At 45.4% G+C, this 72,089-nt stretch overlaps 1 protein-coding gene across 1 annotated transcript; it reads left to right on the top strand.

Moving 5' to 3' along the window:
- Positions 1 to 33,808: 33,808 nt before the first annotated feature.
- On the top strand, positions 33,809 to 39,910 carry LOC137522208 (protein BTG4-like). Its single transcript, XM_068242239.1, has 4 exons — positions 33,809 to 33,981; positions 36,104 to 36,238; positions 37,566 to 37,818; positions 39,782 to 39,910. The coding sequence occupies exons 1-4, from the start codon at positions 33,809 to 33,811 to the stop codon at positions 39,908 to 39,910; spliced, it is 690 nt and encodes a 229-aa protein (XP_068098340.1).
- Positions 39,911 to 72,089: the final 32,179 nt, after the last annotated feature.

Raw genomic sequence — 72,089 nt, 5'->3', positions numbered from 1 at the left:
AATTTCGGCAATCGGGTGCCCAGCTGGTCATTTGGCCGCCCAATGCAAGTAGTATCTGATTGGCTACTACATATCGGTAGTTTGGGGCGCCCAAGTTAAATTAGTGTTGGGCACCTCTGGGGATATGAGTTGGGCATTGTTGGAGATTTAACAATACCTTGAACTGCAGTATAGTAAAACAACCACAAGATGTCACTGTGTGAATTGTGGTGATGTTCTTTATGGGATTATTATTTCCTGTACTCTTATGTTCCTCCATGTTCTATGAAAGCTGCATTTTCCTGATGGTGGTGTATATGTGTGTTTTTCTTCAGTAAAGAGTTCTGACTTGTTATAGTGGGTGGCTATCTGCATTTACAGAACACTCTGCTCCATCAGGCCTTTGGTGAAGGGGTTACAGTTAGGATAGGTGTCGGTTAGGCCAATATTTTACGAATCGCAGCTTATACTGTTACCTAACTGAGGTGGACCTGTGATAACTTACTCCTACTCTGTACATAAAGGAAGCAGCAGTATGTGATTGAGGTTTCTGTAGCTTTGTATTACTTCAGACATACCTCCCAACATTTTGAGATGAGAAAGAGGGACACTTAAGCCACACCCCTGATCACGCCCCATCACAGCCCCTAGTCACGCATACCATAAAGATCTCATAAGAAAAATGTTTTAGAATTCAAACCACACTGGTCATTTCTATCCTGGTTCATGTTCCTTCAGATCAACATTTTTAAATTACTAATATTTCCATTTAAAGGATGGGGATAAAGTTTTTAGAGTCAAACACTTTTTTTTTTTTTTTAAATAGTAAAGAAATATAGATTTACATAGAAAGAGGGACAAAGTCCTGAAAGGGGGACAAATGAGGAGGAAAGAGGGTCTGGGTTCCCAAAGAGGGAATGTCCCGCCAAAAAGAGGGACAGTTGTTGGGAGCTATGCATCAGAACATATTGATATTTTAACTGATCTGCCACAAATTGTATAGTGTATGGCTAGCTTTAGCCACGCATCTCACTGGCCTGCTCCTTCTCCCCATGTTGCAGAGTAAAGGTGCCCATACACTCGTCAGATTGGCAGCAGACAGATAAGAAATGCATCTGATGATCTATCTGATGCGTTTTTAGAACATTTTTTACCAGGATAGAATTCCAATAGATTTCAGTTTGAAATCTGTTGAAATTCGATCTGATGGCATTTTTTTGCCATCAGATTTCCATTAAGGTCAATGCAAACTGATAAGCAATCTCATCAGATCGACCTAAATTTTCCACCCTGCTAGTTCGATGGAAATCCATCGAAATCGATCGAAATCGGCCGTCGATCGGTCGATTGGCCAACCGATTTGCGATCGATCGATCGATCGATCGATCGCGATCGATCGGTCGGCCAGAAAATCGGCTGAGTGTATGGGCTGCTTAAGTGTAGGGAGCAGTGTAAGATTTAAAGTCTGAAATTCCAGAAGTGAACCGGAGGCGGGGCTGGAGCATCGGGGAGTGGCTGCGCAGGCACAGGATGTCTGCGGGGGACCATTAGAAGCCCCGGGTAACTTCAACTCATTTTCCCCCGACCCCCCTACAGTATCCCTTTAATAAAGGCAATAGGATACTGTTTCTCTGTAGAAAAATGGAGAAAATATTAAAAAAACAAATGCACCAAGAGTGCACAGAAAAATAGAGCAAAGCCAAGTGTGCTCCCAACCTAAACCTTCAGTTTCTGTATAGCAGCTGCTCCACCTGCTGGTGGACAAGCATCATGACACCGAGGTGCAGGAGACAGTGAAATGTGAAACGGATGAGGTCATGCCTGCATACTTTTCTGCATGACTAAATTTAGCCGCTGCACAATTATCTGTTCCCGAATCTCCCATCCTAATCCTGCAGCCTCAGCCAGCAATGAACTTGGAAGTCAGTGTTTTGGGAAAAAATGAAACCTTGTTAAACGATTGAACATTTACTTAGATTTATTTTTTTTCAGAAGGAAATTTTTGTTGTGGTTTTCAGTCCTCTCGGTCACCAATATACACAGGATGGAATTTACCTTGGTAGCACTTTTTATAATTCAAATGTATATGGTTAAACAAAAGCAGCCCTGGCCACTAGATGGCTCTCCTGACTCAGCCAATGAACAGGCTCCTGCAAATACAAATGATCAGTCTGGACTGGTTTACCAAATGTGTGTAAAGTCTAGGGCCCTTTCATTTAGGCACTCATCCTTACATTTGTATCTCCCGGAAACTGTTGCTGCGTTTTTAATGCATTGCTATGCCTTGCATATTCTCTATTACAAAGGCTTGTTTTTCAGCGTATAGTGTGAAAGAGGCCATAGGGAAACATGGACAATGGACTGCACATCAGTTGTACTTTGTTACAACTGACAGCAACTGATATAGTGTAAAAGGACCCTAAAGGTAGCCATACATCTAGCGATGATGGGCAGATTCGACCAAGAGACAAATCTCTCTAATCAGATTCGATTAGAGACAGATCTCTTGGCTGCTCATACACTGCAGGCCGATGCTCGATCAAATTAATGCTAAAATCGATCCGGAATTGGCCTTGTGATGCCACGTCGCTGACCCAATGCTGTTAAATGTTTCTTGCTGCATGGTAGCCGCACAGCATTTAACAGTGACGTAGCTACATTAATCCTAGCTAGGAAGGAGCTCCGTAGTCGGCAGTGTAGGCATGCAGTCAGGGCGATTTACATCACAGGAGCCTCTAGGCACAGGTGTCCTTGCGCCCTAAACTTCGCCCTCCAGGAACCCACAAATCCCCACTGACTCTCACTGCAAGAGCTGCCTGGCCCAGCTGTCACGTCTTCCTTACCCGTCATAAGTAGCTAACGGTGTACCTTAGCATTGGGTAGCCAGAGGTACACTCAGTATTAAGTAGCTAAAGGTGCTCTGACAGAAGGGAGATCTTGTCAGTGGAATGCCCATGTGAATTTGCTCCCACGGTCCCACCCACCCCACCAGTACCCAGAGTGACTGGGCTCATGGTGCATTTATGTCTGAGGTAACATTTCCTGCATTTCATATATGTGGAGTAATAGATGTGCATTTCACATGCATCGGAGGTAACATTTGCTGCATTTCATGCGTGGGAGGTAACATTTGTGGCATTTATTATTTGATGGTCCAAGTGGCTACATTTGCAACTTTATGGTTATGGTTACAGCGTTTGGCATTTTAGGGGCTCATGATTACTAAATAGAATGCTAATACATGAACCAAAAGAAACACCATTACAGGAAAACTTATATATTTTGCAGCATCCCCACAGCCGACCCAGAATCATTGCCAGCCAACCAAGCACTGCAGCATCCGCACCATGCCAGCAGAGCACAGCGCCCAGGCCGACATGGCAGCTAGGTGAGGAGACACTCTGACTATTATTGTGAAATGCTACCTATTGATAAGTCCATATGGAAATGCACGTGTCGCACTGTGAATGTCGCCAAAGGGGGTGCACTGCATTAGTGAGGCAAGCATTATGCCACACTGTAATGCACTACTGTGAATGTAGCCTAGCTGCTAAGGTCACATACCCATCACCACACCCACATTCTGGTACATGACTACGCCCATTTTTTCGGGGCTATGCGTGCCACAGCTCAACATTGACCTGGTGCCCCAGACAGGGGCGTTGCTAGCCCCAAAGATCAGTGGCACGTGCCCGGTATCTCTCCCTCGGGCAGAGTCAGGCAGTGGGTGGCAGTACTCACCTCCGGCCGCTTGGTCTCCAGATTCTGCAGACATCTCTTCTGGGCTTCTTTTCCATCTCCACAACACCCAGCATGCCCAGTAGAGGCACCACTGCACCCAGAATAGCACCACACAGGGCATCTGTGGGCCTACTAGGTGCTGTGGTGCCATGCTGGGTGCTGTGATGCCTTTATGGGGGCATGCTGGCAGTTGTGGTGCCTCAATGGGAGGGTGTCCACTGGTCAGGTAATGCTATGGGGAAACTTCTAGACAACCTGGCAGCAGGCCAGCCCGCCCAGCAGAAAGCCAGACCAGTCAGCACGGAAGCCAGGTAACTCTGCCTAGTTATGTTTAACCACTTCAGGACCGCCCCCAGCCGATGGGCGGCGGCAAAGTCCGGGCCTAAACGACTGCAATACGCCCATCGGCGGGGGCGGCATCAGAGGTGGCTGTGCGGGGATCGTGTCATTAATGACCCGATCGGCGCCGGTAATAGGCTCCGCCCACCCTGCTCGGAAACCCGCCGGCCAATCAGCAGCGCCGGCGGGTTTCAAACTTGCGCGATCCAGCCAATCAGAGTGTATAATACACTTTGTTATTGTAACAAAGTGTATTATACTGGCTGCCTCCTCCGCTGATGGTCACTCGTCGTGCGACCATCAGAGAGGACGGCAGCCCTGCTGATAAGTATAGCAACACACTTTTTTACCCACACAGACCCCCCGATCGCCCACCCCAGCCCTCAGAACCCCCCCCCCCGACCACCCCAGCACACCACTGTTAGCACCCAATCACCCCCATAAAAACCCATCAATCACTCCCTGTCACTATCTAGCGACGCTATCCCCTAGGTTAGGTCCCTAACTGCCCCCTAGTGTCCCCTGATCACCCCCCCCCCCTACCCTCAGATCCCCCCAGACCACCCCCCTGTATACTGTATACATTTGTATACAGCTGCCTTACCCACTGATCACCTGCCTATCACCTGCCTATCACCTCTTGTCACCACCACCCATCAGAGCAGACCCTAAACTGTCCCTTGGGGGCACCTGATCACCCACCCAGACCCTCAGATTGCCCTCAGACCCCCCCCCCCTCCTGATAACCTCCCCAGTGCATTGTTTACATCTATTCTCCCCTGTAATCCCTCACTGATCTCCTATCGTCACCCCCTGTGTCTGCCACCCATCCAGATCAGGACCCAGTCTGCCCCGTGCGGGCACCTAATCAACCCCCCACACCCCCAGATCGCCCTCAGACCCCCCCCCCCCCCCCCCCAATCACCTTCCCAGTGCATTGTATTTGATTGTGCTGACATTCAATTTGATTGTGCTGTAATTGCCCTGTGATTGCCCTGTGATTGCCCTGTGATTGCCCTGTGATTGGCTTTGATTGTCCCGTGATTGGCTTTGATTGTCCCGTGATTGGCTTTGATTGTCCCGTGATTGCCTTGTGATTGCCCTTGATTGGTTTGATTGGCCTGTGATTGGCCTGTGATTGGCCTTGATTGTCCCGTGATTGGCTTTGATTGTCCCGTGAATTGAGTGCCCTGTGATTGCCCTGTGATTGCCCTGTGATTGCCCTGTGATTGCCCTGTGATTGCCCTGTGATTGCCCTGTGATTGCCCTGTGATTGGCCTGTGATTGGCCTGTGATTGGCCTGTGATTGGCCTGTGATTGGCCTGTGATTGGCTTTGATTGCCCTGTGATTGCCTCTGATTCCCCACTCGCCACCACCCCCCTGTCACTATCCTAGTGATCTAAAAACAGTGATTAGTGATACTAAAAAAAGTGACAGTTTTCACTGGTGTTAGCAGTTAGGCCAGTTAGCTAGGCCCCTTTGTAAGTGTCAGTTAGTGCTCAGCCCACTGCACCACAGTCACTAATTAGCGTCATCACTGTCGCTAATCAACATTGGTACTATATAGTATCTGTAAGTGATCATTACTGATCGCAGTCAGATCTATTAGGGTCACTAGGATCCACACAAAAAACGCAGTGTTTGCCCGATCAGGCCTGATCGTTCGCCTGCACTTGCGTTCAGCCCGCCCCACCGCAGTGACAGAATTTTTTTTTTCTGATCACTGCAAAAAACTCTGTACAATCGCTGTGGCACTGTAAACATCAGTTTTGATTTTTTTTTTATCAAAACTCAGTGACCACAGCTTTCTACCTCTCAAATACTCCCTTTTGCTAGGTAGGTGCTCTTTTTTTCTGGGTAGTCTCAGAGGAATACCCCCTAAATTTAGCAGTCCACCATGGCAAGAAAGGGGTATTCCGATGATGAGGTTCTCAGGTACATGGCCCAGTCGGATGAGGACGATTGGGACGCCTCATTCGACGAATCTTCCGGGTCAGAGTTTAAACCTGAATTGAGCAGTGGCTCACTGACCGATAGTGATGACGAGGTTGAGGTCCCGGCTAGAGCCAGGCGTACCACACCCCATGTTGTTGGACCGCAGGTGGCGCAGGATCGGCCTCAAGGGCAGCAGAGTGGTGTTCGTGCTGGTCTGAGATTTCATGGTGGGGCAGGCACCAGCAGCACAACATCTCCTGGACCTAGAACCAGTACTTCCGTAGACCCTGGTGAAGTGGCGAGCACCAGCATGGAAGTTGAAACTAGTTCGGTGGCACGTGCATTAAGATCCCAGTCGCAGCCTCCAAGAAGACGGGCCCGTACTACCCCTAGTTTACCAGAGGTGCTGGCAAACCCAAATTGGCAATCCCCTGATTCCGCCGCACCCGTACTTCCCCCTTTCACCGCCCAGTCTGGAGTCCAGGTGGAGACAGATAATCTAGGATCGGCCCTAGACTTTTTCTATCTGTTCTTCACCCAGGATCTCTTAGACTTAATTGTGGCAGAGACCAACCGTAAGGCCACACAATATATAACCGCCAATCCGGAAAAAAAGTTCCTTGCCAGCCTTTTCGGTGGAAACCAGTCCAAGTTTCCGAAATTAAAAAATTTTGGGGCCTTCTCCTTCACACGGGACTAGTAAAGCAGAATGTGTTGCGGTCTTATTGGTCTACGGACCCAGCATATCATGTCCCCCCTGTACTCTGCTGCCATGTCCAGGCAGAGCCGGATTAAGGCTAAATGGGGCCCTAAGCAAAGTAACTGATTTGGGCCCCCCATCATGTCGTAATAGAATCAGAAGATGCAGCTGCACAGCAACATGCCGCACACATTGGGGCAGCCGAGCTACTGGTTGCTATGGGCAACAGCCCGCTTTCCTCTGTGGGTGCACAATGCAGGGAATAGCAGCGGCAAAATGCAGAGTGAGAGATGAATGGCTGGGACATTTGCACTCAGGGGCTGGGGCACCCCTGTGAAGAGGGTGCCAGATATCACAGCAGCAGCACTTTCCCCCTGCATCTCCAGCCTGGCAATAGCAGAAAGCTCTGGACACCGCCAAACTGGAAGCCGTTCCCCAGACAGAATTACATAACCACCCCCACCACTGAACAACCGATTTCCTCCCAAACTAGACAGCCACCACGCAGCCTCCATCCCAGTGAATACGATAGTCCAGCAGAGAAGGCAGCCGGAGAGGGGGAGAATGACAGCACCAGATGAATCACATTCACCTATTGCGATCCAAGCAATAGAGGTCCCGTCATCCGGAGCCCATCTGTCTCCTCTAGAGTGCTGCTGCTCTGTTACTACTACTATTACTACTTCCTACTTCTTGTCTGATCTGAGAATCAGGAAGTTCAGAGCGAGCGGCTGCACTGTAGAAGAGACAGATGGGTTTCAGATGACGAGATCTCTATTGCTTGGATCATGGATAGGTGAGTGAGCGTTTGCCATCTGCTGCTATCATTCTTGCTGCAGCTGTGGTTCTCTTTGGGGAGGGAGGGCGGAGTGGGCAGCGGCAGAGCGCACAGTAGCAGGAGGGGGACCTAGGAGGAGAGCCTGGCTCGGAAGACAATCAGCAGCGCACAGCATCATTTGACAAGACAAGACAAATAACATTTATATCACGCTTTTCTCCTGGTGGACTCAAAGCGCCAGAGCTGCAGCCACTAGGGCACGCCCTATAGGCAGTATCAGTGTTAGAGAGACTTGCCTAAGGTCTCCTACTGAATAGGTGCTGGCTTACTGAAGAGGCAGAGCCGAGATTCGAACCCTGGTCTCCTGTGTCAGAGGCAGAGCCCTTAAAGGGACTCCGAGCAGTGCCTGTGGGTATGCCTTTAAGCATACCCACAACTAATTCATTACATCCTCACACCTACCAGCATGATGTTTGTAATTATATCCCCCTGGGTTCCTTATATTTCATTGCATTGTGCTGAATCGAGCTGCCGACTTTGAAGAAAAGTCGTCTTGTGGCCGCAATTTTGATCGCGAAAATAGCGAAAACTTAAAGGCATAGGGCGGCCGTTTATATATCATTGGGAAGAGGAGAAAGAGAGCTTTAAAATGATATGCATCTTTCCATAGTTACTGCACTGCTCAGAGTCCCTTTAACCATTATACCATCCAGCCACCGCTAACAGGATGGCGAGGGCTGGTTTATGTGCTGATGGGGCCCCTTTGACTCTGAATGGGGGCCCCAAGCGACTGCTTTTGTTGCCTGGTCAGTAATCCGGCCCTGTGTCCAGGACACGATTTGAGAACATCCTGCGCTTCCTGCACTTCAGTAACAACGAAACCTGTCATCGAAGTGACCACCCTGCTTTTGACCGGCTCCACAAAATTCGACCCCTTATAGACCACCTGTCATCCAGATTTGCAGATGCTTATACCCATGACCAGGACATCTGCGTAGACGAGTCCCTCATACGTTTTATCAGGCGCCTTCGCATCAAACAGTACATCCCAAGCAAGTGCGCCCGGTATGGGGTGAAACTGTATAAGCTCTGTGAAAGGGCCACAGGCTATACATCTTATTTTAGGGTCTATGAGGTAAAAGACTCAAAATTGGAGCCGGTCGGATGCCCTGACTACCTGGGGAGCAGTGGAAAGGTTGTGTGGGACTTGGTGTCACCCTTGTTCCAGAAGGGGTACCATCTTTTTGTGGACAATTATTACACAAGTGTGGCCCTCTTTCAGCACTTAAAAATAGAAAAAATCCGATGCTGTGACACCGTGCGGCCTAGTCGCCGGGGCTTCCCCCAATGGCTCATTACCACCAGACTTGAACGGGGGCAGAGGGCCGCCTTGTGTGCTGACTACCTGCTCGCGGTGAAATGGAAGGACAAGAGGGAGGTTTACTTCCTGTCCACCATTCACGTAGACACGACAGTTGAAATTCAACGGCGAACTGAGGTCATTGAAAAACCCCTTGTCGTCCACGAGTATAATACTAACATGGGAGGGGTGGACTTCAATGGCCAGAGGTTAGCGCCCTATTTAGTTGCCCGAAAAACAAGACGCTGGTATAAAAAAGTGTCTTTTTACCTCATTTAATTGGCAATTTACAACAGCTTTGTTCTCTACAGTAAGGCTGGGAGAACTGGATCGTTTATTCAATTTCATAAACAGATCGTGATGGAACTCCTGTATCCAGGAGGTGCCGTGGCCCAACCCCAAGATGCAACTAGCCGGCTGCATGGAAGGCATTACGCCTATCCAATTCCGAGTACCCCAGGTCACTGAATCTGAAGAAAACGCTGTCGTGTCTGCAGCAGGGCTGGAATAAGGTGTGACACCACTGTTTATTGTCCCACCTGTCCTGACCAGCCTGGCCTATGCCTAGGGGAGTGTTTTGAGAGGTACCACGAGCAGGTACACTATTAGAGAGTAGGGAACTCCAGACACAGCGGCAGGCACACAAGGGTCTCTCAGTGCTATTTCACACTGCTGCGATGCGTTAGGGCAAAATGCCTAGCGAAAGTCACACTTTGCGGTCCCCCCCTACGCCGGAAGTGCTTGACTTAACGCTAGTGCATGCCTACGTTACTGCGTGGCTTCTGTGGCAATATCGATCGGCCCGGAAGTCGTGTTAGTCTATGGCGACGCAGTTCATTACTAGGCCGAATGCTACTCTTGTGGTATTCCCTGAAGGTCTGTTTTGGACGATACGGTGCGGCGGGCTCGACCCACCGGATATGTCAATATGCAGTGTGAAACCAAACATCGGGTTTCCAGAGACCCTAATACACAGGGCTGCCAGAAACCTCTCCTTTCACTTGGGACAAATTGCGTAATGTACTTCGCCACAACTCTGTGCGATTTGCACTTCGCACATTGTCCCATGGGGAAGGAGAGGTTTGTCCTTGGGAGGTAAGTTAAAAAACAAACAAAAAAAACAAACAGGTAAGCAAAAAAGTTAATGTTTGGTTCGCAATGTTAAGGTTTTGATTAAAAACGTTCAAAGTTTATTAATGTTAATGAAGTAATTGCTTTGCTGCTTGCTTGCTTGTTTTTTGTTTTTTTTTTTGGTATTTTTTTTTTCTCTTTTTCCATCCATTAACCTTCCAGGTGGACCGAGCGAACAACTAACCAGCTGCAGCACTGATGGTGCATCCTGACAGAACATTGCGCGTCTGTCAGATTACACACAAGTCGGTGCATGCAGCGCTGCAGGACGAGATTTTTCCTTCGCAGTCAAAAAGATACGTTTGCCGAGGCATATGGGGCGAGGAGTGGTGTTGGGGTTCATACGCTTTGGCAAGCACTTTGTATCAAAAAACAACTCTGGCAATGATTTGTTCATTCACATCGATCGGTGTGAATGGATAAATCAGGTTTGCCAGGGCATACGAGCTGGTGGGTTTGGATTTTTGGGGCGGCAGCTCCTAAGTCCTGGCAGTCGCCTTCCCCTCTTTTTTTTTTCAAATTTTTTTGGCAGATATTTTTTCATCCACATTGATTGATTAATTGTTTGACGTTCATTTTTCCTTTCAGCCCAGAGTGCATTACCCTTATGCCCAGGGCCGGATTACCGACCAGGCAACAAAAGCAGTCGCTTGGGGCCCCATTCAGAGTCAAAGGGGCCCCATTAGCACATAAACCAGCCCTTGCCATCCTGTCAGCGGTGGCTGGATGTTATAATGGTTAAAGGGACTCTGAGCAGTGCAGTAACTATGGAAAGATGCATATCATTTTAAAGCTCTGTTTCTCCTCTTTCCAATGATATACAAACAGCTGCTCTATGCCTTTTAGTTTTCGATATTTTCGCGATCGAAATCGTGGCCACAGGACGACTTTTCTCCAAAGTCAGAGGTGGCTGGATGGTATAATGGTTAAAGGGACTCTGAGCAGTGCAGTAACTATAGAAATATGCATATCATTTTAAAGCTCTCTTTCTCCTCTTTCCAATGATATCTAAACGGCTGCTCTATGCCTTTTAGTTTTCGATATTTTCGCGATTGAAATCGCGGCCACAGGACGACTTTTCTCCAAAGTCAGCGGTGGCTGGATGGTATAATGGTTAAAGGGACTCTGAGCAGTGCAGTAACTATGGAAAGATTCATATCATTTTAAAGCTCTCTTTCTCCTCTTTCCAATGATATATAAACAGCTGCTCTATGCCTTTTAGTTTTCGATATTTTCGCGATCGAAATCGTGGCCACAGGACGACTTTTCTCCAACGTCAGCGGTTGCTGGATGGTATAATGGTTAAAGGGACTCTGAGCAGTGCAGTAACTATGGAAAGATGCATATCATTTTAAAGCTCTTTTTCTCCTCTTTCCAATGATATATAAACAGCTGCTCTATGCCTTTTAGATTTTGATATTTTCACGATCGAAATCACGGCCACAGGACAACTTTTCTCCAAAGTTGGCAGCTCGATTCAGCACAATGCAATGAAATATAAGGAACCCAGGGGGATATAATTACAAACATCATGCTGGTAGGTGTGAGGATGTAATGAATTAGTTGCTTAAAGGCATATCCACAGGCTCTGCCTGGAGTCCCTTTAAAGGGGAACTGAAGAGAGAGGTGTATGGAGGCTGCCATGTTTATTTTCTTTTAAGCAATACCAGTTGCCTGACAGCCCTGTTGATCCTCTGCCTCTAATACTATTAGCCCCTGAACAAGCATGCAGCAGATCAGGTGTTTCAGACTTTAAAGTCAGATCTGACAAGACTAACTGCATGCTTGTTTCTGGTGTTATTTAGATACTACTGCAGAGATAGACCAGCAGGGCTGCCAGGCAACTGGTATTGATTAAAAGGAAATAAATATGGCAGCCTCTGTATACCTCTTACTTCAGTTCCCCTTTAAGGGCTTTGCCGCTGACACAGGAGACCAGGGTTCGAATCTCAGCTCTGCCTGTTCAGTAAGCCAGCACCTATTCAGTAGGAGACCGTAGGCAAGTCTCTCTAACACTGCTACTGCCTATAGGGCGCGTCCTAGTGGCTGCAGCTCTGGTGCTTTGAGTCCACCAGGAGAAAAGCGCGATATAAATGTTATTTGTCTTGTCTTGTCAAATGATGCCGTGCGCTGCTGATTGTCTTCAGAGCCAGGCTCTCCTCCTAGGTCCCCCTCCTGCTACTGTGCGCTCTGCCGCTGCCCACTCCACCCTCCCTTCCCACAGAGAACCACAGCTGCAGCAAGAATGATAGCAGCAGATGGCAAACGCTCACTCACCTATCCATGATCCAAGCAATAGAGATCCCGTCATCTGAAACCCATCTGTCTCTTCTACAGTGCAGCCGCTCGCTCTGAACTTCCTGATTCTCAGATCAGACATGAAGTAGGAAGTAGTAATAGTAGTAGTAACAGAGCGGCAGCACTCTAGAGGAGACAGATGGGCTCCGGATGACGGGACCTCTATTGCTTGGATCGCAATAGGTGAATGTGATTCATCTGGTGCTGTCATTCTCCCCCACTGCGGCTGCCTTCTCTGCTGGACTATCGTATTCACTGGGATGGAGGCTGCATGGTGGCTGTCTAGTTTGGGAGGAAATTGGTTGTTCGGTGGTGGGAGTGGTTATGTAATTCTGTCTGGGGAACGGCTTCCGGTTTGGCGGTGTCCAGAGCTTTCTGCTATTGCCAGGCTGGAGATGCAGGGGGAAAGTGCTGCTGCTGTGATATCTGGCGACCTTTTCACAGGGGTGCCCCAGCCCCTGAGTGCAAATGTCCCAGCCATTCATCTCTCACTCTGCATTTTGCCGCTGCTATTCCCTGCATTGTGCACCCACAGAGGAAAGCGTGCTGTTGCCCATAGCAACCAGTAGCTCGGCTGCCCGGTGTGTGCGCGTATTGCTGTGCAGCTGCATCTTCTGATTCTATTACGACATGATGGGGGGGCCCAAATCAGTTACTTTGCTTAGGGCCCCATTTAGCCTTAATCCGGCTCTGCTTATGCCCAATATAAGGAATATAGCAGAAACTCCTAATACTGGCCATACATGTAATGATTGCAAAGACCCTAAAATGCCAGGACAGACCCCACGAATGATGCCATTTTGGAAAGAGGACATCCCAAAGTATTCCGTTAGGTGCATGGTGAGTTCATAGAATATTTTATTTTTGTCACAAGTTAGCAGAAATTGTGTTTTTTTTTTTTTTTTTCACAAAATGTCATTTTCCGCTAACTTGTGACGAAAATAAAATTTTCTATGAACTCACCATGGCCCTCATGGAATACCTTAGCGTGTATTCTTTCCAAAATGGGGTCATTTGTGGGGTTTGTTTACTGTCCTGGCAAGTGGGGGGGGGGGGGTGCTAAATTGTAAGCATCCCAGTAAAGCCTGAAGGTGCTCATTGGACTTTGGGCCCCTTAGCACAGTTAGGGTGCAAAAAAGTGCCACACATGTGGTATTGCCGTACTCAGGAGAAGTAGTATAATGTGTTTTGGGGTGTATTTTTACACATACCCATGCTGGGTGGGAGAAATATCTCTGTAAATGTCACACAATTGTCCATTTACAGAGAGATTTCTCCCACCCAGCATGGGTATGTGTAAAAATACACCCCAAAACACATTATACTACTTCTCCTGAGTACGGCGATACCACATGTGTGGCACTTTTTTGCACCCCAACTGCGCTAAGGGGCCCAAAGTCCAATGAGTACCTTTAGGATTTCACAGGTCATTTTTAAGTTAGCGGAAATTGATTTTTATTGGGGTTTTTTTTTTGTGTCATTTTCCGCTAACTTGTGACAAAAAATAAAATCTTCTATGAACTCACCATACTCCTAACGGAATACCTTGGGGTGTCTTCTTTCTAAAATGGGGTCATTTGTGGGGTTCCTATACTGCCCTGGCATTTTAGGGGCCCTAAACCGTGAGGAGTAGTCTTGAACCCAAATTTCTCAAAATGATCTGTGAAATCCTAAAGGTGCTCATTGGACTTTGGGCCCCTTAGCGCAGTTGGGGTGCAAAAAAGTGCCACACATGTGGTATTGCCGTACTCGGGAGAAGTAGTATAATGTGTTTTGGGGTGTATTTTTACACATACCCATGCTGGGTGGGAGAAATATCTCTGTAAATGGACAATTGTGTGTAAAAAAATCAAAATTTCTCCCACTCAGCATGGGTATGTGTAAAAATATACCCCAAAACACATTATACTACTTCTCGTGAGTACGGCGATACCACACGTGACCCATTTTTGCAGCCTAGGTGCGCTAAGGGGCCCAACATCCAATGAGCACCTTTAGGCTTTACAGGGGTGCTTACAATTTAGCACCCCCAAAATGCCAGGACAGTAAATACACCCCACAAATGACCCCATTTTGGAAAGTAGACACTTCAAGGTATTCAGAGAGGGGCATGGTGAGTCCGTGGCAGATTTCATATTTTTTGTCACAAGTTAGCAGAAATGGATTTTTTTTTTTTGTCACAAAGTGTCATTTTCCGCTAACTTGTGACAAAAAATAAAATCTTCTATGAACTCACCATGCCTCTCACTGAATACTTTGGGATGTCTTCTTTCCAAAATGGGGTCATTTGGGGGCTATTTATACTATCCTAGAATTTTAGCACCTCATGAAACATGACAGGTGGTCAGAAAAGTAAGAGATGCTTTAAAATGGGAAAATTCACTTTTGGCACCATAGTTTGTAAACGCTATAACTTTTACCCAATCCAATAAATATACACTGAATGTTTTTTTTTTTTTTATCAATGACATGTAGCAGAATAACTTTCGTGCTCAAATGTATAGGAAATTTTACTTAATTTGAAAAATGTCAGCACAGAAAGTTTGTCATTTTTTTGACAAAATTCATGTCTTTTTTAATGAATATAATAAAAAGTATAATAAAAAGCACCAAAAGAAAGCTGTATTAGTGACAAGAAAAGGAGGTAAAATTAATTTAGGTGGTAGGTTGTATGAGCGAGCAATAAACCGTGAAAGCTGCAGTGGTCTGAATGGAGAAAAAGGCTCTGGTCATTAAAGCCAATGGGAACTAGTTTAAAAATAAAAAAGTCGGATACTCACCTAAGGAGAGGGAAGGCTCGGTCCTAATGAGCCTTCCCTCTCCTCTCTTGGTGCCCTCGGTGCTGCGCTGGCTCCCCGTTCGCGTCCGCCGCCGCAGGGACTTCGGAGGTCTTCGGGAGCACTCGGGCTTCCGAAGACGGGCTGCTCCATACTACGCACGCGCGAGTGCGTCATAGAGGGCGCTCGCGCATGCGTAGTAAGGAGCGGCACGTCTTCAGGGGAGCCCGAGTGCTCCCGAAGGCTTCCGAAAGCTCCCTTCGGCATGCGGAAGTGGCAGTATTTGACCGAAGTGGTCGAATACTGCCACGGGGGATCCTGCGCGGGACTGGGCACCGGGAGAGGAGAGGGAAGGCTCATTAGGACCGAGCCTTCCCTCTCCTTAGGTGAGTATCCGACTTTTTTATTTTTAAATTGGTAAACACTCACTTTAAGGGGCGAAAAGACTGTGGTCCTCAAGTGGTTAAGTGACATTGCCTATGTGATGTGCTGCATTTTTTGAGAGAGGGGCTTCATCCAACATTTTGCTGGGCAGGCCTACTTAGATCATGTTAAGTTCATGTAAATTTGACTCCACTCATGACCACACCCATGTTCTGGTGCATGGCCACACATATTTTTGGCTGGGGTGCCCAAAAGTGCCCCGGATCTTTTATGGTGGCCACTAATGATCCAATCTTTTTCATCCAATCTTACCAAATCTATGTAGTAGAAGGGTAAATTAGTGAATATACTGAATGGATACTTCAGATAAGTTACCTTATATTGCATAGAAATTGTAAGATTGGATGAAAAGGATTGGATCATTAGTGGCCCCCTTTAGGATCCTAGCAATGCCCCTAGCCCCGGATCTTCCAGGACACTAGCAATGCCCCCGGACTGGGAAGGTTCTATGGTATCCCAAGCCTCTACTCTTCTTAAGATGGCCATACACTTGTTGATTTGCCATCAGATCGACCAACAGATCCCTCTCTGTAAGTGACAACAACATAGGAGAAAAGTAATTTATGGCTCATTTTACTCTGGGGAAAAAAAGTACTACTTTGTTTGTTTGCAAGGAATCCATCTGCCGCATAGGCTTGTCAGGATGGTGTGAACAACTGTTTGCATGTGTACAGCGTTGTTTGAAAGATCAATCAGTTCATGCAAAAGGACCCAAGAAATGCTATTGCAGGCTACATACTTCCTCCTTTTTCATGCATGCACTCTGCTCAAAAATATTAAAGTGGACTTGAACTCAGAACTCCTCTCTGCTGTAGAAGATAAACAGCATAATAACCTTTAAGGTGCGTACACCCGCACTACTAAATGCAACAACGGGTCCGCCGGACCCTCCCGCTGGGCGGTCTTTAGCCGACAGTATGCGCGTGTGTACGCGCTGTCGGCGGACTGATAAGGCTGTTTCTGAGCGATCCGGTCAGTGGATATCAGTCCGCCGCTCAGCGGATCGCTCAGAAGCAGCCTTATCAGTCCGCCGACAGCGCGTACACACGCACATACTGTCGGCTAAAGACCGCCCAGCGGGAGGGTCCGGCGGACCCGTCGTTGCATTTAGTAGTGCGTGTGTACGCACCTTTAAACAAAAAATGTCCGTTACAGCTGACTTAAATCTGAACTGTTTCTACTTCCTGATTCATGGAAGCAGACTTATTGTTCACAGCTTGTGCTTTCAAATGAGCTAATCTGCCATAGGCAGTTGTGCGACACAAGGGAGGGATCAAATTACAACTAGTGATTATACACAAATGAGGGGGAATTAGACAGGCTAAAATCATAGGCTAAACATACAGGGCACATTTCTGTTATGTTTTCCTTGTGTCCTGTGCAAGAGTTAAGGTCCACTTTAAGAAATATCTGGCAATCTCTATCACTCCTTGTTTAAAAATCGTCGGCAGACCATATCCACCGGGATGCATCCATCCATCGCTGCCTGGCCCCGCCTCCCCCTCACTGGAGAAAACTGAAGTGGAGTGATGAGGGGTCTTCGGGGCGGCTTTGCGGGACAAGACACTGCAGGTAAATATAAGTTTTTCATACAGCAAGGCTGCAGGATTTAATCATTTAATCTGGAGATCCTCTTTAAGCAAGAACCTGTTGGAAATTATCGTTTCAACCGATTTATCTGATGGTAAATTGCATGGTGTGTATGGCCATACATCTAGCGATAATGGGCAGAATCGACCAAGAGACAGAGCTTCGATCACATTTGATCAGAGAGATTTGTCAGATGCCCATACACCACAGGCCGATTCCCGATCAATTTCAGCATGAAATCTCTCGGGAATCGTCAGAGATCGCCTAATGTATAAATGTGCATGTGTGTGTGTGCATTTATACTTTACCTGTCCTGTCGCAGTACATGTACAGCTTCTGAATCGGCCGCTCTTCCATAGCAGCATACATGCCGCCAGTGTAGTGTGACGTCACAGGCCGCACTATGCGCCAGCGGTGAGTATGGGGCTAACGGAAGAGCGGCGGATTCAGTAGATGTAGGTGCGCTGCCACACAGGACAGGTAAAGCATAAATGCGTACACACATTTATGCATTAGGGGAACAGCGCCAGAGGCGGGGGTCGTCATTTGTCCCAATATCGCTTGCAGTTACAGCTGCGCTCCCGATCGACCACAACGACCCAACATATTGCAGCATGTCTGACCGATGTATGCGACCGATTTCAGCCTGAAATTGGCCGCATTCTTTATTGGCATTCACTTGGCGGCACCATTTTTTTTTTCTTTTCTTTCTTCTGATTATAATAATTGAATTGGATGATTCATCAGCCACGAAGGGCCCATTCACACTTGAAAAGTGGCAAAATGGTAGCGCCCAGCGCTACCGGTTTGCATGGGTGATTTTATCACTGTAAAATCACTGTACAAATTCACGTTCTTTTGCAATTGCGATTAGCGCTTTAACCTCCTTGGAGGTAACCCCGTAGTTCGGGGTAAGCCGCGCAGGAGGTTTTCTCCGGCCCTGCTGGGCCGATTTGTTTAATTTTTTTTTTGCTGGATGCAGCTAGCACTTTGCTAGCTGTGCCAGCACACCGATCGCCGCCGCCCCGTGCTCGATTGCCGGTATCCGCCGCACCCCCCCCCACCCCCCAGACTCCGTGCGCTGCCTGGCCAATCAGTGCCAGGCAGCGCTGAGGGGTGGTTCGGGACTCCCAATGACAACGGTGACGTCTTTGACGTCATCCCGCCCCGTCGCCATGGCGACGGGGGAAGCCCTCCAGGAAATCCCGTTCTTTGAACGGGATTTCCTGATCGGATATCGCCGAAGGCGATCGAAGCGGGCGGGGGGATGCCGCTGAGCAGCGGCTATCATGTAGCGAGCCCTGGGCTCGCTACATGATATAAGAAATTTTTTTTTAAAAAAAACTGCTGCGCTCCCTCCTGGCGGAATTTTTTATACCGCCAGGGGGTTAATAACATCCTAATCACGATAGCTGTTTAATTGTAGCGAAATTCTGCATGCAACATGTTTGCGATTGCCTCTAATCGCGGAACGCCCACGTTCGTCGGGAATCACGGCAGTGTGATCACTGCCATATAGTTACAATTGCATTAGTGCTTTAAAGAGTGCTAGCTCTTTGGCGTTAAACTGGCGCTAATTGCCCTAGTGTGAATGAGCCCTAATGCTGGGAATACACAATTAGATTTTTTTTTTTTTTTAGCCGATTTACTTTCTGATTTTTCTTATCAATTTCCATTCGTTTCTTTGAGAAATCAGTCAGAAAAATGATTGAATAAAAGAATGTTGGAAATTAAATTTCTCATGGGCTCGTTAAGCCTCTTCCACCCCTAATCGCTAAAGTGCTAGCGTGTTTTAAAAATGCTAGTGCTGTTTTAGTCTATGGCAATGTTCACACTTGAGCGATTAGCGATAATCGTGGGCATTCCGAAATTATGGGAAATTGCAAACCTGTTACTTGCAGCATTTTTCCGGTGATTTTTGGAGCGATCGCCATTAGCATAGATAGAAACGCTGATTGGGATTGCTCCAAAAACGTGATTTTTTTCCCCCCTGTTAAATTGCGGAAAAATAACCCAAGCAAACGCTACCGCAAATCGCTAGTGGTTAGCGATTTTAGGTGTGAACGAGCCCTTAGGCCCCATTCACACTAGAGTGTTTTGCCGCGATTTCGGCAAGACACTCAAACGCTAGAGCTTTTTAAAAGCGCTAGCGTAATGAAACCCTATGGTCCCGTTCTTGGGCGATTTGCGCAAATCGCCCAAAAATGGGCAAAAACTCAACGCGTAGCCTGCACCATTTTCAGGCGATTTCCAGGCGGTTTGCGTTTCAGTGCTATAGAATCGCGCCAAAATCGCCGCAGTGTTCAGTGATTTTTCCACATGACATCGCGGAAAAATCACTCCTGCAATTTTGAAAACGCAAGTGTGAATAGAGCCTAAAGGTCCGTACACACGCCGGACTTTAGGCAATGACGGGTCCGTCAATGCCTCCCGCTGGGTGGGCGTGCCAGCGACAGTCCGGCGTGTGTACGCTCTGTCGTCCGACTGATACGGCTGTTTCTGAGCGATCAGCCGTATCAGTCTGACGACAGAGCGTACACACGCCGGACTGTCGCTGGCACGCCCACCCAGCGGGAGGCAACGACGGACTCGTCGTTGCCTAAAGTCCGGCGTGTGTACGGACCTTATAGGTGGTGGTTTTTTTTTTTTTTTTTTTTTCCCCCTCAGGAGGAGTTGGAAGTTGATCTACCTGGACTGACTGCTTTGTGTAGAGCTTGATCCTCATGTAAGCATATTGATGCATTGTGTTGCAAACCACAGTGTGTAATTGGATTTATTGCCCTTCTTTCAGATGATTTGGTTTTTACACCCTATTCTTCTTCTTGCCTTTCTTTGTTTACTATTGTTTAGCAAGCTGTGGTGAGATGAGAGCCTCTGAAGTACAGGCCCATACATTGTATGCAAACAATGAGCTCCAGGTCTGCCTCCTGTGAATGGATTTGTGTATTTTGCAAATGTCCAGTCATATGCTGATGTGGGCAGAGTGATTAGGGCCTTCTCATTAGTATGTTAATATAGAATTCCTGGAAAGGGATGGGACAGGATGGACCCTGCAGAGCAGCAGGGGGTGGGAGGAGGAGGTGTGCAGGAATTTCTGCTCACCAGGCAGGTTCACTCCTGGCTGGAGGACACAGTAGTATTAACCACCCTGGCGTTCTGATTAAATCGCCAGGGTGGCTGCGGGAGGGTTTTTTTTAAATAAAAAAAAAACTATTTCATGCAGCCAACTGAAAGTTGGCTGCATGAAAGCCCACTAGAGGGCGCTCCGGAGGCGATCTTCCGATCGCCTCCGGCGGCAAGAGATAACACGGAAGGCCGCAATGAGCGGCCCTCCGTGTTTCGCTTCCCTCGTCGCCATGGCGACGAGCGGAGTGACGTCATTGACGTCAGCCGACGTCTTGACGTCAGCCGCCTCCGATCCAGCCCTTAGCGCTGGCCGGAACTGTTTGTTCCGGCTACGCTGGGCTCGGGCGGCTGGGGGGACCCTCTTTCGCCGCTGCACGCGGCGGATCGCCGCGCTGCAGCGGCGATCAGGCAGCACACGCGGCTGGCAAAGTGCCGGCTGCGTGTGCTGCTTTTTATTTGGTGCAAATCGGCCCAGCAGGGCCTGAGCGGCAGCCTCTGGCGGTGTTGGACGAGCTGAGCTCGTCCAGACCGCTCAGCAGGTTAAGGTGGCCATACATCAGGCAACTTGGCCGATCGACCATTTGATCCGATAATTATGGAATCTGTTGAAAATTGGTACCGCCAAGTGCATGCTCAATCGGCAATGCAACCAGCTTTGGGCTGAGCATGTAGATTGGACCTGCTGCGTGATGTTGGGATGTCGTGGTCGGGGAGATGTAAATCGGTATAAGCGAGTGATATCGGGACGAATGTGACAAACCCCCGCCGCTGCCCCCCCCCCCCCCCCAATGTTCTATGTGCCTCCCTGGTGCACTATACATTACCTGTCCACGTTTGCCGCTGGCTCTTCCATACATGCGCGCCACTTGGTTGCCGGTGTACATGTTGTTGTTGTGTGATGTCGCATGCGCCCATGTTACTCTGGCAACCACCGGGGGCCTGTGTATGGACGGGGCTAGCGGCAAATAATGTACAGTGCACTGGGGGGAAGGGGAGCACATTGAACATTAGGAGGGGACAGCATCAGGATGGCTAGGCAGCAGCAGCAATTCCAGATTGATGTCAGCATGAATCTGATCGGGATTCAGCCTGCGGTGTATGTACTTGCCTAAGGTCTCCTACTGAATAGGTGCTGGCTTACTGAACAGGCAGAGCCGAGATTCGAACCCTGGTCTCCAGTGTCAGAGGCAGAGCCCTTAACCATTACTCCATGCAGCCACTACCTACATGCGATTCAAGCCGGGTAACACTCCCTGTTCCATCGATAGGCTTCCCGTCCGAATCGTATGCTGGTGCCATTCAGATGACATGGTGCAGTTTACCGGAGCATGCATCCAAACCCCTGTAGCCATGCATGGCACAGCTATAGCGATTCGGCATCCATCTGAAAATGGCACCTGTGAATAATGGCGCACAGTGTTGCCGCTAATCCGTTTGCCGCTTATCTCTATTTAACGTTAAAGCCTTATTGTTATTTAGCGTTAAAGCCTTATCGTTATTTAGCGTTAACACACAGAACCCTTTCTGTACCTATCCCTAACCCCTAACCCCTCCCTGGTGGTGCCTAACCCTAACCACCCCCCTGGTGGTGTATATTGTACTGTAACTATACGTAATCTAACCCTACTCTCACACAGAACCCTCCCTGTACCTATCCCTAACCCTAAGACCCCCCTGGTGGTGCCTAACCCTAACCACCCCCTTGGTGGTGCCTAAAGGTCCGTACACACGCCGGACTTTAGGCAACGACGGGTCCGTCGTTGCCTCCCGCTGGGTGGGCGTGCCAGCGACAGTCCGGCGTGTGTACGCTCTGTCGTCAGACTGATACGGCTGTTTCTGAGCGATCCGCCCGGCGGATCGCTCAGAAACAGCCGTATCAGTCTGACGACAGAGCGTACACACGCCGGACTGTCGCTGGCACGCCCACCCAGCGGGAGGCAACGACGGACCCGTCGTTGCCTAAAGTCCGGCGTGTGTACGGACCTTTACCCTAAGACCCCCCTGGTGGTGCCTAACCCTAAGACCCCCCCCCCCCCCCCAGTGGTGCCTAACCCTAACCTTGACAGTGTTACATTAAATCCATTTACCGTTTTGCAGTTAAATAACGTCTGCAGTTTGGCTTATGTAGGGCGCTATTGTTAATAACATTAGTGTGTGCCACTATTGATAAATAACGGTAGTGTGTGCCGGTTTTCTTCTTTTTTCCCTGTGCGCCATTATTATACAGTACTAACGATAAATAGCAATAAGCGTATCTTTTTAATGCGGCGCCATTTTTATGCATAGGCGCTGTGCGCCATTATTCACTGATCCCAGCGATTCGGGTGGGACTTCACATAAGCATGGGTGCTGCGTCCGTGTCTGAAACTGTGGAAATGGGCCTATATGCTGGGACAATGTATTTTACTATAGATAAATATTAGAAGAGTTAGCCACACTGTAGCTGAATTACCCATTCATTACCTGGCAGATTCGATTACTCTGAATCTACCAGAAATCTATGTTCCAACATGTCTGACCGAAATCATTGGTCAGAAAATCTCAATCGATTAGGGGCATTAGTGGGAAGTAAGATTGATTTTTCAATACATTTAATGCTGAAATCTATTGAAAAATCTGTGTGTGGAAGGATTAAATCGTTCTCTGATCAAATTCATGGCAATTAATGTGTTTGCTTGCTTTTATATAAACGTGCTCACTGAGTTTCCAATGGGAAGCCCCCGGTTGGTACCCACATACAGCAGGCCTGGATTTACTTCAGCGGAGCCTATAGATGTTCTGGTACCCCAGACTCCTACCTACCCAGACAAACCTCCCTCCAAACCGAAAGTGTGCTGGCAGCAGGCCTGGCTGTCACCTCTCCTCTGATTCCCCTGCCCAGTGTATGTAGTCAGAGGTGCCTCCCAGTACTATAATCATAATCCTAACTTTTGTATCGCACTTTCCTACTGTCAAGCTGAAAGTGCTTGAAAGTGTCAGCCTCTAAGGACGCGTTGAGTCTTGTCTAAGAACTCCATACTGAATAGGAAGAGCCATGTCAGAGGCAGGCAGGGTACACACTATCCAGCCAGATGTATGCCCCAGGTAGCTAGAGGTGTGCCTGACTATAGGTAGTGGAAGGCCCCAGTATTGGTAGCCACAGGTTTCCCCTACCCCAATATTTGATAACCAGAGTTAACACAACTGTAGTGAGAATGTAGTGGCTGCCATATTTTTTCCTTTTTAAGCAATACCTGTTTCCTGGCAGTCCTGATGATCTATTTGGCTGCAGTAGTGTCTGAATCACACCAGAAACAAGCATGCAGCTAACCTTGTCGGATCTGACCATGTCAGAAACATCTGCTGCATGCTTGTTCAGGGTCTGGCATTGCATATAAGGAAATAAATATGGCAGCCTCCATATCCCTATCACTTCAGTTGTCCTTTAACTTCCTAGTATAGGAAGCCAAAGGGCCCCCTCCAGTTTTAGCCCCCCCCCCCCCCCATATAGGTAGCCAGCTGTGTCCATGTATTAGATAGTCCCTTCAGATTGGCAGTATCAGTTGAAAATCGGTGCTGCAAAAAGCATGCCTGATCAACTATTCGACAAAATTGGTTGGCTGAATGTATCGCTCTGACATGCTGCTAGAGGTCAGGTCGTCGTGCTTAATCAGGTGCGCGGCCGTATGCCCCTGCAATAATACTTTACTTGTCAAACCGCGACGAGGCAGGGTCTCAAGGCCGATTGCCAAAAGATTTCATGCTGAAATCGATCGGTAATTGGCCTTTGGTTTGTCTGCAAACCGATCTCTTTCTAATTAGTGATCTATCGGTTGATCGGCTGCTAAAATTGCTAGATGTATGGACCACCCTCAGTTATTCTACTGCGAGATGCAAAATCAATACAAAACTAAGCAACCATTGTTACCTCACCACCCACCTCCCACCACAGAAGAAATTTACTGCTGTGTTCAGTCCAGCTTTTGATCAGTAATTTGTCTGAAATTCCCCAAGCAGCCCACCCAAATTTTGGTCAACATTATGCTGGGGACACACGGGTCGATCCGGCGGCCGATTAGCCGCCGGATCGACCCCCGCTGCGTCCCCGCTCGTCCTTGCGGATCGATTCCCGCTTGTCCCCGCCGGCGCTCCTTATCAGCCGCTCGATTCCCCGCTATTGTCCGCCGGCGGGGATCGAGCAGGGAATCTATCCGGCAGGTCATCGGACCTGTCGGATATTATCATTCGAGCCATCAGGCTTGACCAGGCATGGGCAAACTTGGCCCTCCAGCTGTTAAGGAACTACAAGTCCCACAATGCATTTGCCTTTATGAGTCATGACTATGGCTGTCAGACTCCTTCTATGCATTGTGGGATTTGAAGTTCCTTAACAGCTGGAGGGCCAAGTTTGCCCATGCCTGGACTGATAAGCCTGTGTTACCTGCCGTGTATGCCCATGCTTGGATTCAGGTTTGTGATCCACATTTTTGTCCTGTTTGCACAAACTAGCAATTGATCAAACACGTTCTCATGAGACCACAGAGCCACTGATGTCAGAACACCTCATGCATTTATGTCCTGCAATAGGGCAGCACGGTGGCGCAGTGGTTAGCGCTCTTGCCTTGCAGCGCTGGGTTCCCAGTTTGAATCCCAGCCAGGTCAACATCTGCAAGGAGGTTGTATGTTCTCCCTGTTTGTGTGGGTTTCCTCCGGGCACTCGGGGGCCGCCCCCCCCCCCAAAAAAAAACATAAAAAAATAATTGTTAATTGGCTTCCGCATAAAATTGGCCATAGACTGATACATGCAGTACATGATTCACACATAGACATATGACTATGGTAAGGGACTAGATTGTGACTCCCTCTGAGGGACAGTTATTATGCAGCGCTATACAGAGTATGTAGTCTTGTTACTATGTCGGTGCTATATAAATACATAAATAAATTAATCCAAAGCGTAGACAAAGTCCAGGATCAAACCAGCAGCCAGGGAAATGAAGGCCCCATACAGGGGCTAGATGAAATGTGGGCGATGACAACCACCACTGCTGAGTATCCAGTGTGTGTACAGCAATCTCCGATCCACTTGGCGGGTCGATTGGGCCGAGGATGGTTGGGAACCTTGTTCCCTCCACTTACCCAGTTGTCGTGTGTCATTATGTGCTGCTTTTTCAGCTCTCTGCCCAACCCCCGACGTATCTTTCCCGTGTCGGCCCTGCAGTGTCGCCTGAGGGGATTGCACACCAACCTCTGCTGGTCATGTCACCGTGTGTACCATATGTACAAGGTTTAATGCTGGGTACACAAATAGTATTTAACGTCCAGTCGACGGGAATTGGACAGTTATTTCCATCATGTCTGATCTGCTCCTGTTCGATAATGGGATCGATTTGCCGAAGTTATCAAGAGAAAATCGATCCCGTTATTGGGAGCAGTTTGGACATGTACATAGAATGCAACTGTCTGTCAAATTACCCATTACCCATTGATCAGGCGCAAAATTGTGTGCATTGTGTACCTGGCCTAAGGCATTCAGAATGGAGTCAAATACTGTACACCTGTAATGAGGGATATGGAGGCTGCCACATTTCCCTTTTAGGCCTCAGTGAGATGTTGCGTTTGATGCGACATTAAAGTAGCACAACTAACGCAGCGCATGTAGGTTATGGAATTGGATGTTATTTTGCACTGCGTTGTCTCTTGGTGCGCCGTTTTCGTTGCATACTCATGGAATGAGAACGATGCATGCGTAAAATTTTATTAAAAAAAACCTTACTGAGCATGTGCAACACACATAACGCAACAGAGCACAGCATGCAGCCCCCAGTAATAACACTACACGTTACACACTAACGCAACGTGTGCACTGTGAATATCGCACAGACTTTGCATTGCTGTGCGTTACTCTGCGTGAAAGTATTTTCTAACGTGCGACTTTAACTTTGCACTGTGAAAGAGGCCTTAAACAATACCAGCTGCCTGGCTATCCTGCTGATCCGCTGCCTCGAATAGTCATAGCCCCTAAACAAGCATGCAGCAGATCAGGTATTTGACATTGTCAGACCTGACAAGATTAGCTGCATGCTTGTTTCTGGTGTTTTTCAGACACTACTGCAGGCAGATCAGCCAGGATTGGAGTGCCAGGCAACTGGTATGGTTTTAAAAGGAGATAAATATGGTGGCCTCCATATGTCTCTTTAGTTGTCCTTTAAGTTCTCTTTTAAAGGTATTTTTTAAAACCGATATCTACCTCCCAACTTTTTGAGATGAGGGCCACTTAAGCCACACCCCTGATCCCGCCCCGTCACACCGCTAGTCACGCATACCATACAGATTTCGTAAGAAAAATGTTTTATAATTCAAACCACACTGGTTCGTTCTATCCTGGTTCATTTTCCGTCATATTAACATTTGAAAATAAAAAAACATCAATTTAAAAGATGGTAATAAAGTTTAGAACCAATTAAACACATTTTTCAGTAGAGAAATACATACATTTACATAGAAAGAGGGCCAAATGAGGAAGAAAGGGGGATGGGGAAAGGGCTCCCAAAGAGGGACTGTCCCTCCAAAAGGACAGTTGGGAGCTATGCAGAAAGACGAAGGCCTTGTTCACGTTATAAATCACCAGCACGATCATAAGCGATGAGCGATTTAAAGAGTGATTTTTTTTTTTTTAGAGCCCATTCACACTAGTGTTTTGCCGGCAATTTCGGCAAAGCGCTAGCTCTTTTTAAAGCACTAGTGCAATAATACCTTATGGGCCCGTTCTCACTTGGGCTATTTGCGTTAATCGCCAGCAATTAACGCAAATCGCCAAACGCAAATGTGTAGCCTGCACCATTTTTAGGCGATTTCCCGGCAATAGCGTTTAGTGCTATAGCCACCCCCCCCCCCCCCCGCATTAATCACAGAAAAATCACCCCCACAAAACGGCAGCGGTAATCGCCGGCGTTATGTGCTTTTAGGTGTGAATGGGGCCTTAAAGCATTTACAAGCGCTTTCTGTTTTTTGTTTTTTTTTTGCTTAGAAACGCGCTTTTGTGGAGCGATTTTTATTTTTAATTTATTTCACTTCCTGACGTTAGTCAGGAAATGAGCGCTTTGACCTTGAAATTAATAAATACAATGTATTTAAGCACTCGGGAAATCGCTTTTCAAAGCGCTTTTTCAAGCTTTTCCCCTATACTTTCTATTGAAGCGCAAATGCTCAGAAAATGGCGCAGGAGCCACATTTGTGATTGGCTAGAGTGAAATCGCTCTAAAGGGGCCCATACACTCAGCCGATTATAGATCGATCGAGATTGATTGACCAATCGATTTCAACCGATCTGACATGTTGGAAAATTTAGGAAGATCTGTTGAGATTGCTTATTTTGCATTGGACCGAATGGAAATCTGATGGCAAAAAAATGGCATCAGATCGATTTTCAATAGATTTCATACTGAAATCTATTGGAAATCTGTTCATTGTAAAAAAAAATAAAAAAAATTCCTGAACACATCAGCAGACTGAGGCTGTTTCTGAACGATCCAGCAGGAGGGTCTGATGGGCCCATCTTTGGCAGAAGTAGGGCTTGTGTATAAAGTTGCATTCAGACCTTTTTTCTTTTTTTTTTCCATGGGAGAAGGAATTGAATGTTGGAGCTTCCTGTCAGGCACCATATGTGATGTTATTGGTGTCACCACACACTGCTGGGCTCCTCCCGCCTCCCTGCTAATCAGCACATGTGTTATCAACACATTTACATTTTGTTTGGACACCTTGACTTTAATCAGATGAAATGCTGATCCCATGCATGCAGCTTTCATATGTAAATACGCCCAGAGGGGACTGGATCTCTGCAGGATTACATGATGAAACCTTCTCAGGTTAACCATTAAAATGTATCCTTGCTTGTTTAAAAAAAATAAATTATGCAACACTCTGAAGATTTGCCTGCCGATGGACCATCAGATAATTATTAATCTGATAGAAATTGGTGACAGCTAGAGCATGCCCTGGCCCGAAATTGGTTGCATGTATGGATTGGACATTTATTTTTATTTTCGTATTTATATAGCGCTAACATATTACAGTGCTGTAGAGAGTATATATTGTCTTGTTGCTAACTGTCCCTCAGAGGGCTCACAATCTAGTCCCTACCATAGTCTATGCACGCATCATGTACTGTAGTGCATGTATCCTAGTCTAGGGGCAAGCCAATTAACTTATCTGTGTTTTTTTTTTTTGGGGGAGGAAACTGGAGTGCCCAGAGGAAACCCACACAGACACGGGGAGACAAACTCCTTATAGATGTTGACCTGGCTGGGATTCGAACCGAGGTCCCAGCGCTGCAAGGCGAGAACACTACTATGCCACAGTGCTGACATGCTGGAGAATCTCAGGGCCAACGTGCTCAATAGTTTACCGGGCGGTAATGCTGTGATTAACGTGACGGAAACCCCGACCGTTGACCACCCAATGTTTGTCATCCACCTCGGTGCCTGTGCAGTTATACTTTACCTGTTTGCAGACCGCACTGGGGGTCCATGCCATATTTCTGCATTCGGGCGCCATGTGACTACCGGCATAGAGTACGTGGGGCTATAATGCCAGCAACCATGTGTGGTGCAAAAGCGGAACAACGGCACTCTGCATGGAAGGCAGGCAAGCAGCGTGTAACTGCACAAGAAACGGGCAGGTGGGAGAGAGAGACACATAAACATTAGGAAGGAAGCTGCCAGGGCAGCATGGTGGCATCACAAGGCCGATTCCCAAAACCTTTTATGCTGGAAATGATAAGGAATCTGCCTGCGGTATGGCTGCCAACGGATCGCTACTGTCAAATTCGATCAGAACTTTCTCTTGGTCGATTGACCACCAAAATTGCTAGATGTATGGCCACCTTTAAGGTAGTCGTAAGCTCCCCAATTTTCCCATTAGAATTATGGGAGAGTTTGAATCTGCCAGGTATCAATGTTGCAACATGCACAACCAATTGTAATTTCAATCGATTTTAAGGGATAAAAATGTTTGAAGTATAGATAAGACCCAACAATCCATCAGGGATGAGGGAAGAGTGTCAGTAGATCAATGGCCCATAGCTTTCGCTGAATCAAGTGTGTGTGTGTGTGTGTGTGTGTGTGTGTGTGTGTAGCGTGTGTGTGTGTGTGTGTGTATAATCAATCCCTCTTTGATTAGATTCTGATCACAGGGATCTATCTTTTTGCCATGTCAAGTAGCAATTATTATTATTATTATTATTTAGTATTTATATAGCGCCAACATCTTCCGCAGTGCTGTACAGAGTATATAGTCTTGTCACATAACTGTCCCTCAGAGTGGCTCACACTCTAATCCCCACCACAGTCATATGTCTATGTTTGTATTGTGTAGTGTATGTGTTGCAGTCTAGGGCCAATTTACAGGGGGAGCCAATTAACTTATCTGTTTTTGGGATGTGGGAGGAAACCAGAGTGCCCGGAGGAAACCCATGCAGACACGGGGAGAACATACAAACTTCTTGCAGATGTTGACCTGGCTTGGACTCGAACCGGGGACCCAGCACTGCAAGGAGAGAGTGCTAACCACTACGCCACCGTGCTGCCCTCAATTAGTATGTGACTAGCTTAAAGAGAGTCTGAAGCGAGAATAAATCTCGCTTCAGACCTCATAGCTAGCAGAGGCATGTGCCCCTGCTAAAACGCCGCTATCCCGCGGCTTAACGGGGGTCCCTGTCCCCCCAAATCCCCTCCGTAATGCGGGGGAGCGCTTCCGCATTGGGGCAGGGCTAACCGCCGCAGCCCTGCCCCACGCGCGTCTGTCAGCGCGTATCTCCGCCTCTCCCCCGCCCCTCTCAGTCTTCCTTCACTGAGAGGGGCGGGGGAGAGGCGGCGATGCACGTCTGATAGACGCGCTGTGAGGCAGGGCTGCAGCCGTTAGCCCTGCCTCTAGGAAGGGCTAATCTGCGACCAAGAAGACGACCAAGGTTTGCGGGGGGTGGGTTGGGGGGTCAGGGACCCTCGTTCAGCCACGGGATAGCGGCGTTTTAGCAGGGGCACACATGCCCCTGCTATATATGAGAGCTGAAGCGAGATTTAGTCTCGCTTCAGTGTCTCTTTAAGAGACTCTGAAGTCTCCCGAAAATGAGGTTTTTACTTTAAAAACCTCATTAACATTATTGTCCCTCTTAAAATGCTGCAGAACTGCGGCGGAAAGCTCCCTCAATCAACCCAAACTCACGGGGGTACATCGCGGGCTCCTTCCGCATAGAGGCAGCGCAGCTCTGCCTCTATGCACGTCAATCAGCCCAGATCGCCTCACCGAGAGGGGCGGGGGAGAGGCGGAGATGCACGCTGATTGACGCGCATAGAGGCGGCAGCAAAATCCACGACCAAGAAAGTCGTAGATTTTGCCTGCCGAGTAAGGGTTGAGTTTGGGGTGATGGGGTTTTCAGCCGCGGTTCTGCGGCGTTGAGGGACAATAATGTTAATGAGGTTTTCGGGAGACTTCAAAGTCTCTTTAAAAGGAGTCTGAAATGATTTTAAAAATAAAAAAAAATCCTCACCTTAGGAGGGGAAGGCTCTGGGTCCTATAGAGCGTTCCCGTTCTCCTCCCAGACTCCGCGTTCCCCCGCAGGCTCCACCGTTAGCAGTCTACGACCGTCCGGGTGAAAACTGCTCTCTTCTGTGTTGAGTGGGCTTCGGAAGCACTTGGGGAGGGGGCGTGGGGATTTTGCTGGGCAGGGGGTTAGTGCTCAGGAGGACAGTTTAGGGAAGATGGAGGTTTCTGTGCCTGGAGGTTCTGTCATGGCACTGGCTCCTTCTGGGCACCTACAACCCCCCAAAAATGGTAGTTTAGCAGCCCCAGTGGAAAATGTGTAGTAATAAATAAAATATACTTGGGCTCTATAAAGCTCTCTAGTACATGAGATGAGTGTATAGCCATGCTAAACCTTTTGGAGGGAAAAGTCCTCAGACAAAGGGTATTGCAAATGTTCCATCAAGACAATAGCAATCTCCTGTATTTCATGTAAATCAATACAACCTTTCAAACCTATTGGCTAAGAAGTTAGGTGACCCCGCCTCAAACTGTTACAAGGTATATATAGTTTGCTGCCCCAAACCCACACAGAAACCTACTGACCACTCCCCGGACAAGACAAAAGCTCCTCTCAGCCCTACCATCTCCAGCAACAAAGGTAAAGCATAAATTAACTTGTAGTAATTTCTACAGTTATGCTAAAGCCTCCTGTAATTATAGGTACCTTTAGTCATTATAGTATAGTACTCTTGCACAGTACATAATGTGCTGTGTCCATTGTTTCAACCATAAAGTTTCTCTGTATTTAAAGCCTTAATAGCTTTTACAGTTTACAATGCAGAAAAGTAAAGCTTAAAACTTTTAAGGAACATTGATCTTTTGAAACAGTTTTATTCATCAAAATTATGGGATTTTTTTTTTTTATTTTAACCATAGGTTTAACTTTTTGATATTTTTAGTTGGCTGAAATAATCAATTTTTTGGACAACTGTGTAATGATTGAGTGGTAGGACAGGTATGGTTACTTAGTAGGACTGTTTGCACAACCTGATACACTGGAGGGAGTTTGTCCTGACCAATAAGGGAGAGATGAATGACAGTTTTATGTAGACCTTTTTGATTGTAGTCCCTTTTGGTGTCTGCATATGCATACCATATCTTTACTGCTAAACATCAGATGGGCCAAATGGTTTTTTTGAGTGCTTGCAGTTAAACATATTGGCCATGTTTATGTAGCCTTATCAGATCTTGGTTACTTTGGAATTACCTCCCCAACCCTGTAGGGGTAATTTAGTAGACAAAAGTACAAAGCATGGAGACAACATTCTATACCTGCATATTTATTTTACTAATATAGGCTATGTAACATGTGCAGGCGGAGGAGGTGATGATTAGTAGGAGGGGTGGGGGGTTGAAGGCTTTTGGAGTTCTCTTTTTTTTTTTTTTTTTTTTTTTTTTTTTTTTTTTTTTCTGCAGTGTCTTCATTGGAAAAAATGATCTCTTCCTGTCCATGGGAACCTTTTGGATGCAATATAAACTGTGATTTCTCTTGTGTCCGAGACTACCAAATTAAAACTAGAAAAATGAATAAAAACTTGTACTGTAAATATTTTTTGTTGCCTTCTCTGCTGCTCCTGGAGAGATTTTCTGCCTGGAGCAGAAGAGGGAGATTCTCAGATCTAATCTCTCACCACCAATCCTTCACTAGAATAAGCTGTTTCTGTTCACAACACACACCAGTCACACCAGCAGGTGGCCCTTCAAAGATACAAATGTAGTAATTTTGTTTAAATATGACTTTTTCATATTCTATTTTTTCTAAAATTATGGCCCATATGCAAATAACTTTTTTTTTTTCTCCTGAGTTTTTCATCTATTTAAAGTACTTTTCAGCACTTTGCCATTGAAAATGTATCAAAAAGTAGGTGGAAAACGTGCTATCAAGTGTGTATTTTTGCTTGCCTGTTGGGTGGTTTAAAAGCCATTTTATTGACAAGTGTGAAAATATCACCTGGGAGAAAGGTATTTGCATATGGGCCTATGTGTCGTACTAAAAGCATGATTACCGTAAAAGGATTTGCTATGAGGGGTATTGAGTTGCATCTCCTCCCCCCCCCCCCCCCCCCCCCATGCAGTAAGGTGTCCAGCCATTTATCAATTTTGCAGCCCCCATCAACCATCCGATTTGATGATTTTATAAAATTGGATGGAAATCGGGGCTGCAACAATAATCGGCATACATGATCAAACTATTTTTGACCCAAAATTGGTTGAATTTATAGATCAAGCATGTTGGAAATTCTCGGGCTGATGTCAGGTGCCACCAAATGCAATGGACCCCAGAGGCGTCACTAGGGTTGGTGTCACCCGGTGTGGAAACTCCTGGTGTCACCCCTCTTACCCCATGAACCGCCAACCTCAGCATGCTAAACACAACCAATAATACTTTTTGTGTATATTTACATAGCCTTACTCCAATCTCCCTTAGCCTGGAGCTTGATGTCACCCCCTCTGCTGGTCCGCACCCCCCTAGTGATGCTACTGATTAACCCCCCCATATGTAAATGTGCCTGACCACTGTTCATGCGCACAAATCTCTCCGGCTCCCGCTGCCTGGACTGCCCAGCTGCTCTGTCTCGTCTTCTGCTTCTCCGCCACCAGGCATGTGTGTGACATCACTCAAGCTGTGGGGCGCTCATGGGAAAGCCGCAGATGACACCGGGAGCAGCTTGGCAGTTAGAACAGAGGAATGTAAATTCCTGGGGGGGGAGAGCTTGCAACAGCGACAAAGGTGGCATCATGAGGCCGATTCCCGAGAGATTACATGCTGAAATTTTTAAGATATCAGCCTGTGTGGTGTATGGACAACCAACAGATCAGATTCAATCAGAGAGATCTCTTGGTCAATCTGCCCATACATCGCTAGGTGATTGAGCCCCATTCCTTATTTATTATTTATTTTATTAATAAAGCGCCAACATATTACGCAGCACATAGTACACATCCCTACATGTGTTGGTAGAAAAATGTCTGCACTACAGATAATATAAGTGGTGCTTTTGTCTTTTCAGGCAAGATGGTGGCGCTAACGGGTATCCCCATAGAAATGAGAGAGGAGCTGATCGCCGCTGTAGAGTTTATTAAAGCCATGGCAAACCGGTTGCATAGATTGGACAGCGCCGTGATGGAAAATTTCGGGGACAAACTGACAGAAATTCTCTGTGAAAAGTTCATGGGCCACTGGTACCCACAACAGCCTGTGAGAGGCAATGCTTACAGGTGAGTATGCATGGGGCAATGGGCATATGTCTTTTCTGCAATTTCCTGCTACATTACAGATATCTCACACCTCTGCAGAGATTGGCTTTAATATGTACACAATACAATTTTCTATTAGATTTACCTGCCAGATCTATTTTTTTTCAACATGTCCAATCTTAATTTTGATCGGCTTTCCCGATCGATTTTTCTCATCGATTTCCATAGAAGTGAACGGAAATTGATCGGACAAGTTGGAAAAAATCAATCTGGCGAGTAGATCGAACAGAAAATTGTATAGTGTGTGCCTAGCATTGGAATGGCTGCAGAAGTGTCTGATGCTGGTCATTGCTGGAAAACCAGAGGCCTGTGGCAGCCACCGTATGATCTAGATGTCTATAGTTTACAAGTTTTTGAGATGTTACCGATGCACTACAAAACAAAAAATACTAAGGTATGCTGCTAGTTTGTCATGAGTAAGAGGGATACTTAAGCCACACCCCACCACACCCCTAGTAATGCCCCACCACACCCCTAGTCACGCATACCATAAAGATTTCCTAAGAAAATGTTTTATAATTCAAACCACACTGGTCCTTTCTATCCTGGTTCATTGTCCTTCATATTAACCTTTTAAAATTAGTAATATATTAATTTAAAGGATGGGAATAAAGTTTAGTCACACATTTTTAGTAGATAAATATTTATATTTATCTCAAAAGAGGGACAAAGTCTTGAAAGAGGGACAAATGAGCACAGAGGGACAGAGCTTCCAAAGAGGGACAGTTGGGAGTTATGTAGGAGCCTCAGAGATTAAGTTGATTTTAGACAAGATTTCGGCTGATATATTGCCTAATATGTAATGGTACAAAAATGATATTGCTTTACCTGGGTCATCACCTATTGTATAATGTATAGGCAGTGTTAAAGTGCCCATACACCTTAGTAATCTAGTAATAATGGAAAGATTTGACCAAGAGACAAATCTGAGGGAGATCTGTCAGCTGCCAAAGCACAGCAGGCCAATTCCTGATCAATTTCATGCTGAAATCAATCCGGAATCGGCCTTGTGACACCGCCTCACCAACCCAACGCTGTTTAATGTGCAATGTGCCCCTCCCCCTAGTGTGCTTTACATTACCTGTCCTTAGCCACCGCTAGCTCCCGGCTGGGTCCTTCATGCATACATGCGCTTCATGTGATTGTGGAAGTATCGCAGGTGCGTGTGTGACATCATACAAGTGCCGCTGTTACTCTGGCAATCACGTGGAACACATGTATGGACGAATGACAGCGCCCGGAGCCAGCAGAGAATAAGCGGCGGCCATGGACAGGTATGTATAGTGCACTTGGGGATGAAGTTCAATTCCTCTTTAAAAATAAATAAAAATGGCATCATCCATATTCCTTACTTCAGGTGTTCTTTAAAGTGGATCCGAGAAGAAAAACTAACTAACCAGTAACTTGTCTAGATATCTTATCTAAAGTTTAGATAGTTTACACAGCACATCTAGCTGCAAACAGCTTCAACCGTTTATTTCTTCCTGTGATACAATGAGAGCGGCCCTGTTCTGTTTGTCACATTACACACAGGCAAGCTGCTGTGCATCTCCAGCCCTCAGCCTGTGACAAACTTCACTCCCCTCTCCTCATCCCCTCGGCCTCTGAAATCTTTGGCTAGTAACCTCCTCCTGCCCAGACTGAGCTCCCATAAGCCCTTGCTACTAAGGCTCAGAGTGCCAAGGCCCTCTGGAGAAGCTGTGGGTGGGGCTTGTTTAATTCCCTATAAAACTAAACAAGCCCAAAAAACTAGAGTATTAAAAGTATTTGGCTTGAGGAATGCGGGTGCCCTATAAACTATATGAATGGACCACTATTATGCAATGATTAAAAGTTTATCTCGGATCCACTTTAACCCTCTGCCAGCTTTGTACTGATGGAAGCGTTCCATCAATACTCCTCTCCTTAGCTATGAAACAAGTATACGGAGCTAGACTGGAGACAGAAGTCTTCCAACATGACACCAGTCACACTGGACTGCCAGGCAAGGCTGAATGCTGTAGTGGGTGTTCATGCATTCTGTTGATGGCGTGATATCCCTTTATCTTTGTATATCTAATGTGGGTATTCTCTTGTGTTTCAGGTGTATCAGAAGTGCAGAGGAATATCAGGACGAGAGCTTGGTGCTAGCCTGCGCTCTCTGTGGCCTGTATTATGAGGAACTGTCATTACCTGTTCCATTCACCGTATGGATAGACCCATATGAAGTCAGCTGCCAGTGAGTAACCTCAATCTTCTGCCACAGTCCCTACAATTCTTATAGTGCAAAGCAATATCAAAACCAAAAAGACCCAGCGAGCTCCACCACTATACTAAACCTAAAATGCACTGTGGGTATGCTGCAATAGTCACCAATGTTGCACCAACATGTATAATAACATGGGGGGAGGGTGCTAGCTACGAAGATTAAACAAGATTACAAAAATCCCTCCCGCGGACGCAGCCTCATAAACTGCATACCGCCAGGGAGGTTAGAGTGTACCTTAGATTGGGCTTCCTACAGGCTGATAGATTCCTCTCCATCCTCCTGCTCTGTCTGGATCTTCCACCGTTCACCCTGAAAAGTACTCCAGTCAGTGCAGACAGTCCAATTTGCGGAAGAATCAAGCAGCGCAGGGCGCGATGGTGAGGAAACGATCAACCTGGAAGCCCCAGGTATTTATTTTTATATTTTTCTCTTTTAAAAGATACTATTGCTCAAATCTTTTTGAGAAACGGGGAAGCAGGCATATACTGTTACCTGTGCTGATGCCTACCACTCCCCCCGCAACTCACCTAAAAGCCCCTCCCCCGATCCTCTTCTGGTCAGCCGGGTCGGAACTTGCTACACAGGCGCTGGCTGGGCTGTGCACATCCTGAGCGCACTGCGCATGTGTATGACAACACTGCATCATGCACATGACATACGCATGCACAGTACGCTCCTGGCCATGGGCACGCATTGTAGGACACGCATAGCCCGGCCAGTGCCGGATCTGGGGGGGGGGGGGGGGCAGACGGGTCTCTTGCCCCAGGCGCAGTTTATTGAATTCTTAAAAAGGCGGCAAAATTTGGATGGGGAATGGCAGTTTAGGCGCCAAAACCTGACTTTTAGGCGCAAAAACCTGACCTAGATCCTTGGTCTAGATCCGTCCCTGAGCCCGGCAGGCGCCTACGCTGTAAGGTCCGACCTACCTCAGACTACCTTACATTTTTTTTGCAGAGGTTAATTGTACACTGATGTAAATCTAGATCAGTGCTGTTGTAATGTTGCAGCCTGGTAAGAATTTCCAGAGCTGATCTCAAGCTCAGACTGCACTACTTCTTCCCTGCTGCAGCAACAACACTCAGGGGTACAGATTGCCCAGAAATGCCCTCCCCACTGCAGCAGGAGACGTAAGGTTGAAAGTATAGGAGCCATTGTTTGTCTTTTCACACCTGGGCTAATCTATTAACTCACAGTGCATTGTGACATTGCTCTCTGCCAGTTTGTGTTGAAGCATTGTGTGTCTGTAGCTGCATCTTCTCCAATAAAAGTTGAATTCTATTTTATTTTTATTTATCAGGATTGGGGACAATAATTATCCTCAAACGGTGGCTGCCTTCCATCCTCTGGCTTTCCGGGTCCCAGCGATGTTCTACAGATACGCTTCCTCATCGGACTGCTCCACCTGCAGCTCCTCAGTCCCATCATCATCCAGTGGAGAAAGTGAGGAGGACAGTGGTATTGAAGACGGCCGCATGAGCAGTCCCGTACAATGGAGAGACGTGCCGTTACAGGTCTGGGGGCCGATCCCAGAGCCAGATTCAGAGCCTGAGGTAAGCAGAACAGCCCTTGGCTGTATAACCAGATTCCACATTACAGATGCTGTATGCAGTGGCGGATCGACAATTCATGTGCCCCCCCCCCCCCCCCCCCCAGGTTCACACCCCTTCCCTGGCCTCTCCTTGGTGCCCTTCACAATGGTCAAAATTATGGCCATCATGATCTTCACACCCATAACAAGTGTAGCCACAAAATACCTGATCTGAAGTATAGTCCCCCGTATCGGAGGAAGGGAAGCTTAGTGGCTGGGGCCCCTCACAGCTCTGGGGCTGTTCCCCATTAGTTTTGCCCCTGACTGTATGTATGAGAGTACTTTACTCTGATATCCATACATTCAGTGATTAATTGATATCTATCTGATAATTTCTGGTCTGAAATCAGTAGAAAGGAACAATCAGCGAGGTCAACAAGCGTGGGCTCATTAGCATTAATGTGGTATTGGGTGTGCTGCTGAAGTTTTGCGGTCACGCTATGAGGCCATCACATAAGTGAAGAGCACACGCTACACTGACAGGACTGTGCTTGTTGCATTATCCTGCGCTGCTTGAGGGCAGAAGTGTTAACAGCCCCAATAAGGCCTATTTTCTATGGACAGTTGGAACGGTGTGCTCCATAGCACTAAACGCGATCGTTGGGAAATCGTCTTAAAATAGTGCAGGATACAAAATTGCATTTGGCGATTTGCGTTAATCGCCGGCAATTAATGCAAATTGCCCAAGTGAGAACACGCCCATAGGATATTATGGCACTAGCGCTTTAAAAAGCACTAGCACTTGAGCGTTTTGCAGATGTTAACAGAGCCTCAGGGCTGGTGCACACCGAGCAGGTTTTCAGGCGTTTTTGCAGCTGCTTGCGGATACGCTAGGGTAATGTATTTCAATGGGGTGGGTCACACCAGAGCGGCACAGACTAACCAGCAAGCTCATGGTGACCCAGAACTCATTGGAGGTGTGTTTAGCTTCTAAGGGTACAATGGTTAATTTGCATATATTCAGCAGTGATGCACTGGGAGACATCTCAAGCTCACTCCAACCTGAATTATCGCAAATTCTTTCTGTTTTAGGAAAGCAAACTTTTGTTTTTCACACCAGAGCGGGAGGCGTTTTGCTGAAACGCATACTCCCGGGCTGAGGCATTTTTTGGATTGGAGTCGTTTCTGCCTCCAATGTAAAGTATAGGAAATACACAAACCACTCTGAAACACGCCTATTCAGAGCGGTTTTGCAGTCATTTTTGCTACAGAAGCTGTTCAGTAACAGCTTTACTGTAACAATATATGACATCTGCTACACAAAAACCGCTACCCAAAACTGCAAAATTCTAGCTGAAACCCTGCAGAAAAAGAGGAAAAAGCGTTGCAAAATCTGCTAGCATTTTGCGGATCTGCTAGCGGGTTTTGGTGTGCACCAGGCCTCAGTTAATAATTTCAGCTTCCGTGCAAATTCTATACAGCTTTGGAACTGGCCAATCAAAATCGAATGCTTTTTGATTGGCCCATTTCAGAGCTACTTAACCACTTGGCTTGCATGCAAATTGTCACATTGAGAATCTGTAATGATCAGTTCCGCTTTGTAGCCAAAAACCATTGGCTGGAGTCAGCAGGATCATCCACAAGGCAACCTAGGCAGGTGCCTGAGGCCTAGTGGGTGTCGGGGGCTCAACTGACACTTTTCTTTTTCCTTCTCCCACCTCACATTGCCAAAAAGACCATCGGGATGAGCCAAAGCGACCCCATTTTATCTTAATCTATCACTGGCTGGAGTCCCCTGTTCTGTGGTCTGAATACTAGTTATAAATACCCAAAATATATGGTTATTTTTATACAAGTAATATTTTGGTTATTTTATATTATTTAGTAATAAACTTTACAAAAAATACCAAAATGTAAATATATTTAGTAAATGAATCTGTTCTGGCTTGACAATTAGCTGACCTGCTTGCTTTTGTATTCCTTAGGGCTCGGATCCCTTCAGGGCGTGGTTTCCTCAGTGGTTGGCTCTGGAAGATGGTGTGAGGGAGAGACCAAGGAGGCGGAGAAGAGTATTCCACAGAGAGAGGCACCATTCTTCATCTTCCAGTGATTAATCTAACTAATGTGTATATAGTAATATATTTCTATTTATGTATTTATTGTTTTAAGCAAATGCTGTTATATTTATTTTTTTAAATAAAGAATTTTTATTGTTTTAAATGTTAATCCAGCTGAAGTTCTTCATAGATGCTACATACATGTAATGAGCATGGTACCATTCATGGGTTCGTATAACCAATTGTATTTATCTTATCAGTGATCTATAGTCCCAACAAGGTACCAACAGGACAGAAGCTGTCACTTCCATACCTAGAAATTAAACTTTCAATTAATAAATACCGTATATTTTAGATGGTGTGGATCCTTTCAACTGATACATATAATCCCTGTGACTCCAGGGGTGATCACAGCACGTCGCAAATTCCATCGGTGTAGATGTTATTTTGCTGCCTGAAAGTTAATTTCTAGCAGAACAATTACAAGTAAACGAGCCTGGTTATTAATGTTTTGCACTGTACATAAACGTTCTCATGTCACACATCCCCTTGGGTACACTTGTGTGTCGTAAGATTTTATACTTACCCGGGGCTTCCTCCTGCCTCATGTGCGCTGTGTCCCTCGTTGTCCTCCCAGGTGTGCATGCACAGCCATCTATCAACTGAGCCAGTTACCATGGCTGAACGGAGGTACTCGGGAGGATGGCCTGAGTAAGTATAAATATCTTATCATGCTCTCAAGTACACTTAAAAGGACCACTATTGTACCCCCCTTCCTGCCTGCTACCCCGTCCAACATGGCAGTTCCCATCTCCTGGGACACAGGAAACGAATTGGTTTCTGTGTCAAAAGCTGCCTGAAAAGAGGGGGTTCATTGATATTCACTACCCCTCCGTGTAACATGGAATGATTCTAGTCTGAAAAACCTGCAAATCCTGACCGTCCATTCAGATTTTCAAATCTGATCCCCCTGAATGCAGACAGATGCATTTTTTTTTTTTTTAAAGTGAAGATGGCTGCTATTTTTAAAGAGAACCCGAGGTAGGTTTGAAGAATGCTATTAGGACACAAAGGCTGGTTCTGCATACTATCGCCAGCCTCTGTGTCTGTACTGTTCCCCCCCCCCCCCCCGCGCTCTGCTGCCCCCATAAAAAAAAACCCCGCCACGCTAGTGACATGCACCTTGTCTGGCTTTGTACATTAATGCTGCCTGTTACCGCCGCTCCCTCGCCTCCTCTATAGCACCGCTCCCCGCCTGCATCCTTTTCCTCCAATCTGCTTACGGAAGAGAGGGAAGGGACACAGACTGGGAGCCGTGATATGGGGGAGCGGCGGTGACAGGCAGCATTAAGGTAAATAACCAGCTTGCAACAGGGTGCACGTCGCTAGCATGACAGCAGAGCGCAATGGGGACGCAATATACAGAGGCTGGTGATAGTATGCAAAAACAGCCTCTACGTCCTAATGGCATTCTTCAAACCCACCTCTTTGACATTGATATCCATGGCTCGGTATTTGATCTGGGCTAAAAAACCAGAGCCAAGGATTTTTTTTTTTTTAAGAACAAGTGTGAACTTATTCTAAGAGCCATGCTGAGAATCCCCCATGAAGAGATGGACCAGTTCAAAACATGTTGCTTCTGTAAGATTTCTACTAACTGTGACAGCAACATAGGAGAAAAGTCATTTATGGCTCATTTTACTCTGGAAGAAAGATACTACTTTGTCTGTTTACATGTATTTTACAATGGTTTTTCAATAGTAGTAGATTACATGTACTTACAATCTTGACATTGGAGGTTTGTGTGGATTACATGACATTGATTCAGATGGTCCCCGGGCAGGATTACAGGTTTGCTTATAAAATGCATATGCAGAACGCTCTGTATACTGCAGCAATAACTGGAGTTTGAAAATTTTTTTTTTTTTTTTTTAAAAATCAAAGACTTTTTCCCACAGAACCAAATTGTGCCACTACAAACAGGCTGAAAATGTCAAAACTACCGGTATTAAATCTGTATGCCCCTCGTACATGGAGGTGGTAAAATTAGCTGATCAAAATTGGATGTACCAGGCTTAAAGTGGACCAGAGCTGAAAAACCGCAAAAGCTTTATACTTACCTGGAGCTTCCTCCAGCCCCATCCGCATGGATCACTCCCACACCGCCGCCCGCAGCTTTAGTACAGAGTCCTTGCATTTCCATCAGTCAGCGCCAGTCTGACGGAAGAAATGCGCTCTTTACACATCTCTCCAGTGGCTGCTGGAGAGATACGTAGAGGGCGCACTTCTCCTGTGTGGACTGGAGCCAACTGACGGAAGTGCAGGGACCAGGTCCCAAAGCTGTGGGCGGCATGCGTGTATTTTTCACCTTATGAGCGAGAGGAATTTTCTCTTTTCAGCGCTCCTCCGTTTCAGTCCCAAATAATTATCACTATTTATCACAATTATTTATACCTTGTCTTTTATGCCAATTAGGCTTTCCTTTAAGTGGTACATTATGTTAATTTTATTCAAAATGCATTTTGACAGGAATGATACAAAAATGGAAATGTTTTCAGCCATTATAGTGTTACCATAAAATGTGTGGATTTTAATTACGGTAGCATGTGTTTTTTGCCCATTTGTCCCAGTTATTGCAATGTTAAAATTATATCACTAGGACAACATATGGTGACTATTTTTTTTGGGGGGGAAATAAAGGTGCATTTTTCAGTTTTACATCCATCACTAATGTTTAGCCCATTATTTAATAAGGTGCCCTTTTCATACACTTACTGACTTTAGGGGGGAAAAAAAAAAATCTATTTGACCACATGATGTCCCCGCTGAGCAAAAATTCTATGTAGCATACAAGTATGCTACATAGGATACAATGGCCTCAATTCACTAAGCTTATCTCCTGTCTTTAATAACTCTTCTAGAGAGTTGTTACCATGGTGATAAGGCATGTAGTATTCAGGAAACATTTTACCTCAGGCAAACCTAAAGTTAACTCTTCTGTCTAAGTTAAATCTTCAATCCTTAAAATAACTCCAGAGTTAAAGACAGGCTGTTTATTAACTGCATGTGAAAATAACTACAGAGGAGGTAACTTAAGGAATGAAGAGATAAGATAACTCTCTTGTGGAGGTAAGTTTTCTCTTGCCTTATTATCTCCAGCATGATCTTAGTGAATTGAGGCCAATGTATTGCTACATTGTAACTAGGGGAAGTGATCTAAGGTTTCAATGGAAACCTGCGATCAGTGCCAGCAGGGGGAATTTAACAATCGGGCAGCTGGAGATACTGCAGCTCTATGTAAGAATAAACGCTCTTTTTGAACAGTGTTTATTCTTTCGGTAATGTACAGATTGGCACAGGGGACTTTTGTCCCCTGCAGCCAATCTCTCCCTGCTCCCAGTAACAGCCCGATCGTGGGCATCTGCCCACACGATCGCCTGCACACCCTCCAAACTGCAGGGACGTGACTAGTGCGTCCCTGCGGCTCTAGCAGCTGCAGATGTGAAGCTCACGTTCGCACGGCATAAATGGTTAAAGGACAGCAGTCAGTGGAGTAGCTATGGGCCCCAGTGCAAGTTTTTTACATGAGCCCCCAAGCACTCTGTACATAACAGTTGATATGGCACATTAAAACCTGCCAAGGACAATTTGTGTCAGAGGTGCAAGAAGGGGATGGGGAACAGTGTGTTAATGATAAATTTTATAGATGCTTTGAATAGTAGTAATCACTACAAGCAAAGGACCAATAGAGAGCTAATACTGTGATAGAGAGTGGACCCTTCAGAGGCCCCGATGCAGTTACTACCTCTGCACACCCCTGACCACTGTAGTGAGATTATGGAGGCTGACATTTTCTTTTACACAATACCAGTTGCCTGGCAGCCCTGCTGCTCTATTTGGCTGCAGGAGTGTCTGAAATTAGTCACATCTGATAAGATTAGCTGCATGTTTGTTTTTGGGGTTATTCAAACTTCTAATCTGCTGATTTTAAATACTGAACAGATTGTTTTTTTATTTCTCTCCAGCTTTTTTTTTTTTACTAGACATTAACTACACTGCTTACAAACTCTGCCATTCAGTTGCATTATTTTGCAACTGGAATGTACATGTTCATATCTATGGATGATCAATGAGATGCAAATATTTCATAATTTATGCAGCTTGAAAGTGGACCAATAAATTTAAACCAGGTTTAAATTTTAGTACATTTTGGAGCTGCATAAATTTAAAAATGTGCATCTCATTAATCATCTATTCACGTCCTGTCAAATGCCACTTCTGGTACCCTTTAAATTTGCATGCAACCCGGAAAAAATTAGCACCTATTCAACAGAGTTCTCATGTTGGGAATACACCATACGTTTTTAACCACGATAAATTGGTTCGATAGATAATTTCCAACGTGTCAGATATTCCTTCCGTTCATTTTTATTTTGGGTCGATTTCTCAGAAGTGAATGAAAGATAAGAAAAACGAGTGAAAGATAAAAGAATAGAGCAGAAAAACAACGATCAGGAAGAAAATCGAGCGGAAAAACCTATCGTGTGTACCCAGCATCACTGGGGTGCCATTCACTCCACCTTCCCCTACAAAGCAAAAAAAGAGTGCTCTGCTAGGAGTCATGTAATGTGCCTATACTGTACTCATTCCAAAACTCATTGCAGATGGCAAAAATGTAAAATGGGGTACTTTACTTACTGTTCTAATTACTTTCCTAGAATGTGCTCAAATACATAAAGCCTGGTACACATTTTCAATTTTGAAATTTTAAATCACTGACCAATTTTACCACCTCCTTGCAGAATGAGGGTCAGATATATGAATAGATTGTGTGGCTAATTTACACCTCCATGTAGTAGGATGGTTTAACTAATCACTGACTAATCAAAACTGAACTTTAATGCTAGATCCACACGGTGCATTAGCGCACTCGATTTCCCGCTTGATTCCCGTCAATTCGTTTATTTCCAACATGTCCGATTTGGATTTCGATGGATCGTTAGGTCGATTCGCATGCAAAGTATGCCAAATCAACCTAACGATCCATCAAGATCCAAATCGGACATGTTGGAAATAACAAATCGACGGGAATCGAGTGGGAAATAGACTGCGCAAAAGCACCGTGTATCCAGCATAACACATTGGAATAATTGAGGGGACTTGGATAGCTGATAAAGAATTAAACCGCTGAATAAAAGGGATGGTTTGGGGTAATTACCATTTCAGCTAGTAACTTTAAAAAAAAGGCAAAAATATTTAAGGTATTTCTTATAAAGTTCCTTTTAATGACCCTTCATGATAACTTTTATATTTACATAGTGCATAGCACTCTCGCCTTGTAGTGCTTGGTCCTCCCATGCATTGGCTGGGATTTGAACAGAGTATGTATGTTGTGTCTGCATGGGTTTACTCTAGGCACTCCTGTTTCCTCCCAAAACATATAGATAGGTTAAAGTGGACCTGAACTCTTGCGTGGGACACAAGGACAACATGGACCCTGTATGCAGGGGGATAACTATAAAACGCTGGGCCCCCTACTTTCTGCACAGGTAAACTGAGAACCAATGTTATTCAGTTGGCTAGTGCACTTCAATGTGTTTTCCCCATGCAGACATTTTCTTTTATTACAGTAGTTTGATATGAAACAAGCATGTTTTCACACAGACACATGGTGTAAAGTAAACAGACATGAGTGTTCCCACACTCCACTTACTACTCACTCTGTCCATCCCTGCTGGAGCAGAGCTGCCTCTACACACTAAGGCCTGGTGCACACCAAAAACCGCTAGCAGATCTGCAAAATGCTAGCAGATTTTTAAACGCTTTCTCTTCAGCGTTTCAGCTAGCGTTTTGCGGTTTTGTGTAGCGGCTTTGGTGTAGTAGATTTCATGTATTGTTACAGTAAAGCTGTTACTGAACAGCTACTGTAACAAAACCGCCTAGCAAACCGCTCTGAAGTACCGTTTTTCAGAGCGGTTTGCGTTTTTCCTATACTTAACATTGAGGCAGAAACGCATCCGCAATCCAAAATCTGCAGCAGCCCGGGAGTATGCGTTTCTGCAAAATGCCCCCCGCTCTGGTGTGCACCAGCCCATCGAAATACATTACCCTAGCGGAACCGCACCCGAAAGCGGATCACAAAACGCTGCCGAACCGCTCTGGTGTGCACTAGGCCTTATTGAGTATCTGCATACTGAATATGGACAGTCTACAAATCTTTGTATGATTAGTTATCGGTGGTTGAGCAGATACAGTCATTAGAACAATTGTAGGGGGAGCAGAAAGCTCTCTGTGCTCTTAGTTGTAAGTCTTTCAGGACAGGGAAAAGAAACTTCTCTCCAAGGCCCCTGCAGCTTCTGGGCCCCCCTGCTACTGCATCCCTTGCAGGGTCTATTGTTACACTCCTACCTGTATGTACTTAGGGAGAGAGACATTTACAACTAGTGATTAGACACACATGAGGGGGAATTAAATGGGCTCTACTCTGAGTCACATGACTGCCATGGCAGATAAACTCATTTGAAAGCACAGGATGGAAAGCACAGGATGTTAAGGTCTACTTCCACAAATCAGGAAGCAGACACTACAGATTTTTTTTTTTTCTCAGCAGATTCAAATCCTAAAATAAAAGGTTATGCTGCTGGGTATCTTTTAGAGCTTAATTCCCCAAACCTATCCTCAAGGCCCACCAACAGCGCATGTTTTGCCAGAAACCATAAGCATTCACAGGTGAGATAATGTCTCAGCACCGCTGATTAACTACCTCAGGATTTCCACAAAACATGCACTGTTGGTGGGCCTCTAGGACAGGACTGGGGAACAGTTTTAGAGCAAAGAGGATGATCTGAGATCAGATCCGTTGCAACTAGCTTCCCACTAAATTGGCCCAATACTAGGATACATGCACTTCTCAATATAGACATGACTGGTAGGGATTAGATTGTGAGCACCTAAGGGACAGTTAAGTGACAAACCGCTACTCTATACAGCAGGGCCATGACTAGGAATCATTACCACCACCCCTTCACTTTCTGTACAGGTAACTGAGAACCAATATTATTCAATTGGTTAATGCACTGCACACTTGAATGTGGTTTCCCCATGCAGATAAAATCAGATATCTGTGAAGCACTGCACACATTTTCTCTACCAATTACATTAGCTTCTGTAATAAAACATGCATTTTTTCACACAGACAAATGCTATGCAGAAAACTGACAGACAAGTGTGCTCCCAGCCTCAGCTTATAACACTCACTCTGTCCACCTCTGATAGAGCAGAGCTAGCTCTGCAGACTCCTCCAGCATCACTACAGTACACAGGACTAAGGGAGGGGTAGAGGTTGGGGGCTGGGTGCTGTACACAAGTGCCTGCTGCACACTGATTCCATATCAGTGGCTAAGTATAGTCAAGGTTTTGTAGACAGTTCTTTCAGTCATGCTAATACACTGCTAGATTCGGAGCCTTTAAGATGGCTCGATAGATATTTCTGACATGTCTGATAATTTTGCTGCTCAATTCACCATTGCAGTTCATTGGAAAAAAATAAAATAAAAACAAGCAGAAAAAAATAGAGCGGGCAAAACAATCGGGTGCAGAATAGAGTGCCAGCATCAACCCTTGTATTCCCAGCATTAGAATTGTTCAGCGAGTATAAAGTTTCTCTGTGCCCTTAGTTACAAGTCTCAGGACAGGGAAAAATGAACTTCTACCCCCACGGGGCCCCGTGTGGCTTCTGGGCCCCCATGCAGCTGCATTCCTTGCAGAGTATATAGTCATGCCCCTGCTGTACAGTGCTGCAGAAGATGTTGGCACTATATAAATACTAAAATACCTGCTAGTAAACCGGTATTGGTAGTCCACACTTGTATATAGTTCAAAAGTCTTTCCATCCAGGATCACCCCCCAGGTTTTGTCAGTGTCTTTATACTGCAAGGCATTTCCCCAATTGCTAGTCTAAAATGGAAAGCCAACACTAGTTCATGCATAAAGGTAGCCATACACTGGTCGATTTGCCATCAGATTCGACCAACAGATAGATCCCTCTCTGATCGAATCTGCAGTAAAGGCAGCCATACGATCCCTCTCTGATCAAACAGAATGTGAATCGATTTTAGCCTGAAACAGATTCATCATCTGCTGAGCTGCCACTGTCCCCCCCCCCCAGCTAGCTTTATTTTTGCCGACAGGACTGGCCACGCGTAGCTTTTTCCACATTCCCGACTGCAATTAGCGCTATTGCGGGCCGCAACGCGTACAAAAATACGCATTGCCGCATATCTATGCATTTGTAATACGGCAACGCGCATTTTTCTACACGTTGCGGCCTGCAATAGCGCTAATTGCATTCGGGAATGTGGAAAAAGCTACGCGTGGCCAGGCCTGTCGGCAAAAATAAAGCTAGCTGGCACCGGGGTACCATAGGATTAGTGAGTAGCTGCGAGGGCACAGGACTGCTGCAGAGGGCTGGTAGAAGCCCCAGGTGAGTAAAACTTTTTCTGACTTAAAGAGAAACTCCGACCAAGAATTGAACTTTATCCCAATCAGTAGCTGATACCCACTTTTACATGAGAAAAATAATGATTTTAACAAACAGACCATCAGGGGGCGCTGTATGACTGATTTTGTGCTGAAACCCCTCCCACAAGAGGCTCTGGTACCGTACGGTACTCTGGGCAAACTGTCACAATGTAACAATGTTCAGACAGGAAATAGCTGTCTGTTAAAGCCAGACCAGCTAGAAACAGCTCCATAATCTGCCCACAGTAACAATGTCACCATGTAATACAAGTCAGAATGTGAATCTGGGAGAGGAAAGATTTTACAATGAGCAAACACTGACTAAATCATGTATACATAATTATTGTAAAAATGAAGCACTTTTTTTATTACATTATTTTCACTGGAGTTCCTCTTTAAGGTTCACTTTAAAGTGAAACATTAAGCAAGGACTGAACTTCATCCCAATCAGTAGCTGCCCCCCCTCACCCCCTAACTTTATGTACACCAGACCTACTACAGTGACATCACAGTACCATTGTCAATATGCAATGAAAATGATCAACGTAGAACAAAGACACCATAACACGAAACAATGAAACATGAAAGTTTATTGGTTTCATAAAATTATTCACAGAATGCTCGAGATGTGTACTTTTATATAAGAAAATCCATATAGCAAAAAACAAAACAACAAAAAAAACGTGGGGAGCAACATGGAGACACAATGAAGGCACAGTCAGATGCTTACCTATGTCTGGTTGCATTTACCCTGTGGGTTTTCCATAGAAAAATACATTTACACAGATCTGTACATCAGTCTTGAAAGAGGAACAAATAAGACAGAGGGACAGGGCTCCCAAAAAGATGGACTGTCCCTCCGAAAGAGGGACAGTTGGGAGCTATGCTTGCCTATGTCAACCCCACAAATGTTGGAAATGTGTTAGATTACCAGTAATCATATTTTAGTAAACACACAGGAGCCCCTCACACAAAGGAAAGAGGCCCAAGTGGCTGGACCTATTATACCAGGCAGGCATTGTGAAGTGTGGGGACGCCTTCATATAAACATTCCTTAAAAAATAAATCTGCAACTTTTCACACACTATGCCGCAGATCAAGAGAAACTGGAAAAGTAATGATCCATCAAGAGACCCAAGGCAATGTACATAATGTTTCTCCACTGCATCTGTTAGCAACCGCAGTGTTATATAGGCACTTGGTGTATAACTAAGCTCCGTAATACAAAATCTGAATTTGCACCTGCGACACTTGGCAGGGTTAACACACTCTTGGTGCAATCCCCATTGCATTACACCACTTCCTCCAAAACAGGAAGGAGGAAGTATAGGAGTGATAGGGAACATAATGGGGAGCACAGCACAGAGGCAGCAACAAAGAGTGACTTAAAGAGATCCTGAAGCGAAAAAAAAATATGATATAATGAATTGGTTTTGTACTATGAATAATTACTAGAAGATTAGCAGCAAATACTCACATTTTTATTTTCAGGTATATAGTGTTTTTTTCTAACATTGCATCATTCTATAATATGTGCAGATTACACAACACTCAGCATTCAAAATGATTCTTTCAGAGCAGTCAGTGAACAAATTTCTTTTTCTCTGCCAGGAGAGGTCATTAGTTCACAAACAGTTGAGATAAAAGTCAGAAAACAGCCCTCTCCACGACTTTGAAAGTCGTAGAGCTTAATGGCTTTTTTGCATAGAGATAATTGGAGTTTAACTCTTCCTGTACTGGAAACAATTAGACTGATGCATCTGATCTTAATGTTTTATTTCTTAGCTGTACTACACATACAAATCATAATATCATAATTTTTCTCGCTTCAGTGTCTCTTTAAAAAGGAAATTTAATATGGCAGACTCCATATACCTCTCACTTCAGTTGTCCTTTAAGCAATACTAGTTGCCTGTCTGTCCTACTGATACCCTGCCTCTAATACTTTTAGCTATAGACCCTGAACATACCTCCCAATTTCAGATCAGAAAGAGGGACACTTAAGCCACACCCCTGCCACACCTAACCATGCCCCCAGCACACCCCTAGTCAGGCATACTATAAAGATTTCATAAGAAAAATATATATTGTTTTACAATTCATACCACACTGGTCCTTTCTATCCTGGTTCATTTTCCTTCATATGAACATACTAAAACTATATAAAAGGAAAAATAATAAATAAAATAAACTTTATTCCCGTCCTTTGAAATTGATAGAGACAAACCATTTTTCTGTAGAAACACATTTACATAGATCTGTACATCAGTCCCGAAAGAGTGACAAACCAGGCAGATAAGGGGGGGCAGAGCTTTAAAAGGACTGCCCCTGCAAAAGAGGGACAGTTGGGAGCGATGCTGAACAAGCATGCAGCAGATCAGGTGCTTCTGACATTGTGAGATCTGACAAGATTAGCTGTATGCTTGTTCAGACACTACTGCTGCCAAATAGATTAGCAGGGCTGTCAGGCAACTGGTGCTGTCTAAAAGGAATTAAATATGGCAGCCTCCATATTCTGTAGTGAGAGGTATATGGAGGCTGCCATATATTTCCTTTTAGACCGCACCAGTTGTCTGGAAGCTCCGCTGATCTGTTTGGCTGCAATAGTGTCTGAAACAGACCAGAAACAAGCATGCAGCTAATCAGATCTGACAATTTCAGAAGCCCCTGATCTGCTGCATGCTTGTTCAGGGGCTACAGCTTAAAGTATTAGAGGCAGAGGATCTGCAGGATAGCAAGGCAACTGGTATTACTTAAAAATAAATATGACAGCCTATATCTCAAAATTCAGTTGTCCTTTAACCACAGCACACATGTGTAAAGGCTCCATAGCATTTGGAATTTGCATTCCAAATTACAGAGTTCATAACCGCTAATGTCAAGTATTGACTGCTTCAAAATGAAGGGAAAAATAAAATAAAATGTAAGTTTGGTATATTCTAAGACCCCTTTTCCACAAGCAGCTGACAGGCGTTGAACTCCCCGCCTGTCAGCTGCTCCCGTCCTCTGGCTGGGCGCTTGCTAGTACTTGGCACAGGCTGTGAGAAGGCAGCAACCCCATAGAGTTGCCTCTGAGCACTACAGTTGATGTGCACAGGCGGAAAATGAGACTGTTTATTGCCGCTTGGTAACACCGCTGTGGTCAGTGCTTGACACACGTGGTGTTAATTGCACCCAAATGGCAGTTGTGAGCAGAAGCAGCTAAACTGCTCAATAAATAAGCAGTTCAGATCTCTGTGGAAGATGGGCCTAAAAGATTAGTAGAGTTATCTACCTGTAGACAGCAACCTGAGAATAGTGGTGAGCTACGGGTAGCTCCACTGCTCTAAAGAGTGATGCAGGGGGGAAAAATAAAAATGTGATACTTACCTAAAGAGGGGGAGGCTCTGGGGTCCTATAGAGCCTTCCCATTTCCTCATTCTCCTCCCCCATAGGCTCCCCCATTAGCGGTCTCTGATCAGTCAGATACTGCTTTTTTTCATGCAGGAGGCTTCAGAAGTCTTTGCCGTCCAGCTTGTGCGCAGAACAGAGCAGTCCGTCTTCAGGAGCACTCGGGCTCCCGAACACTTCCAAAGCCTCCCACGGTCCTAGATTTAAACGGAGGAGCCTGTGGAGAAAACTAGGAGAGGAGGAGAGAAATGGGAATGCTCTATAGCACAGTACCCCAACCCTGTCCTCAAGGCCCAGGTGAGGTAATTAGTGTCTCAGTAGAGCCGATTGACAATGACAACCTCTGGATTCCCACAAAACATGCACTGTTGGTTGGCCTTGAGGACAGGGTTGGGGAATACTGTGGACCCAGAGCCAGCCCTCTCCTTAGGTAAAGGTGCCCATACACTCGTCAGATTAGCAGCAGATAGATCATCAGATAAATTTCTCATCGGATGTGTTTTTAGATCATTTTTTACTAGGATAGAATTCCAATAGATTTCAGTTTGAAGTCTATTGAAATTCGATCTCTCCATTAGGGCCAATGCAAAATGATAAGCAATCTCATCAGATCAACCTAGATTTTCCACCCTGCCAGTTCGATGGAAGTCCATCGAAATCGTCCGTCGATCGGGCGATTGGCCAAACGATTTGCAATCGATCAGAAAATCGGCTGAGTGTATGGGCCCCTTTAGCATCTTTTTTATGCTATAGTACAGATTCACTTTAATTGAAATTATGAGTAGGACTTGCTGGCCACAGCAGGGAAGATGGTGTTAACTTGCCCATGTTGCTGCTTCTAGCCAATGCGTTTCACTCGCGTTCGTTGTCACCAACATAGCTCTGGGTTTATAGGAGAAAGCATGTGAGTGATGTGGACCGCAAGTGAGCCACATCAGCTACAGGCAGCAGGGCTGGGCCGAGGCAGAGGCAAGAGAGGCTACGGCCTCTGGGCGCTGTGTAGAAGGGGGGTGCACAACTCACTCAGCTATCATTCCCCTATTGTGTTTGAAGCAGAGAGAAAGAAAAGGGGATACATGGCAGTGACTGCAAACCAGATAACTAGAGATCAAGGTGTTGGGAGCCCTGGGGCGCCTTTAGTCTAATAGCAATCAGTGTGTAACCGCTAGGGTGGGAGTTGATGGACGGGCCCACTTTGGTGTCTCAGCCTTGGGTGCTGGAGGACCTTGTCCCAGCTCTAATAGGCAACCACATAGGGAAGTCAACACCACCCCTTCCCGTCCCTCCCTCCCCCCCAGGCCCAATGTGGCACTGGCCAGCAAGTCCTACTAGTCGTTTTGATTACAAGAAGCAGAACAGGTAAAGCACCCATATTTCACCACTATGTGAACACCTATAAACTATTGAATATACAAACAAATCTCACAAGAGGAGAGGAAAAAAAATGAATGAATTGTGGGTCTCTGTTAGCATTGCCTACCAAGGGTAAATCTCCTGGCCACGTTTACCTTTAGATGTAAGACCCTTTCAGTGACACCACTGCTTCCCCTTTCTTCCCCAGTGCTTCATTTCCCAGCCCAACTCTGTACTCTTCACTTTGGAAAATAGCTAACTAGTTAGCCAATAAATGGCATCATCCTGATTTAAACTTCTTGCTACCTCTGTGCATAGAACTCTGTAACAAACATTCCGTACAGATCACCTGGCAGGACTAGAGAGGTCACCAGCTGTGATCAATTTTGGAATGTAAATTACAGAGGAAAAGTTTTACAATGGACAAGCCAACTAAGTTTATAAATTAATATTGTAAAAAAATAAGCAATTTCATTCATTATGTTATTTTCACTACAGTTCCTCTTTAACCAACACATTATTAAAAACTTGCACAAGTCCTCTTTCAAAGCTGCAAGTTGCTCTTGCAAGCCATCAACGTGCCTGAAGATTGAACAAAAATTTGTCTTGAATAGACTCGAGCAGGGCCGCCATCAGGTGGGGACATGGACAGTAGCATGGGGCCCAGGAAGGGTCTGGGGTTTTAAACAGTGGTAGTGCCACTCGAGCCACTGCTGCAATTCTACCGTGGCATAACAGCAGCTGTGTGGTCATCTCCCTCTCCCCTGCTGCGTGATTGGTGAACATGCATCAATGCAGGGGGGGGGGGGTGTTATGGGCGACAGACAAGCACACAATCTGCCACTCAGTCAAACTAATCTACCTATCAGATTGTTATTTGGCATGAGGGGGGCCTGTAGATTTGCCAAGTATGGGGCCCAGAAAGTTCTGATGGCAGCCATGGACTTGAGATCAGCCTGCAAACATTCCAGATGCCACATTTCCAAGTTGTGTTGTCGGTCCATATTTTCTGGTTTCAACTTGCGTTGCTGTCTGAAGAGGATGAGGGAAAAAAAATACATTACTGAAGAGTGTAGCAGGCAAAGGCATTCCTATTGGACTGTCAACATTCCTTTATTAGGGCCGGTTCACAGAGATTGACAACCCGGGAAATGTCCATCACGGCAATCATTAAGTGTGGCCCATTTATGGTTTCCATTCGTTTGGTCAAACGCAGCATTTTTATCCCCATTTTTCACATATGTCCGGCAAGAAGGCAAGCCTGAAAGTGACATGCAGCTTCCAGGATCGCTTTTGCAGATAAATGCTTTTCTACAAGCATGCAGAAAAGCATTTAGACAAGACGCCAAGCAGAAGCCCATGCGAACTGGCCCTTAGGTACATGGATGTACAGGGTGCGAACAGTACAGTGGCTCCTTTACCATGTACAGCTTCCTTGAGCAACTATTCTTGTTTTGGTCATAATATTCAACCTCCTTTAAGATTTACATCCTCTTCTATATACAGAAACGCCTCTTCCATGTGCAGCTGCCTCCTTGGATTGCAGTTGACCAAGGTCCAGGCCTTTGTATGCACAGGGCTGGTTTTATGGAAAGCCACATGGTTTTTGCAGAACTTTGGTGCACCAATATTCAGTGATTTTACTGGTTAATGAGTTGTTAACACGAGAATCTGAAGTTTCAGATCAAAAAATGTCCCTTTATCAAGACGTTGGAGCAGCATGCTCCTCACCTGCTGGCAAGAACTTTATACAAGTACCAGTTGTAGCTCTGTTCATGGTTCTTGATAAAGTGACACTGAGGTTTCGAAATATTGGATTCTCATGTTAAAGTGTCCCTTTATCAAGGACAATAATGAACCGAGATACAACTGGTACTTGTATAAAGTTCTTGCCAACAGGCGATGGGCATGCTGTTCCGACGTCTTGATAAAGGGACATTCTTTCTTGATGTTCCAAAATTTTGGATTCTCATGTCAATTCATTAAACTTTTTTGCAGAACTGTGGTGCGCTGAAATTCAGCACTTTGATTAAGCACTTTGGAGTTGTACATTTGTCTGAGCACCCAGCAACGCTATTGTTTAGATGGGCCTAGTACCTAGGGTGGTACTAGGCCCATCTAAATAGGGGTCCAAGTTTCCTTTTTAGGGGCATGTGATCTTTTGATTTGGAGGGATTGTTGTAGCCTGTGTAAAATCTGTCACTTAAAGAGACCATGAGGAAAAAAATAGGATATAATTACTTGGTTGTGTAGTACGGATAATTACTAGAAGATTAGTAGCAAAGAAAATATTCTCATTTTTATTTTCAGTAATGTAGTGTGTTTTATAACATTGCATCATTCTCTGCTTGCAGTTTATACACTACAAGACTACTCTGAAAAAATAAATTAGCATGCTGAGTAAACTATTGACCTGTCCTCTGGCAGAGAAAAAGAAAATTCTTCACTGACCGTTGAGAAACTTCAGAAGATAGCCCTCTCCAGGACTTTGAAAGTGGTAGAGCTTAACCCATTTTGGTTCCTGGACGTAGTTTCTACATCCAGGAACCATGCGCGCTACCGCGCGCCCCCGCGGCCGATCGCGCGCGTGCACACGCACTCCCGGCCGCGGATTCGGTAGCCAGGGAATCAATATGTATTTTTTCCTTTGCATTTTTAAAATGTATTTTCTTAAACTTGTCATTTTTTTGACTTAGTTGAAAATTTGACTTGAACCCACTATTCTCCTTAACATATGTAGCAATGTACAAAATTATGCAAAAATGTATGAATGATTACAATTACAGACAATTAATGGGGGGGCTTTTGCTATTCACTGCTAAAGTCGGCACAAAGTTGGGCAAAAATTATGCAAAAAAGTAAGTAAAATTACAAATTATACAAAATCAATTGCATTTACAAGTAATAATTGCGTATAGGCATAATTGCAAAAATTTGCTTGAATTTTTCACGGAATTGTAGTTAGCCGATTACGATCATCACTAGTCCCCACACTGTCCTTGGTGGTTGTTGCACAGAGTAGGGCCTGAAAGGATAAGGATGAAGGGAGGAGAGGTACAGGTAATAGGGGTGGGAATTGATCTCACCTTTGGTTTTTCTCTGCTCCATCTGAGCGAGCTGCATTTTCCCTTGAATAAGTTGCTCCTGGGAAGAGAACAAAAAAACACAAACAAATTTGAACACATTAACTTCACAACTGAGGGGTTTTACCCCTTGAGCACCACAGCAATTTTCACCTTTCAACGCTCCTTCCATTCATTTGTCTAACTTTATCATTACTTATCGAAATGAACTATGTATTTTTTTTTTCGCCACCAATTAGGCTTTCTTTAGGTGGGACATGTTGCCAAGAATTATTTTATTCTAAATGCGTTAATGGGAAAATAGGAAAAAATGTGGAACAAACAAAAAAAAAAACCCTGTTTTCAGCCATTATAGTTTTTAAATAATGCATGCTACTGTAATTAAAACCCATGAAATTTGCCCATTTGTCCCGGTTATAAAACAGTTTAAATTATGTCCCTATCACAATATTTGGCGCCAATATTTTATTTGGAAATTAAGGTGCATTTTTTTCAGTTTTGCATCCATCCCCAATTACAAGCCCATAGTTTATAAAGTAACAGTGTTCTACCCTCTTGACAAATATTTAAAAAAGTTCAGTCCCTAAGGTAACTTTTTATTGTATTTTTTTAATTACAAAATAATATAATAATTGGGGAATGTGGGCGGTAAGGAGTTAATTTTTAGTGTAAAACTAATGTATTTGTTTATGAAAATTGCTTTAGGGTGTAGTTTTACTATTTGGCCACAAGATGGCCACAGTAATTTTGTTAATGCGACCTGCAAGTGTAGGAAATACTCTTTCAGGAAGTGTTATGAGGCTGGGAAACCTCACAATGATCGCGCTGCTTCTCATAGAAGCAGCCGATCATTGTGGGGGCTTAGAGTAACGAACGGGAACGTTTCCCGTTCATTGATCTCCGAGCGAGCGGCGGCGTGCACGAGCACAGGGGCGCGGATATCTCCATCCCTTGTGTTGACAGGGTGGAAAAAGGGACGGAGATATCCGTACCGCTTGTGGTAAAGTGGTTAACCACTTAAGCCCACAGGGTTGTTTATTTTTTGCATCTGAGCAACTTTCACCTCCCATTCATTTGTCAATAACTTTATCACTATTTATCACAATGAATTGATCTATATCTTGTTTTTTCCCCGCCACCAAATTAGGCTTTTTTGCGTGATACATTTTGCTAAGAATTTATTCTAAATCCATTTTAACAGGAATCTTAATTGAAAAAAAAAAAAAAAAATCAGTTTTTAGCCATTATAGTTTGAAATTAATACATGCTTACATAATTAAAACCCATATATTTTGTTTGCCCATTTTTCCCACTTATTACACCATTTAAATTATGTCCCTATCACAATGTATGGCGCCGATATTTGGAAATAAAGGTGCATTCTCTCAATTTGCAGCCATCATTATTACAAGACCATAATAAAAAACTACTACAACAATATTACCTGAGGTTCTGAACTTTTTAAATATGCATATCAAAGGAGTATATAATTTTTTTTTTTTAATTAAAACGTTATTTGGGTAATTTTTGGTGTGGGAGGTAAACAGCCAATTTTAAATGTAAAAAAAAAAAAAAAAAAAAAGTATTTAATAAGAAATGGATGTGTGTAGTTTTACTATTTGGCCACACAGTCAAAACATCCTGGAAGCGTACGATCAGCGTACGAAGCATTAGGACGGGGAACGTTGTAACTCAAACACAGCAGCCTCTGATAAGAGGCTGTCTGTTTTTCTGTGGGGGGCTTCGATCAATGAATGGGATCTATAATCCCATTCATTGATCGCTGGGCTAACGGCCGGTGGCGGGAGCGTGTGCGGCCCGCGGGAGTGCGCGCAGCCTTTCTGAACGAGAAGGTTTGTCCAGATAGGCCTAAGTGGTTAAACCGTGTAAACAGTAATGAAAGTGGACATAACATACCCTTGTATGAAGTTTATACTTACTGGCTTTTATAGCTTTACAAATTCTTTCCATGGTCCTCTGCTGTTTATGTTTTAGATCATACCGCTTTTTGACAAGTTCACTTTCATGGGAAACCCCATACTTTTTATGAACCTGGACACTTGATTTTTCCGGAGACATTGGGGTGTGTGATGGTACAGATTACGATTACTACAGCAAAATTCTGGTCTTCTCATAGGTCATGGCTTGACGGTCTGCAGCCTGGCGGAGGTCTCCATGGCAGGTGAATTGCCCTTTGCGGTTGCTTTCTGCAGTGGACAGAATGGCTGCATCTTTCTGCACAGCGAGATGCACTGCTGGGAATCACCCTTGCCTCACATGCACTGCTGGTGCCTGAACATTGACAGCCCAGCCCAGTCTATTGCCAGCCAGGCCTGACGTTACAGTTTGTGCTGTCGAGTGGTGTATATCTGGTGCACTGCTGGAACAGTTTAATAATAATACAAACATTTGTATAGCGCTTTTCTCCTTTCAGACTCAAGTTTGCTCTTGTTCCTTCGCTATCAGCTATGGCAACAACTTCTTGGTTTGTCAATGACTTCTTGGAGTGACTGATGCTTGTGGCAGTTGGGTGAAGTGGTTGTGTGGCTTTGTCACTTTGATCGCATTCTTAGTATGTAAAACCTTTGCAGTCTCCTCTACAGACCACTGACTGCTTGGTTTCCTTATTTCACCACTTGCTTCTCATTTGTACTGGAGCTCCATTGGACTTTACACTTGCTCATAATTTCATTTGATTTTTTTACTGCAGTCTGGGTGTGACATCCAAACAAATGGAAGGGAAGGTACTTTCAGCTTCATTCCCAACTGACATCAGGACATGCATACCATCGGCATTGCAAGAATGGTGTGTGTTTCTTTCCCCCTGCAGCTATCTTCCACTGAAGTGTCAGGCTGTTTCTTCCTGCAGAGTGCAGACAGCTGTGCCCGTATGTAATTCATCAGTATGTGAAAGCCCAGCCAGCTCAGAGGAGGATTTATCCAGCTTGTAAAAGATAATAGAGCAGAGAGAAGCTGCACTTATCTACATAACACACAGGCAGTGTGCAGAGGGGGCCTGGAGGGGGGGGGGGGGGAGATGCATCACAGAACCACAACACTGAAGAACTTGGCAGCCTTCCAGACACAGGCTGACAAGTCTGACAAGAGAGAGATAAGTTGATTTATTACGGAGATGGTGATAGTAGAACGTGCTGCAGTAAGCCAGAACACATTAGAATAGATTTTGGAACTTGTAGGATGGAAGAAAACCGGATGAAATTTTTGTTACGGAGTCTCTTTAAGCCAGGAAAAAAAAAAAAAAAAAAAAAAAAAAAAAAAAAAAAAAAAAAATTTACTCACCTGGGGCTTCTACCAGCCCCCTGCAGCAGTCCTGTGCCCTCGCAGTCACTCACTAACCCTCTGGTCCCCCGCTGCCAGCTAGTTTCGTTTTTGCCGAGAGGCCCGTCAGGACTGGCCACGCGTAGCTTTTTCCGCATTTCCGACTAATTAGCGCTATTGCGGGCCGCTACGCATACAAAAATACGCGTTGCCGCATTACGCACGCATAGATATGCGGCAACGCATATTTTTGTACGCGTTGCAGCCCGCAATAGCGCTAATTACAGTCGGGAATGCGGAAAAAGCTACGCATGGCCAGTCCTGACGGGCCTGGTCGGCAAAAACGAAACTAGCTGGCAGCGGGGGGACCAGAGGATTAGTGAGCGACTGCGAGGGCACAGGACTGCTGCAGGGGGCTGGTAGAAGCCCCAGGTGAGTAAAACGCATTTTTTTCTGGCTTAAGGTTCACTTTAATCCAAAAAGGTGGCCATTTAACGATACAATTCTTCACTCAATCATCCAATTCAATCACAATTGATGGAAAACTAGTTCAGGCCAACTCTCAGAAGGAAAGCGGCTACACAATACAATAAGATTAATGGAATCTGTTTTTCGGATTGATTCCATCTGAGTGGATTGGTTAGCAGCCTTCCTTCAGTTAGTGGGCTTAAACGATAGTTTTTGACCAATATTACAAATGGCTCAGACAATTGGAGAATTGTATAGTTAAATGGCCACTTTAAGCATGCATACAGTTGCAATTTTGATTGGCCAACTACTACCTCTGTGTGAGAGGAGGGCCAGATTTTGAAATGTATTAACAGCTGGTGTAACTTAGCGCTCATACTACATGGAAGTGTTTAAAACCTGGCACACCTAATTGTGATTGGACAATTTAGAATGATGGCAATATCTTAAAACCTTCAACAGTTTCAAACTTCAAAATAAATCAACTTTTAGTTTCCTCTTGATTGAATTACACCCATCCACCTCACTCCAACTGCCATTAATTTAGGAGGATGCCAATACATGCCTTTAGGTTTATTTGGAATTTATAGCCAGCAGTGGGTAAAGGAGTGTTACTTGCTGGTAAGGGGGAGGTGGTGCCAAGATAACACCTTTCCTAATCAGGGCGCAGCAGGGGGTGTGCCCAAGCCAACACTCAACCCCCTTCATTGATCTCAATGAGTGAAGGTTGTCATGGCTAACAGGAGGGAGGTGGGCATAGTTTTAGTAGAAGGCTATTGGAGATTGTGAAAGGTAAAAAAAAAAAAAAAAAAAAAAAAAACACAGTAGTGTGGGTGCCAAAAGCTTAATACCTGCAGTTTGCGCTAATTTGTTCTCCACCTCCGGTCTGTAGAGTGTACGAACAACAAAACTTTAGGTTTACTGAAGGAGTGAAACCCTTCTGCTCCTCTGTCAAGCTCTTCATTGACTACCAATTAACCAGAGAATCAAGTTCTTAAAGGGGAACTTCAGCCTAAACAAACATACTGTTATTAAGTTACATTAGTTATGTTAATTATAATAGATAGGTAATATTTTACCCACCCTGTTTTAAAAGAACAGGCAAATGTTTGTGATTCATGGTGGCTGCCATCTTTGCCATGGGGCAGCCATCTTTTTGGTTGAAAGGATGTGACAAGGAACAGGAGACACAGTTCCAACTGTCCTGTGTCCTGATAACCCCCTTCCAGCTGCACACACTAGGCTTCAAATGTCAAATTCAAAATGTAAAAGAAAAAAAAAAAATTGCACCAAAACAGCAGAACAAGAACATCAGAAATCCCATCATGCTTTGCACAGCATAAGGGGAAAACTGCCCGGGCAGTTTTCTTCTGTGCAGCTAAAAATGAGGCTTGTATAAGAGAAACAAAGTTCTGATGCTGTGAAACTGTTAAAGAAACACGAGGCCTTTTCAGTGCTGCTTAGTCGATTTTTAGTCTGGAGGTTCACTTTAAGCCTGGTCCCAACATGCAATTTCCCATTAGATAGATGGGTCGAATAGATCATTTCCGACCGGTCCGATCTGACTTCCATGCAAATTGATCAGAAAAATGATCGGAAGTGATCGGATCTGTCAGAAATAATCGACCCATCTGATGGGAAATTGCATGGTGTGTACCAGGCATTATGTTAGGTAGACACGATGTAATTTTCTGACAGTTATTGTCAGATTGATTTCCAACATGTCAGATTTGATTTCCAATCATTTTTCAAACCATTTTCCATAGAAGTGAAAGGGGGGGGGGGGAAAGACGATCGGAAGTGTTGGAAATCGATCTGTCAGAAAATTGTATCATGTGTATCTAGCATTAACCTTAACCTACAAAGCTCTCCACAATCTCTCTCCCAAATCACAATCTCAGCACATGACCTTTTGTCCTCTAGAATTATCTCTCCTTGATATCTTCTAATGCTCCCACAAAACAAACTTTCTGGCAAGCATATGCTCTACCTTATGCTGGGAATACACTGTACGTTTTTGTATCAGGTAATCGAGCTGCTGATGGCTTGATTGATAATTTCCGACATGTCCGATCACCCGCCGGATCGATTCCCCGCTCGATACCGTGGGTAGGACTATGGTAAAAAAAAGAAAAGATAAGCGCCCGCGGGGACGAGCGGGAATCGAGCCAGTGGCCCGATTACACGGGCAAAAACGTACCGTGTATGCCCAGCATTAGGCCTCTGTAAGGCCAAGTTGCACTCCTACTTGATACCCAAAAAAAAAAAAAAAAAAAAAAAAAAAACAGTGCCTCTAGGGATGTTTATTGTATATTTCCCCCACCTCTTGTTTCCCCCTATTACTTTAGATTGTAAGCGCGCAAAGGGAAAATTGTTACAATATGGTGGCCTTTTGGCCCTGTTACAATGGTAGATAAGACAGGCTTGGCCAAGCCCATATAGCAAGTTTATCCAAAAAGGATGGATAGGTGCATTGAGCTCTATCTAGTTATCATTCAAGGTAACTGCAAACATGGATTCTCACAGTAAAAGATTTGCAGGCTGAATTTTTTGTCAGACATACCATTGACCTCTTAACAGGTGGTAGGAGTTTGCTCTCCCAGGGAATGGAGCAAGAGTGATGAAAAGTTCACCAAGGCACCACAAGAGGGACGGTGGTCCACTACCCACAGGGGCAAACTGCTTTGCTGCCTAGTAGCTATCAGATAAACGCTTGGGATCGCCCCACCAGTGGCAGATAACTACATATACCACTATGAGTGCAGTCAGATAGCAGGCTGATAGCTGAAGGCAGAGTCAGTCTAGCCAAGGTCATGTGCAGGCAGTAATCATAAGTCAAAACAGGATGAAGTCCATAACAGAAGATCAGTTGTACAGTTTAAGACCAGTTTGGTGGGTGTTTTAGACAGAGGTCATTGTAGGACAACGGGAGGTCAGGTATAAGCTGGGTCACAACAGGAAGTCTGCCCTCTGGTACTTCCTTTGATCAGACAGAAAGTGAGGGTTAGGAATCTCAGGAGTAAAAACCAGAATACACAGGACAGAACCTCAAATATCCTTGCAGGGCTCTGTTGATCAGGAAGTGCTTACATTGAGTTTCAGGCACACGTGTGGGATCGGGAGGTCAGGTATAAGCTGGGTCACAACAGGAAGTCTGCCCTCTGGTACTTCCTTTGATCAGACAGAAAGTGAGGGTTAGGAATCTCAGGAGTAAAAACCAGAATACACAGGACAGAACCTCAAATATCCTTGCAGGGCTCTGTTGATCAGGAAGTGCTTACATTGAGTTTCAGGCACACGTGTGGGATCTTGGAAATTTTAATGAAGCTAGTTTAAAGCCTTAGCCCATGCAATTTTCTCTTCTTCAAACTCCGCTTCAGAGTAATATCCCCAACTTGATATACCAGGCTTCATCGGTGCCCTCTTGTGTTGGGTCACAAATTGCATCATGGTTTGAAAAAGAAAAATGGTGAAAGGCTTTAAACGGATTTCCATGAATTTTATTGCCAAGATGTATTACACTATACCATACTTTGAGCTGCAGTGGATCATCTACATTTCTCCTCACTCCCTATGTGAATAGCCTGACCCATTTTTTCCCCTGGATTCTGGTATTTTTGGCTTTAGCTGTCCCTGGACATGGTGCTCTGCGCCTGCGCACTCTCCGGCAGGGAGCACACTTCTTTGAATCACATGCGTTTTGCCGCATAGTGGTAAATGCATGTAAAATTGCATATAGTGAAAGTCATGGGCTGCACGTTTCTGGAAGGGTAGAAGTACCACTTTGCTATTAGATTGTGTCTATTTTGAATAATCTGTATGGTACTGGAGGTCATTCCACAAGATGGGCATCTGAACTATGCCCAGTTTCTGAACTAGGCCCAATTTGTTTTTCAAAAGTATGAACTATAGCATTGTCTTATCTTTATAAAATTGTTCAATTTAGCTAGTTAGGTTGCAAATAACCTTTTGTTCCTTAGGCTTAGGCTCATACGTCGGATTTTTCAGGAATGGCTAATCCAAGGTCTTTCCATCTCATTTCAATGGAGAGTAGTGGTGACAAAAATACCCGATTTCCAGCATTAAAAAAATTATTTTTATACCCACAATCAAAATTTTACCATGTATGGGCACACCATACAATCTTCAACATTTGCCCACAGTACCTTCAGAAGCATCTAGTGGACAAGATATGAATGGCAACTGTGGCATAGCAAGACCGGTTTGGTGGGTGTTTGTCACGAGTAGTCAAACAGGCTGGGTCAGAATAAGTAATCCAGAACAGGAGTGAGGTTGACCAGAAGCAGACTAGGCCACAGAACCACAAGCGGTTAGTGGCAGGTGGCATTTGCACCATCAGAGGGAAGAGTTATGTTGGGCACAAGAATTGCATGCACACAGGTTGTGACACCACAGGGCACAAACATGCACATCTCCATCCAGTCACTAGACTGCAACCCTGGCAATAGATTGAGGTAACGCGAGTGACAGAACTACTCTAGTTTTTATTGCTCTTGGTCTAACAATTTACCACATCAGATTTTTGGTTGGGCATCTTATGAAAAGTAGTAAAATAAGTTCTGTTGATATTCGAAACATACACCAGTTGTGAATGAAGAGATCGTATGTCCCGCTGCACCAAGGTGGCATAAAACCAGTCCCACCAGTAGGCGGAACAGTAAAGGTGCATACACACACTACCACACACACTACCAGCGGCAACGAGGGGTCCGCTGGACCCTCCCACTGGGCGGTCTTTTAGCCGACAGTATGTGTGTACGCGCTGTCGGTGGACTGATAAGGCTGTTTCTGAACAATCCGCTGAGTATTTTACAGAATTGTTTTCATAATTTGATGTGTGAGTAGAAAGAAATGTGTGTACTAAAGGTAAAATAAGTGGTTCTCTAGTCTTTTCAGGGAACATGCATGTGTTAATTGGGATCCCTCTGGATATGGGAGGAGCCAATTGCTGGACTGGAATCCATTAAAACCATAGCAGACAGCTTCCATCTATTGCATAGGGCCCTTAAAGGTTTGGTGGCAAACTCACAGAATTACTCTGTTAGAGGGCACTGGAACCCAGATCAGCCCATGAGGGGCAATATTTTATAGGCTAGTATACAGGATACAGAATTGTTCAGCATTGTGCTGTGATAACTTATAGTCTAATATATGCATAAGATGGCCACTTGTGATAAAACCCCATTCACTGCAGATAACCTAAATAAAAAGCAGAAAGTTCAGCTCATTTGCTGCCTCAGCCGAGTTTCATACGGCACATGTATAGACCTTTTAGGCTTTTATCAAACCTGTGCCAGCTTTGTACTGATGAAGCAATGCAAATCTATGAGAATGATACCCTGCTGCACAACTTAGCCAAATCCCCCCCCCCCCCCCCCCCCAATTAGGTCATTGAATTACTCCATGGCTGGAGGAGATACTTCTGCCAAGATAATACAAGCCACACTGAACCATCAGGGCTAATGCAATGCCAAACACTGGTGTGCATCCAACTACATCTTATTTTCAGTCTAATGTAGACATTGTTTTTCAACAGTATTAATAGCACTGAAGAATACCAGGATGAGAGCATAGTGCTAGCCAGTGCTCTATGTGGCCCATACTAGGAGGAATTATTACCCAAAACATTCACCATATGGAGATACCCCAATGAGGTCACCTGTAGGAGAGTATCCCTCCATCTTCTGCCAGTGTCTGCAATCCTCACACATAGTAATGATCTTCTGAAACAGAAGGAGAGCAGAATTATTAAGTCTCAGTGGAACTATCCCTTCCAGTCCCTCAGAGCAATAAATTAGAGTGACCAGATTTTTGTGGGTCCAACCTGGGACAGGGAGGGGGGGCGCGAAGGGGCAGCGATGAAGACAGCGATGAAAAATGGGCGTGGCCATGACATTGTATGGGCGGAGCTAACGTAATGATGCAACAGCGAGGCATAAGAAAGCAGTGTTTACGCCATGATGTGGACAAACGAGACTTTGCATCATGGGTGTGCAGAAACTGTGTGATGCTAATAGTATACCGTAACCACAAAGCAGCAAACATAGCCATCTATGACCATTAAATAATGCAGTAACAGTTACCCCGGACACCAGAAAATAAACGCAATGGGCAACATGTCAGTACAAAAGAAACGCAATGCGGGCAAACATTTCACCTGGAAAAGAAAGCATTTAGTCACCTGGCAGAAGTCTCCAGCCTCTGGCGCGCTGCTCCCGGGACCACCTTCCTCCTGCTAGTCTCCCGCGCTGACAGGGCTACGGCAAGATGGCACCCAAAACACTGTACTGGAGACACAAATAGTCTCCAGTACAGGGCTTCAGCAGCCATCTTGCCGTAGCCCTGCTCGTCTGCCGGTGTCGGAACAGACACCGGAAGAAGGAGGCTGGAGCGGGGCTGCGGGCAATGAACTGGCACGGCGTCTATAGACACCGCTGCCAGTTCATGAAGATAGAGTGACCAGAGTCCCGAGGCCGGGACGTCTCGCTGCTGAAAGCGGGACGTTTCCCGGGACCTCATGCAGCCTGGGACAGCGGACCCCGAATCCGGGACGAGTCCCGGGCAATCCGGGACGTCTGGTCACTCTAAATAAATGCCAGTATGGATTCTTCTACTGGCCCCTTCTACAAATATTTGGTGGCTCTCTACCACACCTGGATTGATTTTCCAACATGTGGGGGAAAAAAAAAAATATCTGGCAGGTAAATCTAACAGAAAATTGTATGGTGTGTACCTACTGTAGCATAACAGCGTGTGGTTGCCTTACCCAAACAGCACCTGCCATTTCCAGAGGGGAACCTTTTTGAGAGGCACAAGTACCACATGCACACAGGGCGTGGCGCCACATGCACACAGGGCGTGGCGCCACATGCACACAGGGCGTGGCGCCACATGCACACATCTCCAGCCACAGTCAGACTGCAATCCTGGCCTTAGATTGAGGAAATTACGCAAGTACAGTCCAAAAGTGATAAAAACATCATGAGTGGTTCTAAACAGTTACCACATTCTACACTAGACTTTTTCCTGGGATGTGGACTTTGGTTGGGTACATTTAGCAGTGTAGTAAAGCAAGTTCCATATCTATTCACAACATGCACTAGCACACCAGTAGGTGGTGCTAAATACAATGTAATACTGACCCACACAAAAATTTTATAATGTACAGATGCAAACAGTGCAACACTGTGGCTGATCCCCCGCTGTACCCCTTAGCCTGATCAATAAAATGATTACTGTATCCAATCAACTTTCTATCAATACTATGGGCATGCTCCCCCTCTTCCCCCCCATGACATGTGCATGCAAGTCGCTCCATGGCTGATGGGAGAAAATCCTGCTAAGATAGCATGAACCAAACCAACCAGGGGCGTGCCTACTGGGGAGCAGCCCCTGTGATCACAAGAGGGGGAGCAGAGGTGGGGAGGTCCGAACTACTAACCTTCCCTTCCTCTGATACTCCAGATCAGGTGTTTTGTTGCTACACTTGTTATGGGTGTGCAGATCATGGACACATTTGTCCTTGCAAAATGGGCCCCCATTGCTTTGAAGGTCACCAAGTGGAGTCAGAGGGAGGGGCACAAAACAAAGTTTTGCTGGGGGGCATGATTTGTAGTTACGGCCCTGATACCAACACATCAGTCAGGGCCAAATGCTATGTAGAGTGCATCCAACTATTCTATCACTAGAGAGATTGCTTTTTATTGCATTGTCTCGGTTTTTTGTTAGACGATTATAAGAAACACTGAAGAATACCAAGATGAGAGCATAGTGCTAGCTCTATATAGCCCATACTACCAGGAGGTATTGCCTAAAACATCCACTGTATGAATAGACCCCTATGAGGTCAGCCGCTGGTAAGTATCTCCCCCCTCCCCCAGGGAACCTAGTTACAGTAAATGGCACTGGGGGGGGGGGGGGGAAGCAATACATGGAGGATTAACAACAGGCAGTCTGCAGAGAAACTTGGCCTTGGGTACCAGTGGACATTTCAGCATGACAAGGATCCAAATTACAGCAAAAGTGGTGAAGAAATGGTTGGCTGGGCCACTCCAACATTAATGTTGTCTGCTAGGGTCCTGACTTTAATCCAATTGAGAATCTGTGAAGGGAGCTAAAGATCAGGGTGATGGCGAAAAAGACCCTCCAATCTGAAAAATTTGGAGCTCATCACTAAAGATGAGTGGGCAAAAATACCTGTGGAGATATGCAAAAAGCTGTACCAACTATACTTGCTATTGTGAATACCCTTAGGGGTACATCCTATGTTGTAGGTTTATGCAAAAAGCTGGTCTGCAATTTTAGCAAGTGCGATCGCTGTAATAGCCAATAAAGGCTTTTCCATTATCGAGATGGGAATGAATAATTTTGGACTGGACACTTATTGCCCAAATTTAAATACAAGCTGAGAATTTTTTTCCCCCAACAATGCCTCTTGTACTTCGTTACTTTTATTCAACCAGCACGTTTTTTTTTTTGACCGGAAATTACATAGGTGTCTCACAAAAGAGAAGACTAAGTCAATTTGCCAGGGGTATGAATAATTATGGGCAGCATTATGTCTAATGTGGAAAGTCTCATTTTTTGGATGTATTAGGAGCATAAAATATCAAGATGAGAGCCTAGAGCTAGCCTGTGCTGTGTGTCTATATGAACCAGAAGTGGATTTTTGGAGGCAGATGGGACACAGTCATGTTCTCTGCGCAATGACATGGCTCCGTGTCCCCAACCCGCAATCTCCGCCCCCTTACCATTGCGCTATAGCCCCCCCTTAAAGCCCTTTTAAAGTAAACGGGGGGGGGGTAATTCTACATATCGAAGGCTTCCTCCAGCCAGTGGCGGCTCCAGCTTCAGGTTTTTGGGGGGGCTCAAAGGGGGCACAAGGGCTGGCAGGTGGGGCTTACAGGGGCGGCGATGAAATGGGCGTGGTCATGACATCGTGTGGGCGGGGCTAACTAATGTAGTTGCACCAGCTAATGTAGTTACATAAAAAAAATATGAAGTACATGCACATCATGACAGACAGCGTTTCACCATTAAATGCACATGACAGACAGCTTTTCACCAGTAAATGCGCATAAGAGACAGCTTTTCACCAGTTAATGCTCATAATGACAGACAGCGTTACCCCAGTAAATGCACATAAGAGAAAGCGTTACCCCAGTAAATGCATGTAAGACAGCGTTACCCCAGTAAATGCATGTAAGACAGCGTTACCCCAGTAAATGCACGTAATACAGCGTTACCTCAGTAAATGCACGTAAGTGACAGCGTTACCCCAGTAAATGCACATAAGAGAAAGCGTTACCCCAGTAAATGCACGTAAGACAGCGTTACCCCAGTAAATGCATGCAAGACAGCGTTACCCCAGTAAATGCACGTAAGACAGCGTTACCCCAGTAAATGCACGTAAGACAGCGTTACCCCAGTAAATGCATGCAAGACAGCATTACCCCAGTAAATGCACGTAAGACAGCGTTACCCCAGTAAATGCACGTAAGACAGCGTTACCCCAGTAAATGCACGTAAGACAGCGTTACCCCAGTAAATGCACGTAAGAGAAAGCGTTACCCCAGTAAATGCATGTAAGACAGCGTTACCCCAGTAAATGCATGTAAGACAGCGTTACCCCAGTAAATGCACATAAGAGAAAGCGTTACCCCAGTAAATGCATGTAAGACAGCGTTACCCCAGTAAATGCATGTAAGACAGCGTTACCCCAGTAAATGCACATAAGAGAAAGCGTTACCCCAGTAAATGCATGTAAGACAGCGTTACCCCAGTAAATGCATGTAAGACAGCGTTACCCCAGTAAATGCATGTAAGACAGCGTTACCCCAGTAAATGCACGTAAGACAGCGTTACCCCAGTAAATGCACGTAAGACAGCGTTACCCCAGTAAATGCACGTAAGAGAAAGCGTTACCCCAGTAAATGCATGTAAGACAGCGTTACCCCAGTAAATGCATGTAAGACAGCGTTACCCCAGTAAATGCACGTAAGAGAAAGCGTTACCCCAGTAAATGCATGTAAGACAGCGTTACCCCAGTAAATGCATGTAAGACAGCGTTACCCCAGTAAATGCACGTAAGAGAAAGCGTTACCCCAGTAAATGCATGTAAGACAGCGTTACCCCAGTAAATGCATGTAAGACAGCGTTACCCCAGTAAATGCACATAAGAGAAAGCGTTACCCCAGTAAATGCATGTAAGACAGCGTTACCCCAGTAAATGCATGTAAGACAGCGTTACCCCAGTAAATGCACGTAAGACAGCGTTACCCCAGTAAATGCATGTAAGACAGCGTTACCCCAGTAAATGCATGTAAGACAGCGTTACCCCAGTAAATGCACGTAAGACAGCGTTACCCCAGTAAATGCACGTAAGACAGCGTTACCCCAGTAAATGCACGTAAGACAGCGTTACCCCAGTAAATGCACGTAAAAGACAGCGTTACCCCAGTAAATGCATGTAAGACAGCGTTACCCCAGTAAATGCACATAAGAGAAAGCGTTACCCCAGTAAATGCATGTAAGACAGCGTTACCCCAGTAAATGCACATAAGAGAAAGCGTTACCCCAGTAAATGCATGTAAGACAGCGTTACCCCAGTAAATGCACGTAAGACAGCGTTACCCCAGTAAATGCACGTAAGACAGCGTTACCCCAGTAAATGCACGTAAGACAGCGTTACCCCAGTAAATGCACGCAAGACAGCGTTACCCCAGTAAATGCACATAAAGTTCTCTACCAAATAGAAAACCAGTATGTCTACATGTGCTTAATTAATTTTAATTATAACTTGCAAAATTGTCATACAAAAAGTGATTCACAAACTTGTTTAAAACATCCTTAAAACAACATGGCTGGCACATGAACTACTTAAGCATTATTCCCACTGTCATTGTGAGGATCTAAGACCGCATTGGCCGCCCAGCCAAAGCCTATGCATGCCAATCGGCTATGTAGACATACTGGTTTTCTATTTAGTAGCGAACAGTGTTTGTCTCCTCCGAAAGCGAGTGGTGCTCATTTTTAAACATGTGGCCGCCAAAGATATTATATTCTGGCACAAAGTTCTACCTGGTCAGAAGGGTGGGGGGACTATTTGCAGAGACTGGGAGGGGAGCCCCATCATTCCCTCACCTCAGCGTACGGGGGTACTTTTATGCACGGCGCCGAGCGGGAGATACAGCTATAGTTTTTGGGCTGAAGCAGACACTAGAGCTCCAGCCGCCTGGTCCACTCCTGTCTCCTCCTCAGCAATACCGCTCTGCACTACTTCCTGATTCAGTGCGTGCAGAGCAGTATTGCTGAGGAGGAGACAGAAGTGGACCAGGCGGCTAAAGCTCTAGTGTGCTTCAGCCCGGAAACTATAGCTGTATCTCCCGATCGGCGCCGCGCGTAAAAGGCCCCCTCTCCTGTTCTCATTCCCTGAGGTGAGGGAATGATAAGTGTCTCGCCCCACGCTCGAGTCGGCCCTTAATTCAGGGGGGGCTTTCCGAGGGGCTTACAGTTTCTCTGCTGGGGCTTTAGCCCCGGCAAGCCCCAGTGTAGCGCCGCCACTGCCCTCCAGCCCCCTCCAGGCAGATTGCTCCCTCGCTGTCCCTTCCTCTCCTGGTTCTCCTGCACTTGGCCCTGGAAATGTGGGCAACTGCACAAGCCCAGCCGCGTACGCTCCTGTGGAAGAGAGCATTCTGTGCCCACTGGCCCCGACTAGATGACTTACTGGAGCCAATTGCGGAAGAACCAGGAGGCTGAGGATGATGGTGAGGGAGTGATTTGCCTGGATGAAGCCCCAAGTATGTAATTTTTTTCCTCCTGCCCCATCTCAGCTACATTTAAAAATAAGTCCATTTTTTTTTTATTTTATTTTTTCCAAACTCAGCAAACCCATGGTACTGCACCCAAAAACCGATCAGCTTCATTGAAGCACTCCTATATTGGGCATGGTTTGCATCATTGTTGCGTCGAATTTTATTTTATATATTCCCAATGCATCCTCTATCCTACTTATTCTTATCAGATGAGAGCAGTAAAGATAGCCCTACATCTAGCAATGTATGGGCAGAGTAAACCGAGACAAACCTCTCTAATCAAATCTGATAAGAGGTCTGTCAGCTGTC

This window comes from Hyperolius riggenbachi, chromosome 6 (assembly GCF_040937935.1).
Source record: "Hyperolius riggenbachi isolate aHypRig1 chromosome 6, aHypRig1.pri, whole genome shotgun sequence".
NCBI lineage: Eukaryota > Metazoa > Chordata > Amphibia > Anura > Hyperoliidae > Hyperolius > Hyperolius riggenbachi.
The sequence above is the reverse complement of the archived record's forward strand: the minus strand, read 5'-3'. Positions and strand labels throughout refer to the sequence as shown.

What these genes read in the sequence shown, in the direction of transcription:
- LOC137522208 (XM_068242239.1), top strand. Translation starts at nt 33,809, where the DNA reads ATGAGAGAGGAGCTGATCGCCGCTGTAGAGTTTATTAAAGCCATGGCA. An exon ending in GTGAGAGGCAATGCTTACAG is followed by an intron (nt 33,982 to 36,103) that starts GTGAGTATGCAT and finishes CTTGTGTTTCAG; the next exon opens with GTGTATCAGAAGTGCAGAGG. An exon ending in AGCCAGATTCAGAGCCTGAG is followed by an intron (nt 37,819 to 39,781) that starts GTAAGCAGAACA and finishes TGTATTCCTTAG; the next exon opens with GGCTCGGATCCCTTCAGGGC.